This window comes from Bos taurus, chromosome 15 (genome assembly GCF_002263795.3).
Source record: "Bos taurus isolate L1 Dominette 01449 registration number 42190680 breed Hereford chromosome 15, ARS-UCD2.0, whole genome shotgun sequence".
NCBI classification, from domain to species: domain Eukaryota; kingdom Metazoa; phylum Chordata; class Mammalia; order Artiodactyla; family Bovidae; genus Bos; species Bos taurus.
Genome location: NC_037342.1, coordinates 73632712 through 73704407, shown reverse-complemented (window position 1 = coordinate 73704407; position 71696 = coordinate 73632712). Strand labels below are relative to the sequence as shown.

At 45.7% G+C, this 71696-nt stretch overlaps 2 long non-coding RNA genes and 3 other non-coding genes across 12 annotated transcripts; 1 reads left to right on the top strand and 4 right to left on the bottom strand.

Annotated features, from left to right (window-relative positions):
* Positions 1–30214: 30214 nt before the first annotated feature.
* Positions 30215–30308, bottom strand: MIR129-2 (microRNA mir-129-2). The gene has a single exon (NR_030800.1). It is a non-coding gene; the product is annotated as a microRNA mir-129-2 (primary transcript).
* Positions 30309–31504: 1196 nt separating this feature from the next.
* On the bottom strand, positions 31505–31586 carry MIR6528 (microRNA mir-6528). The gene has a single exon (NR_107797.1). It is a non-coding gene; the product is annotated as a microRNA mir-6528 (primary transcript).
* A 10169-nt stretch (positions 31587–41755) lies between these two features.
* On the bottom strand, positions 41756–42824 carry LOC104974315 (uncharacterized). The gene is made up of 2 exons (XR_003029508.2): positions 42579–42824; positions 41756–42384 (listed from the first exon to the last, which is right to left on the bottom strand). It is a non-coding gene; the product is annotated as an uncharacterized lncRNA (long non-coding RNA).
* Positions 42825–42906: 82 nt separating this feature from the next.
* LOC104974316 (uncharacterized) lies at positions 42907–57815 on the top strand. Of its 8 annotated transcripts, none has more exons than XR_009490708.1 (5): positions 42907–47683; positions 48083–48582; positions 51106–55274; positions 55460–56360; positions 56641–57815. It is a non-coding gene; the product is annotated as an uncharacterized lncRNA (long non-coding RNA). The 8 variants fall into 8 exon arrangements; XR_009490710.1 differs by having other exon boundaries at positions 42907–48582; positions 51106–54312; positions 55015–55274; XR_009490711.1 differs by having other exon boundaries at positions 42907–48582; positions 51106–54637; positions 55015–55274.
* Positions 56093–56191, bottom strand: MIR670 (microRNA mir-670). The gene has a single exon (NR_030994.1). It is a non-coding gene; the product is annotated as a microRNA mir-670 (primary transcript).
* Positions 57816–71696: the final 13881 nt, after the last annotated feature.

Genomic DNA, 71696 nt, shown 5'->3' with positions numbered 1-71696 from the left:
ACAGTACACATATATCGAGTCATGCTGTATACCTGAAACTAATATAATGTTATAAGATAATTATAGCTCAATTTGAAAAAGACATGTTGACAAGCTAAAAATATATATATATAGTTCCTTCATTTTCAGAGGAACATCTTCCTGATGGCCTAGTCATCAGCGTGAACCTGTTGCTGGCCAGAGAGGAGCTATGCACTCAAGACGTACTGAAATGTGTAGGGCTTGTTTCCACTACATTAAACAGTCTTGAACCAGTGTGTTCTTTGAGTTCTCATGACTGCATTTTATAGTCTTTCTATTGGTTATCTCAAAATCAGCTTTTTTCATCCTGTCACTATCAATTATTATCTCAAAATCAGCTTTTCCATCTTATTGCCACCGACGCCACCCTTCCTCCAACTTCTAGCCCACAGCTTCTAATCTGAAGTGGGCTGGGAAATTGGATCACCAAAAATTAAGAATCACTAGGGACTTCGCTGAAGGTCCAGTGGTTAAGAATCTGCCTGCCAGTGCAAGGTTCACAGGTTCAATCCCTGCTCTGGGAAGACTCCACACGCTGCAGGCCAATGAAACCCAAGCACCACAAATGAGCCCACACACTTAGAGCCTGTGCAAGAGAAACCACTGCAGCGAGAAGCCTGCACACTGCAACGAGAGTAGCCCCCACCTGCCACGGCTAGAGAAGGTCCATGCCCAGCAATGAATACCTGGCCCAGCCAAAAATAAGGAAATAAATAAAATGTTTAAAAGGCTTTAAAAAACTTAAGAATCATTTGTAAAAGAAATGCACGTGAAAGCCATCAAGAAAGTATGTGCTGCTACTGCTGCTAAGTCACTTCAGTCGTGTCCGACTCTGTGCGACCCCATAGACGGCAGCCCACCAGGCTCCCCCATCCCTGGGATTCTCCAAGCAAGAACACTGGAGTGGGTTGCCATTTCCTTCTCCAATGCAGGAAAGTGAAAAGTGAAAGTGAAGTCGTGTCTGACTCTTAGCAACCCCATAGATTGCAGCCCACCAGGCTCCTCCGTCCATGGGATTTTCCAGGCAAGAGTACTGGTGTGGGGTGCCATTGCCTTCTCCGAAGAAAGTATGTAGTACTATGCAAATAAATAAACTTCAATTATTTTATGCTTTTTATATTATTTTATAGATGGATTTACATTTATATGATTGCACCTCAATTATCTCAGCTGGGAAGTGGGTATATTAATAGAACTACCTTCTATATTTCTCATGACAATCAAAGATGTTATTATTTGCAAGGCACTTAAACCAGGGTCTGGCACATGTTAAATAATGAGTAGTGAAGTGAAACACTCAGTCATGTCCGACTCTTTGCGACCCCATACAGTCTGTGCGATTCTCTAGGCCAGAATACTGGAGTGGGTAGCCTTTCCCTTCTCCAGGAGATCTTCCCAACCCATGGATCGAACCCAGGTCTCCTGCATTGCAGGTGGATTCTTTACAGCTGGGTCACAAGGAAAGCCCATAATGAGTAAGTGCTTGTTAAAATATATATATATTAGAGTTAAATAAAATCACATGGGCTCTGAATCAGAGCGTAAAGGGCTTTGACATGAATAAAATGCTTGACTATTAGAAAACGATCCGTGACATCTACCTTCTCGGAAATTTTTCTAGTTTAATTGGTGGCTCTCAGACCTATTGTACCAGGATATGCTACACAGGACTCACACATGTACACACACACAAAGTATATAGGTGGCAGTACTCCCATCACTCTTCTCTCTATGATTCCCTGAACTCTCCTGGCCAAGGATTCACACAAGCAAGCAATATGACTTCCAGGACATTTTGAGAGTGAAACAAAATGTCTCAACACAATAATAACTAAGATAATACACACTACACACTGAACATATTCCCATCTGAGCCAAATGCTTTCCATACAGTAATTTATTTAATGTCCACACAATCATCTGATGTAGGGACTATTGCAATTCCCTGTCTATGGATACAGGACACCTTCTGGAGACATTAAATAATTTGCCCAAGCTCATGCAGCACTATCTGCATTGACTCCCAAGGCAGTGGCTGGAAAGCATTGTTTCCAAGACATTCTATTGTTATGTAGGTGCATGTAATTCCCTGAAGGGAGTTATCCCTATAAGAATGAGCACTAATTGCCTGGCCTCAATTTAGAAGTCATAGGTGATCCCAGTTTTACTCCCTCTCTTGCCTAGAGCACTGGTTATCCCAATTTGTTTACGGAATTACTGGGGACATGAGGAAATTCTCCAGAAATTACTGTTCTGCACTTGGAGGCAAAAGTCCCGTGTTTGAGTCCTGCCTTCTCATCCTTGTTACTGGATGAACACAGAAATTTTTTTCTTTTTTTAAGATTTTATTGATTGATTTGGCTGCATCAAGTCTTAGTTTTGTCTCACAGGCTCCAGAGTGCTGGGGCTCATTGAGGGCTCAGTTGTTCCATGGCACGTGGGATCTTAGTTCCTTGACCAGGGATGGAACCCACATCCCTAAATTGCAAGGTGGATTCTTAACTACTCTACCACCAGGGAAGTCCGCAAACACACAGATCTGATTCAAACTCTTCAAGCATCAGTTTCTTTATATTCAAAGCAGACACAGTGACAGCTGAGTTTGTTGGGAGAGCCAAAGGCACTAATATTTGAGAGAGAGTTTTATAAACCCTAATGACCTATGATAGGAGGTAAGATTATTGTTTGTTGAAACACATGTCCTCCTGGTGAAACCCAGCCATAACTGCATGGTGATAACTGACTCCATGTCCATACATGGCAGCCTCAGCCAGCCATGCCACTCAGAGAACATCTGAGATGGGTGGCTTTGGAAGTGATGTGCCCAGAGTTAGATTCCATCAGGATGCAGATATATTGTCCTCTATACCTTCAAAGTACCTAGTCTACAGAAATGTGCTTGAGTTGTAACAATAATGGGTGTAGTCAGACATCAGGAAGAACTTCACTAAGATTAAGTTAGAGACTCTGAGAACTCCCTTTTGGGAATATTAAAGTGAAAGAGGAGAGTGAAAAGGTTGGCTTAAAGCTCAACATTCAGAAAACGAAGATCACGGCATCTGGTCCCATCACTTCATGGGAAATGATGGGGAAACAGTGGAAACAGTGTCAGACTTTATTTTTTGGGGCTCTAAAATCACTGCAGATGGTGACTGCAGCCATGAAATTAAAAGACGCTTACTCCTTGGAAGGAAAGTTATGACCAACCTAGATAGCATATTGAAAAGCAGAGACGTTACTTTGCCAACAAAGGTCCGTCTAGTCAAGGCTATGGTTTTTTTCCTGTGGTCATGTATGGATGTGAGAGTTGGACTGTGAAGAAAACTGAGCACCGAAGAATTGATGCTTTTGAACTGTGGTGTTGGATAAGACTCTTGAGAGTCCCTTGGACTGCAAGGAGATCCAACCAGTCCATTCTAAAGGAGATCAGCCCCGGGATTTCTTTGGAAGGAATGTTAAAGCTGAAACTCCAGTACTTTGGCCACCTCTTGTGAAGAGTTGACTCATTGGAAAAGACTCTGATGCTGGGAGGGATTGGAGGCAGGAGGAAAAGGGGACGACAGAGGATGAGATGGCTGGATGGCATCACTGGCTCAATGGATGTGAGTCTCAGTGAACTCCGGGAGTTGGTGATGGACAGGGAGGCCTGGTGTGCTGCAATTCATGGGGTTGCAAAGAGTCGGACACGACTGAGCAACTGAACTGAACTGAAAAACTAAAATAGGTCTTTCTACCTTGAACGTTTCAAGAATTGACCTGACCAGAGCTAGAGGCTGGGATGAAACGACCTCCCCGGGTCTTGTCTACTTCTTCCGGCTCTGAATGTCCTAGCATTAGGTCCTTTTGCTAGATGTTCCCAGTCAAGTTCGATTAGACGTCCTGGGCTCCTTGTCCATTAGATCGGCTGCATCCACAATGCCACAGAAAACCCTTTACGACTGAATAATTTCTTTGGTGTACTTTGAAGTGGTCTACAAAGAACATATGTTAACTTTCATATAACTTAGACCACAAAGGACTATGGCACTCAATTTCTTCAGCAAGTCTGTAATTATTACTTATGATAATAATATCCTATATCTATATAGTGTTTTATTATTGTTGTTGTTATTTTTTAGTCTCTAAGTCATGTCCCACTCTTTTGTGACCCCATGGACTATAGCCTGCCATGCTCGTCTGTCCACGGAATTTTCCAGGCAAGAATACTAGAGTGGGTTGCCATTTCCTTCTCCAGGGGATCTACCCAACCCAGGGATCGGACTCACATCTCCTGCTTGGCAGGCACATTCTTCACCACTGAGCCACCTGGGAAGCCCTCATATAGTACTTTATACCCTTGAGTATATTCTAATTTTATTAGGTTTCAGAGCCACTCTTGTACTACAAATAAGCGATTACTATGCTCCATATTTTACAAAGGACAAAATGAATACAGAGGTTTGGTGAGCTGCCTAAGACAACACACTTAATAACTGAGTTGACTTTAGGAGACATACCATGCTCCAGCACGTGTAGAAAACAAATCCACTTTCATTCCATGGACTACCAAAGACAGAAGCAGCAAATGGGGTGAGGAATTCCAGGCCAGTGTTCACATAGCTATTTACCCATCCAGTCCAAAAGCTAGATTTACTTTTCTGGAATAAGACATTCTGCTCATTCTGACCACAGAAAACCTGGCCAAGTATTACTCTTGCCCTTTGTGGGAATCTCCCATACCCAGCAGCTCCCAACAGCAAATCTTGGAAGCTTCTTGCAAAGATCACCCCTAAATGGAGGATCTAAGTCTAGGAAGCCCAAGTTTCCATCTTGCCTTAACACAGAACTAACAGCCAGCTGACATGGAGGAAGGGCAGTTGCAATTTATCATTGTAGAGTACATCATAGCTTCTAAGATGTTATTTAAAAGTTCCCAACTTTAAGCAATTTTCAAATCACATTTAAGAGGTAGATGGAAGATCACATAACCACATTCCACATAGGAAGCTGAGATTCACCTTGTGGTGTGAGATGATACCCATCCCAGACCTCGGGGTCTGTGGAACCATGACAGGAGAACTAACCCATTAGGAGAATCCTGTATTTGGTGTGGATAATAGGTGGTGATGGAAATCTTAGCTTTAACTATTTTTCCTATTTTGAGTTTTCTTTTTTTTCAACATTTTAATAACAACAAATATCTATTTGTTAATCTTTTTAAATAGTAGCTGCCTTCAGATGACTTTTGTGGCACTTTAACATTAAAGCTCTTGGGACCACAAAGGGTCAGACATGACTTAGCGACTGAACAATAAACAATAAAACATTAAAGCACATTAAAAAAAAAATCACAAAACCAAGCGACAGTACACAATTTTCAGATAGTTCTACATTTACAAGATGGAAAACTTCCAACAATAGTAAATCTAAATAAAATGGGCCTTTATCCCTATAAGGGCCTTCCTAGTGGCTCAGAGGTAAAGAATCCGCCTACAATGCAGAGATGCAAGAGACGTTGGTTCCATCCCTGGGTCTGGAAGATCCCCTGGAGAAGGAAATGGCAACCCACTCCAGTATTCTTGCTGGGAAAATCCCATGGATGGAGGAGCCTTGTGGGCTACTGTCCAAAGGGCTGCAAAGAGCTGGACACGACTGAACGACTAAACACACACACACACCCACGTAAACCCATTAATGCTCTTTTAACATTGCCCTTCCTTACAGACTAAAGGATCTCTAGTTTAATTGAAGATTTTTTTGCCCAGGAACTTTCTCACATCACCAAATTGTATCAGTCTAGGTCAAAATAAATATCTATTTCCATATAAAAATTTTTAAATAATTTGGAAGAATAGACATAAGTTATTCAATATTCAGAATTTTGGTTTATTTAAAAATCACACATTTTTTTCATGTATAGTCATATTATAAGGTAAGATATATGGGGGAACTAATGAGAATGAAACATATAGTTGAGATATTACAATTCAAACTAAGCCTGTGTTATATAATAATGATTTTTAAACACAAAAGCTCCATGGTATTTCATTTATTTCAAATATTATTCAAACAGAATCACAGTTTTTAAATGTTGGCTACAAAAATTATCAGGTTAGTACATCAGTTATATGTCTTACTCTGTGTTAACAGATTATGTCTACATTTTCAGAGACAAATTTGGATTAAATTCTTATATAACTTTACCACTGAGCTAAAAATAAATATGGAAAAATATTGGTCTGATTCTTTGAAGGATTTTTTTAATTAGAAATAACACATTAAAATACAGTGTGTGTAAACAATATGGCATAATCAGGGCATAGATTTATGTGATCCCCAAAACAAAAACTCAATCACCAAAAACCAAAACAAACAAATATAAAGCAAGCTTTTTAAAAAAGGCTTAAGCCATGGAACTTCAAATTCTAAATAATAATTATTCCAAATTCATTTCTATAACCTATCACTTACAAGTATCTTTTTTCAAACTGGCCAACGAAAATGTGCTTTATGAATCCCAACAGATTATGTCTCTTTCTGTATCCAATCTTCTACTCTGAATGATGTTTTTCCCCAAGTTAACATAATTTTTTTACATTTTTAAAAAGAGATAAAAAGATATAGTACCCTAACAGGACAAGAAACTTGGAAACCATACACACACAAAGTAAAATTACATTAAAGTTTTTTCCTTAGTAAAGTTAATAAAAATAAAAACAGATTTTATAACACTTTTTTTTCACTCAAAAAGATTTCAAAGTTCACCAAACCGAGATTCGTTTCACTCATTACTGATGTGTGTTCATCCTTGCAGAGGATGTATGGAATCTGATTAACAGCAAAAGTATACTTCCAATATTACTGTCCTTCTGGACCAAGAATCCAGAAAAGATTCTTTAAAAAGAGTCCTCAGAAGAAAATCGAGGATTCTTTTTGTGTGTGTGTGTGGAGTCAGTTGCAGTGGAACCTCCTTAAATGGACCAAACTAGTCTTCCGCCAGTCTTGATGCCTGGAGCTTTGCTGTGTCAGGTGGACAGCAAACCTCCCACAATCTCAGCCCCAGCCTCAGCGTGTCTGCCAAACAACTTTCTAGAGACTTGGATGATGAAGATATTGTCTTTGAAATAAAACAATCTGTCTAGGGTTCCTTTTTATCCTGACCATTTACAAGAGTATTGGAGAACCTCCTTGGTGATCCAGTCGTAAAGAATCCACCTAACAATGCAGGGGACATGGGTTTGATCCCTGGTCCGGGAAGATCCCGCATGCCACAGAGCAACTAAGCTGTGTGCCACAGCTACTGAAGCCTTTGTGCCCTAGAGCCTGTGCTTCACAGCAAGAGAAGCCGCCATAATAAGAAGCTCCAGAATTAGAGAGAAACTCCTGCTCGACGCAACTATAGAAAGCCTGTGCACAGCAGCGAAGACCCAGTGCTGCTGCTGCTGCTGTTAAGTCGCTTCAGTCGTGTCCGACTCTGTGCAACCCCAGAGATGGCAGCCCACCAGGCCCCGCCGTCCCTGGGATTCTCCCGGCAAGAACACTGGAGTGGGTTGCCATTTCCTCCTCCAAGTGAATTTTTTTTTTTTTTTAAAAGAGTATCTGAACACAATGAACCCTAAGGTTAGCTCAGAGAGGAAATAATTCCTTTTACTTAACAGGGAAAAACCCAGACCCAGACTCAACTCACTTTCAAAACCCACGTTCCGATGTTCCTTCCCATCCATCTTTTAGTGCAGAACCACAGTTAAAATAATCAGGATGATACAGCCGGATGACAGACCTTAATTCAAACAGCTTACAGCCAGTCATATTTTCCACTCCTTACCTACTACATTTGAGTGTAGTATCATGGGCTGAATGTCTGTGTTCTCCCAAAATTCATATGTTGAAGCCCTAACACTTAGTGTGATGAAATTAGGAGGCGGAGCCTTGGGGAGGTAATTCGATCTAAAGGAGGTCATGAGAGTGGAGTCCCATAATGGGATTAATGCCCTTATAAGAAGAGAAAGAGAGACCAGAATTTGCTCTCCCCACACACACGTGCTGACGTGCTAAGGAAAGGCAACGGGAATACACAGCAAGCAGCAGGCGGTCTACAAGCCAGGAAACGCTCTCACTCGGAACCCAAGCTACCAGGACCTTGATTTTGGACTTCTAGTCTCCAGGATCCTGAGAAATAAATGTATGCTATTTAAGCCACTCAGTCTGCGGTATTTTGTTACAGTAGCTTGAGCTGCCTAAGACAAATGGCATACGTGTCTTTCTAAACAAACACACCTGAGGACCGTTATTCAGTCATTTGCTTATTTATTGGATAAAAATGAAATGAGTGCTACTTTGTGCCAGACGCTGCTGTAAGTATGGAGGGTCAGCAGTGTGTGTCAGCTGGTGGTGTTTTTATCTTTGTGACCCCATAGACTACAGCCCACCAAGCTCCTCTGTCCATGGGATTTCCCAGGCGAGGATACTGGAGCTGGTTGCCATTTCCTTCTCCCGGGGATCTTCCTGACCCAGGGATCGAACCAAGTCTCCTGCACTGGCAGGCGATTCCTTACTGCTGAGCCACCAGGGAAGCCCAAATCCCTGCTCTCATGGAGGTTACATTTCACAAGTTGCCTTCCAAGACCACATTGGGAATATCCCACCAGATTAGCTAATTTTACAAAAGGACCAAATTTGTGTGTGCATATTATTGGTACAATGAATTTGCACTACACCTTACCTCTAAAGGGTTCTTTTGTCTTTAAAGACATGACCTCCCACATCCAAGCTGTTATCTCACAGAAATGGAAACGGGGCACTTGCTGGGAGGAAAACACGAACTTAGTATTTATACATTTTTGTATTATTGAACTAGTTGAAATGAGCATGTATTACCTTTGTATATATAATTCCATAAAACTTCTTTTTAACTTTACAATCAGCCCCTCAATACTCCTGAGAGACGAGAGCAAGACAGATGGAAGTGAATGAGGTAGAGAATGACCCTGGTTACGAGGACAGAATTGCCTCACAGATATCCCTTCCCTAGAACCCAGTCAAGTGACCACAAAGTTCTCCAGTAGCAACAAGGAAAGGGGCATAGCCGGTGCTGGAAGCAAGACTCAAAAAGTGGCAGCTGAAAAGGAAATCAGGACTTCCCTGGTGGTCCAGTGGTTAAGAATCTGCCTGCCAATGCAGGGGACACAGGTTCAACCCCCGGTCCAGGAAGATTCCACATGCTGTGGGGCAGCTGAGCCTGAGCGCCACAACTTCTGAAGCCCATGCCCTCTAGAGCCCATGCTGCACGAGAGAAGCCACGGCAAGGAGAAGCTCCCGCACGGCAACTGGGGAGTAACCTCCACTCGCCGCAGCTAGAGAAAGCCCTCAAGAAGCAACAAAGACCCAGCGAAGCCAAAAACAAATAAATACATAATACATTAAAAAAATTTTTAAGGAAATCAGTTCTGATTTGGGATGGAGCTGGGCAGCAGAATGGAATGGCCACTAACTGCATACTGACTTCTCAAAAGCTCTCACAATAAGTCACACCAATCATGAGAATTCTCACTAAAACTCCAAACCTGGTAAGAAGAAAACTGGGAGTAGGGTAGCGTCTTCCTTCTTCACTGGGAAGTAGGGGAAACAATTGCAATGAGAGAAACAGGGGAAGTGGACAAGGAGGCTGCCTCTTGCAGAAGTGGAGGCTCCAGGCATGTCCTGAGTGGGGCAGGGATCTGAAGCCAGAAGTTATCTATCCAGCAAAAGGAGATCCACCTCCCACCTGGAGCCAGGTGCTGAGAACGCTGGTCCAGGACAACTAATGAACCTTCAAAGGGAGAGCAGAGCCCAAGCTGTCTAACAAAGCCTGCCCCAGGTGAATCCTCTCTGTTCCCTTGCTCTTTAGGAAAAACTGGAGAGCTCTTAAAGTGTAGACCTTAAGAAAAAAAAACAAATGATACTGTGAGATGATAGTTAAGACACTACTAACACTGTAAGAGTAAAGAGAGAAGACCCAATAGAGAGAGAACTGCTAAAGCACGATCAAGATAAAAAATCAATACGGGGACTTCCCTGGTGGATCCTGACGCAACAGAAGACCCTGCATGCCCCAACCAAGACCCGACGCAGCCAAATAATAAACAAGTATTTTTAAAAAATGAAATGGCACTAAAACAAGTCTGTATATCACACACACACACACATGCTGCTGCTGCTGCTAAGTCGCTTCAGTCGTGTCCGACTGTGGGACCCCATACACAGCATGCAAAAGACACATAAATAACCAGCCTAGAAAATATAACTCAAGAAAGAGGAGAGAAATTCTTTACAAGTGTGTTTAACTAAAGAATAACCGAATAAGAACATGAGGTCAAGAGATGATTTAAAAAAAAAACAGAATGAGATGAAAAAAGAAACAACAGGTTGGAGGAAACAAATGGACGCCAGAACAATATCATTTAAAAATTATAAATAAAAATACCAAAGGGACAGAATAGACAGAGCTGAAAAAAAATCACAGTTGTAGAATAAAGGTTGAAATAATTAAGTGTATGTGAAAGAGAGAAAGCAGATTAGGGAGAAGCCAATAAACATGGAAGATAAACATAATAATAATAGGTATCTTTAAAGTATCAAACTCAAAACATAAAGTGGGAAAAAGTACTGAAAGACCCAACAAAAGAAAATTTCCCTAAAAAAAATAGTAGCCTTTAAAATAGAGTTTATTATATGCCAGACACTATTCTATGCACTTGACACAAATTAACTAAAATCATCCCAACCAATTTTAGAGGCAGATGTAATTATTTACATTTACAGATAAGTTGTAAATGGACTGCAGGGAGACCAAACCAGTCAATCTTAAAGGAAATCAATCTTGAATATTCATTGGAAGGACTGATGATGAAACTGAATACTTTGGCCATTTGATGCAAAGAACGGACTCATTAGAAAAGACTGTGATTCTGGGAAAGATTGAAGGCAAGAGGAGAAGGGGATGACAGAGGATGAGATGGCTGGATGGCATCACTGACTCGATGGACGTGAGTCTGAGTGAACTCTGGGAGTTGGTGATGGACAGGGAGGCCTGGCGAGCTGCAGTCCATGGGGTCGCAAAGAGTCGGACACGACTGGGCGACTGAACAACGACTGAACAACCGATAAGCTGAGGCATAAAGAGATTAATAACTTGCTACGATCTTACAGTTAATAATATTAAGTCAGGTAGAACTGAAACTGTCTATGGAAAAGCACACACTGGGTTCTAGAAATGTGGAATGTAACATTCACAAGGCCAAAACAACATCAAGGGTAAAGAAAACACTTTCCACACACTCAGTCAGACGAGGTAAATTACCGACAATGAGAAATAATCACCCAACGTCCTTCTCCGAAATAATATTCAACGCCAAAAAGATAATAGAGGAATAACTACATAGCTTTTTAGAAATAAAGGGTGACCCAAGAATAGTATGCTTATTCAAACATATAGGCAACATATACAAAAGAACTCAATGAAAGAGTACCAGTAAGTTGTTTTAGAAGGAAAAAAAAAGTGTTTACACTAAAACCCAGCCAATTATAAAATAAATCCAAATAAAGAACTTGAGGGTGGAGAAGCTGTTGTAAAAAGTCTAATAAAAAGTACACATACTAGACAGTAGCTATGATATGAATTATGGCTATAGAAATGATACGAATCCTGATAATGCACAAATAATAAAAACATAACCAAAACAATAGCAAAATAATGTGATACAACAATAAAAATCAAAGTGAGAGAGAAAGAGGTGGGAAAAAAAGAGTGTGCTTGCATGAGGGGAATAAATCAACACTGCCTAAAACCAAATCATTCAGGGTGAAAAATAAAGGCTATAACTTCTTAAGGTACTTCATAATCTCTTCTTAAAATTAGAAGGGATATTTTGAGAAATGATATTTCCTGTGATAAATAAATGTGTATTTGAAGTTTAGTAATTCCTTCAATTTCTTTTTTCTTCTTTCAATTTAAGTTAAACACAATCATTCTATTTCAAAATAGCAGTATGACCTCATTTTGTATCTCATCAATAATATATTGACTATCTCTCACCATCCATTCATTTATCCTTCCATTAGTTCTATTTTATGTTCTATTTTATGTGCCTAAAAAAGTATTTAAAAATCACAAATTTTTTGAAAAGAATAAAGTACCTTGAAAAGTAAAACAATAGTGATTTTTATTTAAAAAGAAAAACAAAGTTATAATAATGCATCTGGGGAGCTGGCTGGGGCTTTTTAAAATCTCCTCCTCTTTATAGGGTAAGAGAACAAACGTGAAATGGTACAGCCACTGTGAAAAACAGTATGGCACGTCCTCAAAAATTAAAAATAGAACTACCATACGATTCAGCAATTCGACTTCGGGGTATTTTTCCAAAGAAAACAAAAACACTAATTTGAAAAGATATGCACCCCTATGTTCATGGCAGCAATATTCAAAATAACCCAAGATATGGAACCAACCTCAGTGCCCATAAATAGATGAATGAATAAAGATGTGAGATATATATATATATATACACAATGGAATATTACTCAGCCTTTAAAAAATGAAATCTTGCCTTTTGTGACAACATGGACGGACCTAGAGGGTATTATTCTTAGTGAAATAAGTCAGACAGAGAAGGACAAAAAATGTACGATTTCTCTTATTTGTGGAATCTAAAAATCAAAACAAATGAACAAACATAACAAAACAGAAACAGAGTCATAGATACAGAAAACAAATAGGTGGTTGCCAGAGTGGGAGAGGGTGTTAAGAGAAGTAGGTGAGGGAGATTAAAAGGTGCAAATTTTCAGTTACAAATTAAATGAGTCACTGGTATGAAATGCAAAAAACAAAACCAAACCAGAATGAGATGAAGTACTAAGGGACACGTAGGCTGTTGTAATATAAGCCAATATTCATTCCATTCCAGTATTCTGATTTCCTATTAGGAATTTAAGCAGTGCAAAAGAGCATCAAAAAGAAAGTGAAAAAAAAAAAAGTGAAGAAACCCCACACCAAGGCCTACCATCTAGAAATAACCAACAATGCCATCAGGTGAACATCAGTCCAGATAATTTTTATCCAGATAAAAGAATCAGTGGATAGATGGTTGATTAGATAAATAGCATGATAAATATTATAAAAAATAAAATGAGATTAGATGCAGTATTTACTAACAAAAAAGATTCCACTTAATTCTTAAACCATGATATCGTGCAAATGATGTAAGAAATCCGGCCCAGATGTTTAAACATCCAGTGTATGGTATTCCCTCGAGTATAACTTCTCTGTTGGGTACACGCACCGCAGGACAGTCCCACTTATGCAGACACATACACACAGACACACACACACACACACAAACACACACACACACCAGGCCTACTCTCCTGTTGATCTACAGCACCCTGAGGTCTGACCGAGTCTTTTCTACACCCACAGAAGGGATTTCCCTCGTCTGACTTATCACACCTCACTCGGACACAGAAGGCACAGGACAGGGACATTCGAGCAAAGATGTGAGATGCATGCATGAGAAACGATTCTGAAGGAAAAGCAACTCAAGCCAAAAGGACTAAGAGAGGAAGACGAACGGTGAGGTGGGCCCTTAGGAGCAGAAAGGGCAACCAGGCAGGCACAGAGGGCAGAAAAGTAAGAAGGGACAAGAGCTGCAGGGTGGAGTGACATAAAAGGAGGATCTGTTTCCCACTCTGCATCCCACGGATAGACACTTTCCTACTGGCAATGGACTGGCACAGACAGAAATGGGGATGCAAGGGAGGCAAGATCAAGTTTGGAGATCAAGTTTCACCGAGATAAAGTTTGGAGGGGGAAAGACCCCAAGTCAAGAATTGGATCCATGTACTTCCCTGGTAGAGCAGTGGGTAAGATTCCTCCTGCCAATGCAGGGGACACAGGTTCAATCCCTTGTCTGGGAAGATCCCACAGGCCAGTGGAGCAACTAAGCCTGTGCACCACAACTGCAGAGCCCAAGCTCTAGAGCCTGGGAACCACAACTACGGAGCCCACATGCTGTAACTACTGAAGCTCATGCACCCACAGCCCTGAGCTCCGAAACAGGAGGGGCCGCCACAAGAAGTCCATGCACCGCCTTGAAGAAGAGTGCCCACTCGCCGCAACTAGAGAAAGCCCGGAAAGCACTGAACACCCAGTGCAGCCAAAAATAAATAAATTAAATTAAATTTAAAAACGGATTCACGAGTAAACAAAGGCTCAGCATCAGGAGTAGAAAACAGCTGTTATCAGAAAGGCCTACATCTAGTATCCTTGGAGCAAGACATATGCATGGACACCTGTAGGTTCGGCTTTCCCACCTGCCAGAGGAGGTACTACCTTATCTGTAGACACAGTTCAAAAGGAACATAAGTGACCCAGGAGACCAGCTATATAAGACACCATAATGGAACTCTGGGTGAAGGCACTGCATATTCAGAGGCCTTCCTTTCACCCACGTCATGGGCTTTTTCCACCCCGGGAAGGATACTTCATTCACAGCATACACAGCAGCATGATATCCAATCACTTGACTGCTCGCTGGAGGGCACTCACTGGCCCCAGGTACCCTGAGTTCTACAGGGAAGACAACTAAGACCCACATAGCTCCTCAGGTCATCAGGCTCTGTGATCACCTAAGTGGTATCACCCTGCTGCTGCTGCTACTGCTAAGTCGCTTCAGTCGTGTCCAACTCTGTACGACCCCATAGACGCAGCCCACCAGGCCCCGCCGTCCCTGGGATTCTCCAGGCAATACTCAAGTTTATATCAAGTACTGTCACAATATCTTGACCTCCCTTAAAGGGACACAAAAAACACGGGTCTTTCCTAATGACCAGAATGACATTGAGTCACTTATTTGCATTTTCCTTGCTCTTTGAACCACTCTCTAATATTATCATCAGAGATCAACTCTCCCATCTAAAGCCTTCAGTGATCCTGCAATGCCTTCAAAACTCAGTACAAAGTCATTGGCTCAACATTCAGCTTCCTCTATAACGTGGCCCCTGTCTTCATAGTTTCCTTTTCCTCCTCACCATACCAATCATCCAGTACTCCAATCACAGTATATTAGCCCAGAATCCACCTCGCATTCACTATTCCAGACCTTTATCATCAAGTTCCACCTCCAGGAATGCCTATATTCATCATCTTTGTATCAAAATTCTACTCAGTATACAAGGCTTAGCTCACATGTCCCTCACCCCCCAGAACCCCCATCAAAATTAGGCTTCCTTCCTTTCAGGGCCATGGCACTTTGTTCTGACCTCTAGTTAGACTTAATTCATTTTGCCCTCTATTAGTTGCTGTTTGAATCTGTCTTGATTTACATCTGTCCTTATGGGTCATAAGTGAATGAACGTTTATTGAACATCTACTAAGGTTGCCAGGTGCTTTCACAGACATCATCTAATTTATCCTTCTGTTGCTAACAGGTAGTGCTTATACATTTCGGGTGTTCATAAATGTGTGTTGTATTATTCTATTAAAGAGAAGGGTAATAGTTTGATTTCTGACCTTCACCAGGAGGTCACTTAAATACATCTCCTTTAGAAGACTTAACGAAAAAATTAGACTGTTCAACTCAGTTGGACGGCATAGAGAAGGGGTGCCAAATATTCAGTCTTTGGTAATTCTGTCTTAGAAAAATGCCCTAGCCAGAAAACAACACTGTCCTTTTTTCTGCTTCTTTTTCTTGGCCCCACCCAGGAAACTCAGCATCATATCTCTATCCTGCCCAGAGTCGGACCTCAACAAGCTAGACGGTTCTAACTCTGGACCAGCTACTAATTTTCTGTGAACTTTAGACAAGACAGAGCCCTGCACTGTGTGCTGTGCTGTGCCGCTCGGTCGCGTCCGACTCTCCATGACTCTAAGACCCATGGACTGTAGCCCACCAGGCCCCCATGTTCATGGGGATTCTCCAGGCAAGAATACTGGAGTGGGTTGCCATTCTCTTCTCCAGGGGATCTTCCCAACCCAGGGACTGAACCTAGGTCTCCCACAATGCAGGTGGATTCTCTACCATCTGAGCCACCAACGAAGCCTTATGTAAAATGGGGCATTTGGGCTGGATGACCTCAGAGGTACTGATCAGTTCCTAAGATTCTATGTTGAAAGAACATACACAAGATGACTTGGGAATTGGCCAACTCTTCAGGCCACCTGTGTACAACAAAATATGGAAGACTATGGAAACAGGGCAATAGATTTCTCTGTGAGTGTGTGTGTGTGTGTGTTCTGAGAATGTTTTGTGTCTATGCATTGAGTGGGGAGGTAAAAAGCTGTTAATCCATGGAAGTCTACTTTCAAGAAATTTACAATTTATGTGAATACCTAAACCGTAAAAACACTGCTTGGTTACTCTTTACTAAGGGTTACCATTTTTGTTGTTGTTCATAAGAAACTAGTGAAGATTATTTTTAAATCCACTAATCTTACAGTTGAGAATGGCTTTTAAAAAATACACAGACCTATAGAACTCAAAGATTACCATTAACAAATAAGTTCTCTTCATTTACATTTAGCATCTAACTGATCATGCAGAAGGATCTCTTCTGACCAAATGAATCAGTAAATCAACAGGGTTACATCAACTTCTGCAGGGAGTGAGAGAACATGTAACAATCAATTTTAGTCAGAGTGTCAATGAAGGCATATCCATTCACTGTTTAATAACCAGTTGATCTGGATTCAGCTATTTTCAAAACCATCAATTAGACTGGACTAAATCTCTCCTTAGACAGGTTTGGATGAAAAGACGCAGCTTGTATACCAAGGGTGTGCATATACAGATGAACCTGAGAACCCTCAGTTTGGTTTAGGAGGGGCCCACTACAGTTCTCTATATGCCTCCCCAAGGATATAAGGCGTCCTTTGTTCCCTCTGCTGTCAGAAAAAACCAAGAATAAACAGGGGCTTTGGTGCTGTTAGGGTCAAGGTCAGACTCACATCTTTGTTTCTATCAAATGTTTACTGTGTGCTGTGCCAATATTTCACCAGACTGTTTTAACCAAAGGCACATAATACTGGGCCTCAAATAGAAATGCCACCGTGGCACCAATAAAAATGCTCTAGTATATCAGGACTATGAGTTTGCTATAAGTAAAAGGTATTAGAACTGCAGGGGAAAATAAACTTATAAAATAAGAAAAAGAAAAAAAAAAAAGAAGACAAAAGAGGGTTTTGATTAGGTACTTTTTGGAGGGACTGTGGAGCAACAGCATGTAAAATTCTGGAGAAAAGAAAACATCAAAAAAAAAAGGGAAAAGAAAAGTGACTAATGTACTTCACAGGGTAAACATATTTTTAATGCAAACATAGGAGAAGCAGAAGGGCTCTTTTAAAACAGGGATCTTCAGTTAAGTACAGCCATTAGCTCTTAGAGGCCAAACTTAGCCAGTCTACAAGGAGGGGGACAGTTTTCAGATCAGTATTGCTCAATCAACACAATTTTTAAAAATTTTTTACAAAGGAAGAAAAGAAAATCAGTTAAAATTTTGAGCCAAAACTTCAAGAGACTATTTTTAAGACTCAGTTTCTTCATATATTTTAATATATATCCTTTTAAAAATATTTTTCTCACTGCAATGGCTTTCCTAAAATCAAATATGTATTTTTTTCCTTTGCTGAAGATTCCCCCAAAAGAACATTTCCCTCCAAATCTATACTTTCAATATATTAATAAAATAGATTCAAACTTTTTGTTTGTTTTTGTAGAATTTGCTAGCCCCCCCTTTTTTTTTCTTCCTGAAAGAAAATCCTCCTCCAAATTTTTATTTTTTTATTCAGGATATTTAAAAGTAATTGCTACTTTTTGAAGAATTATGTCATTATGGAGTAATTAAGATTTTAAAAAGTTAACGATCTTTATGACTCAGAAAGCCCTTAATCCAATTATCAGGGTGAAGGATGAATTGACCTTTTCTCCTTTCAATCCTGTTTCTAGTTTGGAAAAAAAAAAAATCTCTTTCAGAAAACACTGATTTCTAAATTTACCAAATACGATGGCAAATTTAATAGCAGTGAAGTTTTTAAATAAGCTTGTACATATCAATTTAAAAACTGCTTCTTGCGTATCAATTTTGGGTTTACGTATGTGCATTCCTGAAGAAAGAAAGGGGAACAGAGAAGAGTTTTATTTGGTATTTATTCTGTGCTTAAACCTGCCTCAACTAGAGGCAGGTTTAAGCACATTTAATTTCCTATGCTCAGGTTTTCTCTTTCCTTCTTCATGTTTTACTTTTTCTTTTATTTTGCTATTCATACTATTTCCTTTTTTGTCCGTGAACAATATTTTTTAATAACAAAATTATCAGTAAATAATGATGGTTACAGCAACACTGAAGGTTATAATTCTATTATCTATTGTTTTCCTTCGAAGGATCTCAAGGTAGTTTACAAAGAGAAAATAAAACCAGCATTCCTTCTCCTGTCACAGGATTTAAAAATTTGACAGCTGTAATTTTGGGGGTTACATGATACCAATGCTAAATCATTCTAAAGAGTGCCTTTCCTACATCATTGCTGGAACTTCCCTATATTCCGGATTGGAGACTAAAATTTTATTTCTTTAAAGATGTTTTTATTTAGCATTGTCAGACACAGTTCCATCAGTCTTTTTAAGGAGACAAAAGACCTCTAAGGTTTAATTCAGAGTTGAGGGCCACTTACATTTGATGAAAAGACGACCTTATGGCAAAAATAATGTCAATATTTAGCTTATTCATGTGCAGGATCTACTTTAATTTTAAATGAAATTTAGAGGAATTCATATCTTCTAGTATATCAGTCAGTCTAAGCCAGCATGAGACTATGTTCTAACATTAGGTTACCTTAAGATACAAGCGGTTAAGTTCTACCTTCTGGGTAAGGAAGATGAGCTACCGTCTCTGCTGGTGAGACGATATATAGGTGTATGTGTGCGCATGCGCGTACACAACAGACAAAAAACTCCATAATGAAACTAACAACATGTAGACCGATGTCGAGCATACAGTTTCAGGGTTTTGATGGTGCCCCTGAACTAAGACACTGGGATAAGGTCCCTGTATCTCTCTTTACCCTGTCCTCTCCGAATCAGCTCCTAATCTAGTGACAGATTTTCACCTCATTCTTTGGGGATCTTTTTAAGATCACAGACTCCTTCCCCTACTTTCAGTAAATGTTAATTAACCTCCAAGAGTGCATGACATCAAAAACATAATTCTGACCCCCTTGAAAAGAAAGAATTAACAGGCATCACCTTCCTATCAAAAAACCTCCATTAAAAAAAAAAAAGATAGCTCTATAAGCTGTATTTTCCCCTGTAGGACTGCATATTAACAGACAACAGGAAGAATGGAAAAAGATTTGTGTATATGGAAAAACTGTTTCTGAGGTTGGGCCTGTCAGCCCAAGAAAATGGCAGAGAGAAGAGGTCAGTGACTACTTGAGGCATTTTTTGTCATTCTAATCACCTCATGTCTCCTCTTCTCTATGGCAGATTTAGTACATTTGCAACAGGTTGATGATTGTGGTGCAAGGTATGAGAGACAATGAAAGATCTGTGAGATTTTTGAAAAAAAATTTTTTTAATTTGGAGCAATTCTATGACCTAGGTTTTTATACTTTGGGGGAGGATATTTGGCTTTTTAAATTGCAATCCTTTTGGGAAATTTCCATAAATTTCATTTAATTCTATAATATGATTCCTCAAGCAACTTCTAGAATCTACTACTTTATTACAAAGCCTTATTACATTTTTTTAAAAAAAATAAAAAATATTTTTGCCAAAAACAGCAATAAATACATAGCCCCTATTTAGTGCCATATATAATCCTTCTAGAAGCATAAATATTAGAAATAAGACAACCTATTTTGATGTGTTATATTAAAATCTATACACTTTATAATCTGTGAGCATATCAGAAAAAAATTAAAGATGAAATCGACCTAGTGCTAAAACATAAACTCCTAAATATGTTAGTAAAAAAAAAAAAAGTGTGGTCAGTTTAAAATTATATCTGGGAAAATATTTTGACTAAAAATTCTATTTCTAACTAAAAAAGAGATTAACTAAAAAGACATCTTATTTTTATATTAAGGAATAAATTTATGAATAGTAGAAGAAAGTGCCACTCCTCCCTAAAATAAGCATATTAATGAATATCACACATCTCTCTGTGGAAATTATATTTGTTTTGTGCCACATGAAAAATTAATGTTTTATAATCATAAATAAAATATCTTCTTACATATTTGAGCTTTGGTTAAATACTGATCTTTACTGGGATAAACTATCTTTAATGTTATACAAATAAAATAAACAAAATTTCATGTTAAAATCTCAGAGAAGCTGAGAGGTAGCTCACTGAGAAGCAAGATTTTTAATCATAAGATTAAAAAAATTTTACAGTTTATCTTTAAAGTTTTCCCTTCTTTGAAAAAAAATATTTTTCTTTCTCTCAGAATTCTAAAGTATGACTTTGAAAAAAATTCTAAAGCTAATAGCTAATCCTCAAAAAGGTAATAAGCTTGTATTTTTAAAATACCATTTGTTTATTATTTGAAGAGACAGCAACTGTTTTCATGACTGTTTCATATTTAAATGCAAATAATTCTTATGTAAAACTACCTGAAACAGGTTTTTTTCTGGACAAGCTCCTGAAGGGCAAGTTTGAGGGGGAAATAGCTATGAACTGGAGGATTTCATAAGTCTGTAAATAAATGAAAATACTAAATTAGTGTTACAGCCTAAAATATTTTCTTAGTATTTTAATTTTAATTCTTTAAGATTTTAATGAGCAAATTTTAGTTCAGGAAGCTATCAATAAATTTTTTTTCTTTCTTTAAAAATTTTTATTATAAATGACTGCTTCTGTGCTCCATTACCTACATATAATTTAAAATTTAAAAAGAGAGGCATAAAGGAAAACTGCTGAGGGGAAACAATTTTCCTCTTTTACTTAAATATCATTTCATTAGATGTGATGTTGAGGTTCAGAGTGGTAGAAGTCGAGAGGATAAAGTTTGGAGGGCTATCTCTAATTCACCCTTCCTTTTCAAACTCAATGTATAGGCTGCCAATTTACTTACTGCCCCTTTATCCGCTAAGAATTACAGAACTTCTCAGACAATTTGATTTTGGTTCATACCACACCCACCTCTGGCAAGAGGGTTTTCTGCTCTTTTTCTTATCTCTGATTAAGTATTCTTGTCACAGACTCAAAGGGTAAAAGAGACCCCTTAATTTTAAAAAAAAAATCACTTAACTCCACTTTGAAACAGTGAAACTATTTTTTTAGTTGATTTTTTTTTCTACCAATCTAAGATCTGGGCTTTAAAGAGGGGTCAACCCTGGGGGTCAAAATTTTTTACAAAGGCAGTCTGATTTGCCTGTGGAGATATTAAAAGGTCAGTGTGGTATAAATCATTGCAGTTTGAATGACAGCTGTCCTGAGAGGCTATTACTGTTTGTTCAGCTCCAGACCAGTTCCTCGCCCAATTCACAACATCTGGAAAATCTCAAGATGATCCCAGCACTCCTTGACTTTAGACTCATCGCCCACCTCATGACTCCTGGTGGTGTTACCTGCTTCCTATTCCTATTTCAACTCTTTCAACCAGTACAGGACTCTATTTAGACCCTGGGTCTGCAGGCACCTGTCTTAACACTGCTGCTGCTAAGTCATGTCAGTCGTGTCCGACTCTGTGCAACCCCATAGACAGGAGCCCACCAGGCTCCTCTGTCCCTGGGAGTCTCCAGGCTAGCAGTGCGTATTGGTTGAATACATACTACACACCTGAAGTATCAGATTGTGTGTTAACTGATATCTCATTTCATCTTCCCAACAACTTTATGAAATAGGCACTTGAATATCCCCATTTTACAGATGAAGAAACTGACTCAGAGAGATAACTTGGTCTAGTGCACGCAGCTGAAAAGAACAGAACTGACAAGTAAACCGAGATCTCACTGGCCTCAAAGCCCGTGGCCTTAGACCAAGCAGTTGTACTGCTTCCTCAAATTATGCTGCTTTTAGCCGCCCCTTGAAAGGCTGCAAAGAAGGGATGGCGAGGACTACTGTGCAGTTTGCGTTTGACACGTCCCTGGAGTTTTTAGTATGGTTTTTTAAAAAGAGAAGAAAAGTCTTCGAGTAGAGTTGATGGTAGGCTGTGGGGGAAATGCAGAAAGGCCTGTGGAGAAGGCACCTGTTTCTAAGAAAATTAAATAAAATACATAAAAAGCAAACAAAGGCAAAAAACATCTTTTGGAATGGCCTCAGATGTGCTTTATAGGTTCCGGAGTACAAAGAGTAGCCCTTTTCTTCTAGTATTCCCCAGAAAACATGAAGACCTCATCAGATGCTTCCTATCGTCACCCTGCAACTTTCCGCTAAGACTTGAAAGAAATGCCGGATAGAACAAGTTAAGTGAATCAAAGAGAAGAGAGCAAAGATTTTTTTGAGGTGGGGAGGGGTGATAAGAGAAGACAAAAAGATTTATAAGACAGTGAAAAGTGAAGCTGGAGGAAGGAAGGAACGAAGAGAAAATATATGTGAAAAGGAAAGAGAAAGCATCCTTGATGATAGCAAATAGTGTTATCTGTTCTTGCCCTTTTATTGTTCCTTTACTCTTTCCTCGGTGGGAATCACCTAAACGGAAAATTTAGGACTGGATATAAGCCAAACATAAAAGGTGAATGGTAAGTATTCTCAGTGAGTCATTTTTCCCCCTCTGATCAAAAAAAATTTTTTTAAGTAAAAAAGGGAATGATTTGCAAAAACAATTGTGATTAAATTCAATAGATTTTTAAAAAGAACTTGAAAGCAAGGAATTAAAGGGGAATGAAACAACAAAGAGATAATCTTTGGGTAGGGATACATCAAGTAGAGAAAAAGATTTTTCTATCAGCCCTCCTGATTTACTCCCAGTCGGGTAATCCTGGGCACTGGCAGGCTATGGAGCAAATGGACAGATGCTTTCAGAAAAGATTATCTTTTATCTGTTACTCAGGGAATAGCTCTGGTCCTATGACTGCAGATTCCATGATATAAGCCTTGTATGCCATTGCTATATGTGTCAGGCAGGGGGAAAAACATAATAATAACAACAATTAACATTTATTGAGAACTGAGTGAAGTTCTTTATATGCATAATCTGATTGAATTCTCACCAGAATCTTAGGGTTGTTATTGTTATTCCCATTTTACAGATAAGGTAATTGGGAAAATGAGAAGGACTGATTTGCCTTTAGGTGGATCTTTCTATTCTTGAGCCTCAGCAGAAGCAATCTGTTACTTTCTTGCTTAAGTAGAAACTCACACACTTCACCGGATCCTCCCACAGTCTACCAGAAGTCTTTACAAATTCAGATCCTAATCCAGACCTTCCACTTCCAAGGTCATCTCCCTGCAGTGCTTTCCACTGGCTATTTACCCTGGGAGCGCTGAGTAAGAGCATCCAGCTCACCCTGAACGTAAAGCTTGCATCAGTAGCTGATCACACTAAAGTCTATAAACATCCTTCACCCTAAATGAAAAAAGCCAGGCCTTCCTCATTGCAGGAAAGAATTTTGGGGAGCTACCAGCAGGCGAGAAAGAGACTTTGGAAGACTTGGAGTGGGGCAAAACCTTTGCATGCTGACCTCTCCGTGTCCACTTTGAGTCTTAAAGACTTCCAATTTCTCCTTTACTGAAGACCTCAGCAGCACTGCCTGCCATAAAGCCCCCAGCTATGCCATAAAAGGCAACCTACCAACCCAACAGGATCATCCCAACAGGGCCAGTCTTACCAACATAATAATCCAACCAATGGACTGTTCCTTTCCTTCTCAGGGAATCCCTCTCCTGTCTATCTCTGAATTTCCCTGGTGGTCAAAAGCACCAGAGAAAATCCATCTTTGCTATGAGCCCTTATGTTGAGACATTACACTGTCCAGCTTCAACACCAACCTCTGTTCCCTCCGCCAAATCACCAGACTTTGCCAAGAACATTTAGCCTGAAAGATGGATTGTCACTTCAAAATTCTGCAGGACTGGGCTAGATTTGGCCATTAAAACTTCTCATCTGCTTCTGTCCCTCACCTCCATGCCTGCTTTGCCTTTCAGTTACTGATTTTCTGTTCAGCATTTACTCTAGCCTTTTGCAGTATTAACTAAATTCCAAATATTTATTCTACAAAAAAAGAGAGGCCAAAAACACAACACAGAGCTGCTAGGTAAGAAAAAAAAAAAGAACAGCTACAAATCAAGATTTGATGATTCAACCTAAGCTGCAAACCTTAATTTTGTAAAATATAGGACTTTGAGACTAACTAGATGAAAAATGTTTAATTAGGGCCTAGTGAAGCCTAGGGAAGTCATGAGCGCCTTGAAATTTTATGTAAAATATCTGTGTTTTTCTTTTTTCTCTTTCCTTTTGTTGTTTTGTTTTTCCAGGAAGATGCTCCATACCTTCATTAGGTTATCAAAGGGAGAATAATTTATTTATATCTCCAATGCCTAGAATAAGGCCTGATATATAGTAAGGACTCAATAAACATTCAACATGTGTTGAATGAATGAATGAAAAGAGGGATCTGAGCTCTAGGACCCAACTTTAGAGATGGAGGAGTAGAAGCCTGGGAAGGATATAATAGCTTTTTCAGGGTCATGAACCCAAGTAGTCAGGACCAGATAGAACTAGCTCTTTTAATGCATTCCACTGTTTGCCAGTCTCTTTGATTTGTTTTTTAACCTAACTGTATCTTTCACTCCATTTCATTTTTCTTCCTTCCAATCTGTTTCTTTTAAGCTGAGAAATGCATCTTATTTCCTAGTTAGAAGTTGCCAGTAAGAGCACACCCGGAAAGAGAAGTGAGGAAACAGTCAGCACAGAGAGTCTATGAAAAAAAAGGCCGCCACGATAATTTATTGGTCACAGCACACACAGCATGGCTACTCTTCCTACGTGCTGAAGGCATGATTAATAATGGCATCAAAATGGCTGTCACTGATGGAAATATGCAAAGCTGAGTTAGATCCAGGCATTGGCAGTAAATCTTAAAACTGACCAGACTAAGCCAGTGTCCTAGAACAGGTGACCTGCAGCACTCTAAAAGATATCCGAGGGACAAGGATCAAATGAATCCCTGCTTGGTCTGAAAGCTGCTTGTGTGGACCTTCCTTGCTTGTCGAGTAATTAAGAAATCCTGGGAGAATTCATCTGGACCTTACTACCCTCCTAACAACTCCCAGTCAAGCCCAGTAGGCAAGAAGGATAAGATTCAAGCTGCCACCCAGAGGAAAGAAATAAGGGAGAGAGGCCTAGGCCTCGTGGAACTGCTTCAGGCTAAGAGAGACTCTGGAAGAGACCAGTATTCGGATTCTGTGACACAGCAAATTTCTTGTGCTGATGACTTCCTTAGCGGATCAAGGCCCACATGGAGGCACTGAGGTCTAGGCTATGTCAGAAGCAAGAGAGGAGAGCCTTGCCTAACCCAGTGATGCCCCCAGAATGCTAACTGCTAGCAGAAGAACCTTTAGGTAAACTTTTCTTTGAACCCTGGCATCCTAAATGCAAGCCATTTGGAAGGGAATCTGTTACAATTTGTGTTTATGGACTGTCTATATTATTTAGTAGTGCTAAGAATTACTGAGTGAAGACAGAAGAATCCAGAGTAGAGTAGACAATAAACAACCTGGGTTGGAGCCCCAGCTGTGGGACCTTGGTAAAATCACTTAATCTCTCTGAACCCCTGTTGCATGATTTATAAAATAAAGGTATTGGTCTGTATATCTGTAGCTCTTTCTAGCTTTCACATGCTACGTATATATTTAAGCTTGAGATTTAACCCATCAACAGATGCTTTTAGAAGAGGTTACCCTTCAGGCAAGAAAATCTTACCCCCTATATTATTTTCTTAGATGTTTTCTTACAAGGCAACCGAAATATCAGTTAAAGGGGGAAAAGGGGGATATGCTAAGCCCTTGGAATGAACTACAGCCCTATTGCTCTAAGACAGATGCTGAAAACTTATATTCAAAAGGGGAATTTAAGAGAAGTTAGGTTCAGCCAGTGATTTGAAGATCTTGCTCTCACTTTACAGGGTGGGATTACAGGGGTTTCTAGTCAATCAGCTTATCGTTAAAGTTCCATTCTCAAAAGTAAACATTTCACAAAATATATGTAGCAGTCATTTAATTAATTCAGTAAATAGGTCTGTTGTATAATGATCTGAAGGTCTTCTATGAACTGTGCTTCTGTTCTACCATGAGCCTCAAGTTTCCTATAGAATTTCTAGCAGCTTCCTACATTTTGCTCACAAAACAGCCAAGGATAAGATAGGGAGCTCGGTTTCTCCCTACCTCACAAATCTAACAGCCCTGGAGTTTCAAAATTTTCTGCCTAGCTTTGAACTGAATTCCCCAATGCAAATCACAGTATGACTCTGAAGCTCAGCAAAGCAGCTAAACAAAAGCTCTGTAGCAAAGGATTTTGCTGGTTAATAGTAAAAGTAAATGTGTTTAGAGTTTGATGCCTTACCCCTCAAAAAAAATCAATAACCTAAAGATCGTCTTATCTTTCCTGTGATGAACCCCAGTTAAGTAGACATAACTCAATGTACTGGCTTCCTCAGAAAAACTAAGCTCAGCAGCAAATTACCCTTCAACTCCACACCTCTCCTGGGCCCCTAAGAGGCCTGACATAGCCCAGGACATGGGGGCAGAGGGGCAACTCTGGGCCCCACTAAAGAAGCCCTGCACCTCTGAATCCTTAAGGCTTGGGAGCTTCCAAACACCCAGGTCCAGGTCCTGCTAGGGGATGAGACAGGAAAGGGGCCTGCTTCATGGGGTACTGTGCCTCCCCCCTCACCTGTATGATGGATGCTTCTCTTTGCCAAATGCTAAGCCATTGAGGACCATCCCCAAGCACTGGATCCCTGCTGCCTTGTGTCTCATCACCAAGTGGGGAGTGTACACACACTGCCCAGGCCAAGGGGCCGCGGGCTGGGGTATCTTTGCACTTACCTGGGACTCCAGAGCTCATCTGCACAGACTCTTTAGCTCCTATGGCCTCTGACAACTCCTCCTTCAGTGACCACCCCTCATGCAGACGTCCAGGTGTCAGGGCAGGTTTGACTACCTGAAAGGGCCAAAGATGGGCAAGGTTACTTTGCTGGCTCTGGAGGAGAATGGGAAAGTTTGGGGGCTGGGACATTTTATAGGAAATCATCGGGTAGGAAGACTACAAGGAAGGAAAAGGGCAGAAGGGTGCATCTGGGCCAAGAGTTACAAGGCAGGGGAGCTGAAGCAAGGGGAGAGCTTTCCAGAGATGCCCACACAGCCCCTAGGCTGAGAGTCCTGACGCAGAGGAGAGGGTCCTGGTCTGAGGCTGCAGCAAGTGTGCTCAGCGCCTTTGACTCAGTCCCTCCCTCTGCCTCCAGCCTAAGGCAGGTAAGGAAGCGATTCAAAGCAACCACCGGTCTTGGGAAAGAGGCCAGAAGGGGCAAAAGAGCCCGGCAAGGGGAGGAAACTTGGCTCCAGCCACGGATAGAGCAGGAGAGGCAGGGGGGAGCCACAGGAACAGAGCAACCAAAACTGGGCCTGAGGGTGAGAGCACGTGGAACCCCCAGCCTGACCCAACCACCAGGGGGCAGGTCATAGAGAGGGGGCTCCGTGATGTCTTCACCCCTTCCTCAGCTCGAGAGACCAGTCTGGTCTGGATTTTCTGACATAGGCAAAAACTAAGCTAGCTGATGGGCTCCGGGCACCAAGTGTCCCCAGGGACTCCCTGGACACTTCCCACCCCCATGGAGAAGCACACTGGGGTGAGGAAGGGTCTCTAACCACTACCCCTTCTCCCTAATATAAAGGCTCGAGAGTTTGCGTCAGATGCAAGTGCCTGGAAGTTTCCATCAGGCCCCTGGCTTACTGGGTGACGTGGCTTTTTTTTTTCTTCCCCAAAAGGTGTGTGCGTTAGCAGTTTGAGGGTTCAAAGAGGTCCTCCCCCCACTTTGCCCTCCTTTCTCAGCAAAGGCAAAGTGGGGAGAAAGCGGAGAGACAGCTCTCACTGGCCTCAGGTTGAAGCAGCCGCCCTTAGGAGGGAAGGAAAGATGTACAAGAAGCCACCAATTTTTCCTCCTGGTGAAGGGAGAAGGGAGGGGGGTGCTTTCCGCTGATCCCAGCTGGAATGAGACCCCCCACACTCCGCAAGCCCCCCGCCCCAGATCAGGAGTGAGCACCCCCAGCCCCGGTGTGCGGCCGGGCGCCCCAGCAGCTGTGCTGCAGCCGCAGTAGCTCTTCAAAGCAGCAACAGTTGTCTGGCTGAGGCGAGGCGAGGCGAGGACTCGCTCGGGCGCGCACGACGCCGGCTTCGGCCGGGTGCTCGTGGGCTCCCGCGCCCCGGCCCCACACCTCGCCTCGTGGGAGGAGTGAGGGGGCCAGGGGCGCGGGAGCCTCGAGCCGCCCTCCCTCAGGCGGCTCTTACTGGTTTTGTGCGAGTTCACTTCGCTCAGGTCACCTCTCTCCAAAACCTGGTGGAGGTTCCGGTTTTTGGAGAGAGGAGGGCTTTCTGGCTGGGGAGAGAAGGGGAAGGTAAGAAGCAAAAAAAAAAGAAAAACAAAAGAGATGCTGAAGGGACACGGGGTGAGGCTATTTTTAATCTAGCCTGGCTTTTGCGCCTCTTCCCTCCGCGAAGCTATCGCTCCACAGACGGCCCCAGGTGAGAGGCAGGGAGGAAATCCCCCAGAGCTTTTGCTTTGGCTCCATCTCCTTTGCAGATCTTAGGGACCCTTTTACTCTTTCAGAAAACGCAACCGGAGAGAGAAAATCTCTTTTATCTGTGGAGAGGGGCTCTGATTTATCCCTGGAGTTTGGAGTCCTCGCCTTCCGTGCCTCCTCGCAGGCTGAGCTAGAAAAGATTGACTCTGTCCAGCACTCTCGGACTTTGGAGCCCTTTTTCCTCCTGCGGGAGAGGGTAAACTCTGGATGCTTGGCTCAGGGAGAAGGGAATGATGGTGGGCGTTTAGTTTGCTGGGAGAATGGTGATTGGGGTGCAGGGGGGAAATTCAGGCCCTCCCCGAAAATGCGAAGCTTCGCAGCCCTCGGGTCTCGGACTCTTATATCCCTAGACTCATCCTCTAGCCGTGTCCATCCCTCTGGGCCTCCGTGTGTCTGTGTGTCCTTCTGGTTCAGTCCCTAAGGGCGTCTAGCAGTGTTTCTAGCTGACGAAGAACGTGGGGGGCGCAGAGCATGGTGAAGGCCTGATCTTTGCCACTTGTAACCGAAGCGGTCACGACTGCAAGCAGTGGAAGGGGAGGTGAGGAGGGGGGTACCCAGAGCTGATCCCCAACCCTGCAGCTCTGCTTCGTTTCCCAGGACGGGGCACCTCTTTAGAGGCCAGGACTGCGCTGCTGTTGCCACTGCTGAGCTGCTGACTCGGGTGCAACCACATCTCTCAAATGCTCCTTCTCTGCGGGGTTTTTCCCAGTTTTCACATGTTTTATCCCTTTCTGTGTTACTTAGTTTTGAGCAAGGCGAGATAGGGGGGGACCTGAGGCTGCAAAACGCTTCAAATTAGGTTGGAAGCAGGTGTGGGGGGAAGAAAGGACTCCGGGGAGCGGGCGGTGCCTGGGTATTTTCCCTCTTTTTCGGAGCTGCCCAGTTCACCGCGGCTCACCTCACCTCGGGGTCCCCCACTAGGAAAGGGGATGCTGAGGGCTTCCCGCCTCTCCCTCAAGGGCTTCCCCACCCCTATATTGCAGAGTTGGATCATATGGGTCAAAAACAACCAGAAAATGTCCTCAACTGATTCATATTCCAGGTACCGATTTGGCCCTAAGACCAGATTCCTTTTTTTTTTTTTTTTGCAGTGGGTGAATGGGCTTATTCGGGGTGTGGGCGGAGGTTGTTGGTGCGGGGGGGGGAGACACAACTTGTGTAAACTTTTATTGTATTTCAGCTTCTTCCCACTTCTCAGAAAACATTACGCACACTGCCTGCTCCGATTCCCCCTGTGATACAAAGTGGATTAAAAAGTTGGGGGTGGGGGACCTGCGCGGAGGACAGGCGGGTGACCAAAGCCTCAGGGAGCGCGGGAAGGACGCGAGGTAAAGGACTGATTCTTCCGTGGAAAACGGGGAGAGGGCTGGGAAAGGCTCGGACTAAGCCGTTTCGGGAAGGTGCGGACTTCGGCGATCGCTGGTGGCTGCCGTCTTCTCGACGAGTGCGCCCTCCGCGAATGCTTTTTGGGGTAAGGGCTTCCGGCTATTGAGTTATGTACAGCAAGCCCAGACCGCAAAAAGATTCGCGAAGGGCAGAGTCTGCCGGCTTCTTCAGTCCGCCGCCGCCGCCTTCAGCCCAGGATGTCTCCGAACCCCGGAGCCGAGCAGGCTGGGTCTCCCCAGCGCGCTCCAACGCGGCTCAGCCTTCCCACCCCGCGCGCCGCCCGCCCGACTCTCGTCCCTCCTCGAACCCCTCGCCCAACCCCTCCATTTCTCCACACCGTCCGCGATCCCCCAACACAGCCCGCAACAGCCTCGAGCGAGGTGTGTGTAGGGCGAGAGGAGGAGCACAGAGGGGACCAGGGATCCCGGAGCCCAGCCTCCACCCCCTCTCCGGTACCCCAGCACCCTGAGCCTCTCCGCCTATCTGTCCTGTCACCCTCTTTCCCTTTCAGGGTTCCGCCAGCCCTGGCTGCAAGGTCGCGGATCTCTGAACAGGTACAGTTCGGATTCCCCCTGAACCCCCTCTTGTCCCTCCTAGTCCCCCAGCAGAGGTTCCAGCCGTGACTACAGGCGCTGCGTAAAGAGAAAAACTCCCCCAGAGCACTAAATAAATACAGACGAGGCCGCCAGCTCATTGGTGCGGACTAAAATCGTCACCCACCAATCAGGAGAGAGCTCACATTTCCTTTTTTTTTTTTTTCCAGAAGGGGGAGGGAGGAAAAAAATATTTCCATTTCTAATTATTTAACAAAACCCAGACTGGAACACGTTAAAATATTGTTGTTGCAAAAAATCTGGCCAAGCCCCCCTGCCCCATTCCAGCCCAGGCGAGGGCGTGAGATATTGGGCCAGGGTTCAAGAGAGCGACCTCTCCCAACAGGACCTAAGCCAGGAGATTCAGACGTAAAATGACAGGCCAAGATAAACAGAAAATATACCCAAACTGCACAGTAGTCAGCCTATTTCTTTAAAAAAAAAAAAAAAAAAGGAGGATGGCTTGAACCCCACTCCCCGTAAAGTTCTGGAGGCTCGATAGGCAGGGTGAAGTCCCTCCTTCCGTACCCTAGCCGCCCCCCCCCCCCCCAAACCCGTCTAGATGTTCCTTGTCTAATGTCCCACTTGCCTCGGGTGCCCTTTCATTGCTGCAGCCCACCCTCCAGCCCCCGCCCCGCACTCCCTACCCATTCTGCAGAATGTTGAGGGGAACAACAAGAGGCGAGCCCCTCTCCGACCGCCGGCTCCCACAACGTCGGGAGATTCCACCCTCTGCTGGAGGAAGGAGAGGGGAGGGGAAGGGAGACCAGGGTGGAAGGAGGAGGGAGATCTCTTTCCTACGTTATCCCTCCTTCCCTCTTCCCTCTCTCCCTTTAGGCCCCCTCCACCATCCAACGTAGTCAAACTTTGAGGGGTGGCCCTCCTTCTCCCCAGGGCAGCGCCACTCTTCCCCAGTCTGGTCTTCCTCCCCTCCCCCCACCCACCCCGCCCCATCACAGTCCAAGAAGGATTTGGGCAAAGGAACGTTTGGACCACCTCCCTCCCCGAGGGTAGTCCCCCTGGGGGAGGAAAGATTCAGCTTAAGTGGGGTGTTGCAAAACATCGCCAGAACTTGGGGCGAAAAGTTGCCATATTTGTTCTTTGCCACCCTGGAATCGACGTGCCGGCGGGCGCGGGCGCACACGCAAGCTCTGGCTTAAGCTTGCCCAGAGAAAATCCAGCTAGACCTTCTCCAAGTCTGTGTTGGCCCACCCCCTCCGCCCATCCATCACCCTCCGGCAGCTCCGCGACCCTCCCACCCTCCCACGGCGTCCCCTCGGCTCGGCGACCGGCAGACGCACGCACACACCCTCCGAGCGTCGGCGCGTCCGCCGCGCCAGAGGGGGCTCCACAGTCCACGGCCGCTGCAGCGGCGGCACGGCCCCCTGGGGGGTGGGAAATAAAAGAAAAAAGTTCTACTCAGACGACCATTGAGCCGACCGACCGCCGGCCGACCTGTGCACCGTCACCCCTTCTCCTTACCTGGGTCCCCAGGTCCCTGGAGCGCGCCGGTCCGGTCCGCACTGCAGCCAGCGTTGGAGGAGCCCCTCTCCAACCGGCCCGCTCCCCTCCCGCCCTTCCCCGCCCCCCACGGGTGTTGGCCCGGCGGTAGAGCGGGCTCTTCCAGGTAAGTATATAAGTTACTGTACTGTGTGGGAGGGTCACGATCTTGGTAATTGCGGCTCTCCGAGCTTAACCCCTGCGTTCCTGCCTTCCTCCAACTTGTTGAGGACTCGTCGGGTCGCGGGAGAGCGAGCGAGCGAGCGCGCTGGCAAGCGCGCCGGCCAGGAGGGTGCGAGGGGGAGGGTGGAGAGAGGTGCACCGGGCCGAGAGGGGAGAGCCAGACAGCGAGCGGCGGAGTTCAAAAGTCCCCCTGGCAGCGGTTTTCATTGGATAGGTCTTCCCCCCCACCTCCATTCCCTTACCCCCCCACACCGGCTTGTCCCCCCCCACCCCCCGCTCCCCGTCTCCCTTGTAGGGGACGTCTCCAGGCGAAGTCACGATTCCTTCTCAGTTCGGAATGAACTGTGACTAGAGCCATGACGCAGCCAGCGCGCATTACTCACTTTTTGCAGTCACGACTTGGGAATCCGTGCTGGTTCCAACCAAAATTACACAGCTACCATTGAATTATTTAATAGGATCTAGTTCGGGGGTTAACTTGTGCATTGTGCCAAGCGATGAGGAGCGGGGTCCGGGGGGGGGGAATGAGGATATGGGGCGTCCTCTCTTTCCCCTTAATGACCCCCCTTGCCACCGCTCCACGTGTTGCATATGTTTTTTTGCGCTGCCATCCCTCCTAGCGCCGCCCCCCCACCCAAGCTCTTGCCTTTGCAAATGTGGTAGAATTTGTAAACATAACCACGCAACTTGTGGGGCTGAGAGGAGCGAGGCTTGGGAAAGGGAACGAGTGGGTCCGGGTGAGTGACGAGGAGGCCGAGGGGTGGGCCGGGAGGCTGCGAGCGGCTTTGGTTTGAGCTGAATTGTCAAGACGAAATGTGGGTTGAAGTTATTTGCGTTATTCTCCACAACATCAGTAACAGCCCTTGTTACTATTATGAGTTGACGAACACTGTCTCAGCAAGGGAATCTTCCCAGAGAGACTACTTCTAAAGTAAAAATAACTCGACCCCCAGCCCGCACCCCAGGGCTGCGCCTCTGGTGCCCTGAGTTGGGGGGTGGCGGGGGGGAGGTCACTGAAGCCATAGGCTGTTAGTGCGTTAGGATGGAGTACCTGGGCTCTCCTCTTTCAGTTGAAGGCCAGACCTCACAGATACTTACCTCACTGTCCTTTTTTTTTTTTTTTTTTCCCCTTTATTATTATTACAGGTATAGAAAATATCCCTGCATGCACACAAGCTTACTGCAGATTTACAAGATAGCTTCACCACCACCACCCCCCCACCCCAGCCACTGTCTACAGCCCACCCTTGTGGGCCAATTTGAGGATGCATTTTTATTATTTCTCCCCGAGGAGTTAATCAGCAAGGATGTCTTTGTGTGCCCCAGTGATGTTTATTCCTACCCGCCCCCCCCCCCCAACTCTGGCCTCTGATAACCTTCCTCCCTCTTCACCTGTCTGGCTCCAGGTTTAACTAAAGTCACTGGAGTTGACTGCAGTGCATATCACGTTGTGTCAACCCCATAACCCCAGGGAGTTGATGGTCTCCCCAATAACATTTGGGAACTTGGAGAAGAACCCCCTCCCTCCCTAGTTTCCTTCAGACCCGGTTTTTCAGAAACCCTTTGGCATTTTTGGCTTGAAGGCGCTGGGCGATGTTCCCAAGCCTGGATTTTCTGCGCATCGCACCAGCAACTCCTGTGCTTTGGTTTGGCTTCTAATTCATTCATTCCACCAACTCATTTGGGGCTCCCATGACTAGGACGCGAAGGAAAGGGAATAGTAAGAAAAATGCCATAACGCACAGACACATCTTTACACATCTCCCAAGAACTGCAGAATGTGGGAACGTGGGGGATATGAAGTGGGAGCGACGAGAGTCCGAATAGAGTAACCCTATAGCCTCTTATTTGAAAGGGACCATCACTGGAGAGAAATCTTTCAAACCCACTGGCGGGAAGGTGCGGGCGCCTGGGAATGGAGACCCAGATAGTGCCTGGCCTCTGCAGAGAAAGCCGGTAAACCACCGGCTTGCGGTTCCTGGAGCGCTGGGCCTTGGCTCATCCTCGAATCTAACACTTTGCACCCCCTCCTTTACATTTTTTTCCCTTGCCTTCCCACTCACCCCTCCTTTTCCCCAAAGCTCTCACCGAAGTCACGACTATCCTCTTTGAACATCCTTAACCCTCTCCTCTCCGTATCCCTCTTCTGCATTCAGGGCGGGGCTATCGGCAACTGGCGCCAACCCCGCCCCCTGGCGCTCGGAGCTGAACTCGCCAAGGACCAAGGAATTTTCAGCACCTGCCTTCCATGGACAGCTACCGCGCCCTGGGCCAGCCGGGATCCGCCAGGGTCGCGGTCCTCCAGCTCCCGGACCGGAGCGAGCAGGGAAGTTTGTCAAAGGAACGCGGATTTTTCCTTCATTTACCTCCCAGCCCCACCATGCAATTTTAATCTATATCGCATCGTCTCCATTAATCTCGCGGAGAGATGGCCCATTAAGTCGTATCTGGACACCCTTTAAGACAGAGAAAATGGGGAAGGGAGGGGGGCAGTCGAGAGAACCGGGCTCAACAGCGCCGACCCATAGAGAGAGAGAGAGTTGCAGCTATTGATTCAGAGATTGGTCAGGGTGATTCCCGGCTCTGCAAGAATTCCCCCTTTCGGTTCCTTTTCATGCAGCCCCAAATTCATTATGCACACACACAGCTATACCCCTCACCCCCTACTCAGTCCCACCCTTCTCTTTAGAAAAGGGGTGAAAAGGCAGCCAAAAAAGAACCCCAGGGCATGCACAAAGTAAGCCTCAGTTCATACTCACAGTCTGCGGCATGCACATGACATAATATTACTTACCCAAACGGGAACTCCTTAAGAGAGAGAAAGAGAAACACAGGGGTGGGAAGAGAAAGTGGAGAGAGAGAGGGAGACAGAAGAGAGGAGAGGAAAAATCCAACAATTAATTTCCAGACATAGTTGGGGGCGGGGGGAGGAATGCGGTGATGTCCAGGTTTTCTTCCACCCGCGCTGGCTTTTTATCCCAGTGCAGCCCTCGGTCTATTTCTGGAACACGATCAAACCCTGATGCTATTTTTAGCAAGTACTGAAAAAACCTCCACACACAAAGGCATTTCGCTGGAACGTTACGTCCAAAACATTAGATGTGAATTAAGCGCCCCCTCCCCACTTTTCCCTGCACCACCACACTCCCTTACATTACTGCAGATGATTTTTTCAAAACAGAAAAACACCCAAATATTGCTTGTGTTCTCCCTCCCTCCCGTTAACTCCCGTCTGCCTCCGCCTGTTGCAAGCTCCTCACTGTCTCCCCGACCAGAAGGCTTTGGAGTGGTTGTATTCTTTTAGAGCTGCAGGTCTCCATTGACCAGAACTGCTTGGGAAATGGGGGTGGGGTGGGGTGCTTAGACCCCATCCCCAGAGGAGCTTCCAAAAAAAGCTCTAGAGTCTAATGCGGTCCACGCTGGAGATTCCCAAATGAGGAAAGGAAAAAAAAAAAAAAAAAAACACCCTCCATACCCTTCCCACGTTTCCCACCCATGCTTTGCAAAATCTCGCTGTGTTTGCAACACACCGCCTTTGGAAATGTATACTTTGAAGGCGCTGTGTGTGTGTGTGTGTGTGTGTGTGTTTTGCGTTCTAGTAATTCACTACGAAGGGGTTGGAGAAAATAGACTCATGAAGGCAGCGCGGAGCAGCCGCCTTGAGTCTTCTTTGCCAGCCTGCGTCAGTCATCAGCTACTGACGTCACGTGCAGATTCTCCTCTTTGGTGGGTCTGGTTCAGCCGAGAAGAGGCTTCTGCTCAGAGACAACGCTTTGTGTTCGGTGCAGCCACTGAACAAGCAAGGCGACCGAGGCGGGCGCCACCCCAGGCTTGGGCTGGGCAGCTGCAGAGAAGGCTGCAACCTGGTGTGCACCGGGCGTGCGGGGCCCCGAGGGCTTGCCCAGCAGGACAGCCCCCCGCCCCAAACGCCCTGCGCCGCCGAGGGCAAGCTCGGTTCTGCACAGACGCGGAGCGAGCGTCCTTTCCCCTCCCTTTCGCAGCTGACCGCTGTAGCGGAGACAGCTCTGGCTATAACTCGGATTAATTCTGTGTGTTTGTCGGGCAGATAGCCTCGGCTCCTCGAGTGACGCAAATAACAGATTCTAAGGCTCCCGCTCTCTCTCGCGTTCTCTTTCTCTCCCTCCCGCTTTCTTTTCCCTCTTCTGTTTCCTGCGCCCACGCATCCTGCTCGGTCGCCCACGGAATCAGCCAGCTACAGCTTCCCAGAGAGCAGTCATCCAAGTTACAGACAGACAGACTTCCCAGAGCAGGAACAAATAAACCTGCAATTAAACACACATACACACAGCCTTTTGCAAATGGCCAGCAGCGTTTAGGGGCTCCCCTGTGTAGGGGAGGAGAAAGCTGATTCACAAATCCACCGGCCTCCAGTCACTGCAGGGGGGCGGGGGGAGCGGAGAGCCGACGGAGAGGCCAGGGACAGGGAAGGGCTTGCTGCTGTAGCTTTGCCCTGGCACCACCACCTGAAAAGGAAACCCACCTCTATAAATACCCAGATGGCAGGGTATTAGCCGATAAACAACTTTTGTTGAATGGGAGGAGGAGAAAATGGAACAAAGACTGCAAAGGCTTAGTCTCTAGCAACATTATCAGGACTTTTTAAGACTAGGCGAGGCTTTAGCCTTTCTCCCTCTCAAAGACCAGGGGATCTTCTATTTTTCATCTTAAAATAATGCTCCTGAAAAATGAGCTGAATGGATTAGTGCTATTTTTAAACCAGTTTGAAAGGAGCTTGTTTCATGAGGGTGATAAAGAATGCGTGTGCGCACATGCGAGCGTGTGTCTCAGTGTGTGTTGTGTCTGAATCTGAGGTTTTTGGCAGAAGACATGCCACACCTCAGCGTGACAGAGGGTTTATTGATTGGGGATGTGATGGAGGTGGCAAGAATTCTTGCAGATTGGAAGATCGGAATACAATTACATACACAAATCACCCTCCCCAAATCTACACAGGATCCCAGATCCAGCTCATATAACTTATGCCCCGAGGAGGGGAGGAGAGGAGGCGGGGGACCAGAAAGCTATTTACATCATGCTGATGCCTGGTCCGTCTCCTTTATCAACTTTAATTATCAACATCCCCTGTCAGTGATTTCCCCTATGCCAATAAACAATTTTCCAGAGGTTACCACTAGGATTGGGGGCACAAGGCCCGAGAGACAGCGAGCGGTCATGGGACTGACCTTTAATCAGTGTGATCTTTAATACCCTCTCTTCTCCCTCTTCAGGCCCTCTGAGCCTTTGTAACTTGCCTCAGAGATTTTGGTTTAAGCTTAAGCCTGTCCTGGACCCTCAACTCCTGTCTGTGGCTTAAGCCTTGCCTACTATAGGAAGGCAGAGGGCGCCTGCTCAGCACGGAGGACACCCTCTGGCAGCCCATCAACAGCTGTTTATTTTTAGCTCCATGAATGCATGTATGTATGCATGTGAGGATGCCGCTGCAGTGGGGGAGGCAGGCAGCCAGAAGAAGTATCAATGAGACAGAGTCCGCCTGGGTTCTTGCACTGAAAATGGCTTATCACATGGGATCATTGGATGTGGCCCATTGGACAGAGAAAGCGTCCCCATCGTGTGTTTCAAGGAAGTCTTACTGGATTAATGGGAGTGTTAGGCTGATTATATTTTTAAAGGCACAGAGTAGGTCTATGTTTTTAGAGCTATGAGATGAGCTATGTGTAAGCATAAACTCATGTGACCACACTATTTCTAAGACTACACGAACTACATAGAGAAGAGACACTTTGGAACTGCGTGAGCTGCTTTCTGTTTCTAGGCTTTCTGTGGTAGTTGGCTGCTATTGTATCTGATGTTGAAGCCAAAGCAGCTTCATTCAAGATCACTTTGGGCACCCCTAACAGCTTTCAGCAAACCCCGTATGTAACCCTAACAAATAAGGCAGAGTTGGAAATAGAAGAAGTGTGCTCAGAACTTTTGAGAGTAGCAACCAAAATTACACGACCTGTGGCAGTCTGATGGACTCAGTATCTTTGCTTCTCCTCACAACCCCCACCCCCCACAAGAGAATGCCTCTCTTCTCTGTCTTGCTATTCTAATCAAGCTGAGTGGTTACACCAGGGGCTGGGGGTACCTAGGAAACTCAGCAGAAACATTTGCAGAAGGTTAGTCCTTCACAGATAGCATCTCTGGTTGCCCTATGCGTCAACAGTCAGATCCTTTGGTGCACGCCTGGACTGGAACTGGTGACCTTGGCTTTCCAGGCTGTCCTGCCATCCTTTGCTAAGGGCTGTGGTGCCCAATTCCTGTCTGAGCAGTCAAGCTAAGGACCCAGAGAATTAATAGACCGACATGGAATCTGTCCAAGATGAAAACCGCCTTCTGCACTGCCAACCCATCCCTGGGCATCCCAAGCATGAAGAGGACTCATTTCCCCTAATGCTGCTCCAGAGGGCCTGTGGGGTAGGCTGCTGTCACAAAGCCCTTGAAAGAACTGAGTCTTCTCTCTTTCAGGGTCGCTGAAGCCCAGAAATGTCCCACCCGTGTCTCTTGTCTGCTCTCCAAGCACCAAGAAAAATGCCAGTAGGTAAAGTACTGGGTTTGGAAGAAGGGAAAAAAAAAAAAAAAATCCAGCTCTTAGGAAATCAACCAAGGGGAGTCTATCAGGGAAGAAATCCAGGAAAGAGATTCCTCTTGGCCTAAAGACATCTCCATCAGGGAGCAGAACTATTTTGGCCTAAATAAGGGCCAGGGTAGGGGGAGAATAAACCAACAGTTTTTGAGAACCTATTATGTGCCAGACACTGTGCTGGGTGCTATTACATAAATGATCTTATGCTTATGGCTGTTTTATGGGTATCACTATAATGATGTTGCCCACCCCATTAGGTTGTACCTAAATCAATCCCAAAATATTACTTATTTTTTCTATTTTCAAGGGTTTCCCTGGTAGCTCAGCTGGTAAAGCAACCGTCTGCAATGTAGGAGACCCTGGTTCTTCAGGGAAGATCCCCTGGAGAAGGGAACGGCTACTCACTCCAGTATTCTGGCCTGGAGAAGTCCATGGACTAAAGAGTTGGACTAAATTCTGTGGACTAGAGTTTAAAGCTAAGAAAATGGAGAGAAGGCAGTTTAAGTGACTTGTGCAAAAGTCTTGGAGCTTGAAGTTGTAAAACTAAGGATCTGATCATATTTATATTTGTGCGGTTCCCATACTCATGCTCACATCTATCATATTGCTTCGATTCCAATATCCAGTTTTCTGTGTTCTAGTTCTAGCTCCATCATTAGGAATTAGAGATATCTGGGACTTTTTCAGCAGTAACCTGAACAATGAAATTGATTTATTTCTCCTAAGAGTCCCTTGAGCCAATATAGCACACCACCACTCCCTCCCTCTCCCTACCTCGCCACAAGGCTATCTGCCTATGAGAAGAGACCTCCCTCTCCAAATCTCTCTACCGGAAAGTTCCAGCTGGTTCAGCTTCATCCAAAACTCAAGGGATCTGTCTGAAGCCAGCCAGTGTGAAGTGAAGATGCAGGGAACTTTCTGTCCATTCAGGCTGCTACAGCCAACCATGTTGCCCCCTCCATTAAGGAAGTCCTGTGGGTGGTACCAGGGAGGAGTTAGGAACTCCCCAGTCCAGTTTACCTAGAAGGCTCTTTGAAGGTGAGAACAGTAGCAAATCTGCATTTGGGTTGACTAGTCCTCCTTTACACTTTTAGAAACTGGCATCCCTGATCCTTTTCCTGATTATCAAAACTTCAGAGGCCAAGCCATTAGCACAGTGGGGGAGATGAGCCACAGCATGCATAATACAAGCTATTCCACCATCCCCTTCCTCTGTTAAGTACAAGTTTCATCACTTACCCTGATCAAGAGGTACATTCAGTCTTGGAAAACACTTCTTAGAAGCCAGCATATTTGGAGGTTTAAGGGAGATGTTTTGAAGGACCACTTGCATGCTGAAGAAAAGTAACTAGAATTCCACCCCCTCCCTTTCCTTTTGTCGGCATCAGCACTCAAAAAAGTCTCAACTCTCTATCCACCTGAAAGCGATGACAGTGTTCAATATCAGAACAGTTAAGACAATATCTGCTCTTTGCACACCTCCATCATCGAGAAGCAAGCTCTTTCAAATGCCTTCTTCCCCACCCTATGCCACTTGAACTGCATGGAGAACCAGATGATAGGCTTTCCGATGCATTGCCAGATGAAAGGCACATTTGGGAGAATTGGGACCTAGAGGGTCACCCGGGAGTGTCTCGAGTGGGCTTCATGGTAAGGATCTAAGCAAAGACAAGGAAGCCAGAGCAAGCACATGTTAGGGGCTGAGGCTGAAGCAGTAGGGTGGGGTGGGACTCAGGACACCAGCATGCTTTAGTTTAGCAGAAGCTACATAGAAAAGAATCGGAACTTTGGATCATCATGGGGAGAAAATAAATAATAATAAGAGGAGTGCTTCAAGATAGCTGTGTGAGTTTGGCCTTGATCTTGTCGTTGATGGACAGTTGTCTACCTCTGAGGGCAGAGAGACCTCAATCACAAATTCATTGGGAGGGGATGATCTAATGGAATTCAAATTAGCTGAACTTTTTATCATTATTAAAGCAGTCTTGAAATTAGCTGCTGCTCTGTGAGACTTGGATTGCTATATCTGATAGTCCAACAGTAAAAAATGGGCTTTGCATCTCTTTAAGTCCTAGTCTAATAAATACAGGCCATGGAGCAGTGGAAGAAAGGCCTAACATATCCGCTGGATTGGCTGTTTTTTTTTTTTTTTACTTATTGGCAAGGCTATGAGTTAATGAGCTGAGTCTGAATCTTTTCATGAGAGGAGATAGTTCAGCTCACATGTGAAAATCTGGCATCTGCCAATGGTTTTTAACTTACCCCTAGAAGTGGAAATAAAACTGGGGGAGAGAAAATATATTTTCTAAGTACAGCGGGTTTACTGAGAACCACAGTTTTTGTAGTGATTGGGAGAGAGCACTCTGACCTCAACAAATTCTGATTTGGTTAATCCTGGTGGTCGTGGTGGCAGGGTGGAGGGGGTCTGTTTTATGTGGAGTCTAGATTAACATTGTGAGGCTGGACCAATGTCTGTGTCAGGGCTGGGGAGTCCCCAAGGGGTATTCAGGTCAAAAGAAACCAATAAATGACAAAATCTTACAGCCTAACCAGGCAGACCTGTCTCATGAGCCCTGGGTTTCCGAGATCATTACCAATCATCCTAGACAGTGCTGGCAAATGTCACTTACCTCACCATCCAGGAACCTGTGGCTCAAAACCCATGAAGAAAAGCCTTGGATCTTAAATGAAAATGTCTAGAGTGAAGCCATCACAATATGGTAGAATGAAATGTAAATTTAATTGAAGAAAAAAAATTGAGATGATTTCATCCTGTATTTAGGGGCAGTCCAATTCTGGGGCTCTTTCTTTCTTACCCCCCATATTCTCAATCAGTCCTAAGTAAGCTCTTTCACTCTATATGACCAGGATTAATGGATTGATGGTGCCTCCATCTGGTTTCAATTACATCACTCTCAGATACCTGGGGTACCTTCATTGAGTGAGACTGCTCTGCCAGAGAGTCTTGAAACTTCATTTTGGAAGAGGTAGGATTTGCTGTGGTTTCCCTGACCTGGGGGGCTGAGTACTGGGCTGATTCTGGCACGAGGCAGGAGGAGGAGACAGGGAAACTATTATCAGCCATCTGGATATAACTCAGAGGGGAACTTGCCAAAGAAAGAGCAAAGCCACTGCCCCAGGAGGGGCACCTCAGAGAAAGAGCTGGGTAGACAGTGAATGGAGGAAGGATGGTGATCAAGAAGGGGTGATGATGGCGAGGGTTAAGAGGAAGATGAATGTGAGCAGCAAAATTGCGGAAAGCACGAGGCAAAGGATGAGGTGTGTCCTGGGTGTCTGAGGACTGCTTTGAAAACTCATCTGGTCTCCTCTTGGTCGCTGGCGCTCCTATAATAGCAAGAATGAAAGGGAAAGGGTGTCAGCAATCTACATTCCATCACTCAGAGCTCCTCGTGAGCGCTCAGTTCCAAGTTCTCCCATCCTCTCCTTCAGTGGTATCATTTTGGTTTCTCTGGACATAGCAGAGGCACGAGGGCCAGATGTTCACGGCTACAGTTAGGTAAAGGGATGCTCAGCCTTACCAGCAGGTGGCCAAATATGAGTTCACTCCAAATTGGTAGATCTAGACCAACTGTTCATCAAGAAGTCACATTTCTGGCAAAGCAGAGCTTGTGATATCAACCAGGTCAAACCAGAAAGAGTTGCTTCCACTGGTAGCTGAGGGCCAGGAGGTTACATCATAGACAAATATGTTTAACCCAACCACTCTGTTTAGACAATGACAGCCCAATTGTTCAGGAGGTGCTGCAGTAAGCCTACTCTTGCATCTGCTGTGTTATTATCAGCAGGTACCATTCTGACCCCATTATGACATCACTCTGCCTACTGGGAAAGGGGCAGCTAGAAGGAGGTCTTGAGACAGGGGTAGGGCAAGTAGGTAATATCTGGTGTGACTGCTGCCCCACTGTGTAGATTTAGAGACACAGAAGTGAAACTGGAAAGCATCACTCAATCCAAAGAGGAATGGGGATCCTATGACTTGTGTGCATGCCCCGTAATGTCCAACTCTTTGCAATCCTTTGGACTATAGCCTGCATATAGTCTGTCCATGGGATTTTTCAGCCAAGAATTCTGAAGTAGGTTGTTTCCTCCTCCAGGGGATCTTCCCAACCCAGGGACTGAACCCACATCTCCTGCATCTCCTGCACTGCAGGTGGATTCTTTACCTGTTGAGCCACTGGGGAAGTCCCATCCTATGACTTACCCGTATCTCAAATGTCCAGGAAGAATCAATGTGGAAAAATGCTTTAAGGTTCTGCGTGAAGTGAAAAGGATTACACCTTTGCATGGTACAGGAAAGTTGAAATAATATGTGGGATTCTCCCAGGGACCTAGATACTTTGAAAATGTGGGCTGGTGAGTGACCAACTTTAAAAAGGTAAGTGGCTTGTGTAATTCCAAATTCCCAAATGACTCTGTATCAAGGGAGCTCAATCATGAACCAACCTGAAACAGGGAAAGAAGTGACTCAGGACAGGATCTGTGTGTAAATCAAGGAGGTGGTTTCACGATCTTTATTACCTGCAGTTAAAAAGCCAGATCAAGAACCTTGATTTCAACTAACATCAACCAGAAAGTCAGAACTTGAGCTGCGAGTGAAGATTCTGGTCTTGACTGTGCCATTTGCTCCCAGTTGAAATCTAGAACACGGCACTTGGTACCTGAAATTCCCAAATTAGAAAATGTGCGTACTGCTACCTGCCCTACCTCACAGGATTTTATTTTTAAAAACACAGGTGTGAACATGCGCCACAATTTTAAAAGGCCTCACCTCTGTCATGGAAATTCTTCTTAGTCATTGTGGCAGTTCTTCTTTTTTCTATCTGAGCTTCAGAGAGCACAGATTGGACAAGCATTGCTATGTAAGTAATTGCCTTATGGACTGAATCTTTTTTCAGAAAAACAGGCTCAGAATGCTCTAGCTCCAGGAAGTTTATGGAACAATCTTGGAACCAGGTATGACCTATTCATATCAGGTAATAAGAACAAGCTTCACTTCCAGTTTCACATTGTCCCTTGCTCCTCGCTTCTCTTGAGTTCTCTCGCTCTGTCTCAGGGAAATTCTAAGAACCATGAATGTCACGGAGGGGCGGGGTCTGCTAGTCTCTGGTGATGCCAGCAAGTTATTTACATATCCCCAGGTCTTGGCTGCCTCAAGCAATTGTGGTATTTAATGAGAGCATGCAAGTAAGATGCTTAGCATTGAGTTGGCACCCAGTAAATGTTAAATGAAATTATGAAGGAGGCAGAAGAAACCAGCCTCTGGAATTTCATCCCCCTTGGTGGCTCAGGATATCTTATTTTCTCCTTGGTTCAAGGCACCAAGAAGCTCTGATGCCTCAAATTGCTACCCACAGGGCAGGGCAAAATGACTGCTATGGAATTTCTACCAAAGAGCCAGTAGAGGGAGCTCCCAAGTAAAACTTCCCCGGTCTACCTCATTTCTCTATAAAACAAATCTCTGCTCAGAGGCCAGGAACTTTTTCTCTACCAGAAATCTTTTATTTAGAGAAAATTGGAGCCCTCATCAAAAGACCTGGACCCAGTCCTGTTTTCAGAGTAGGCAGGGAGGGGTTATTGTACTTCAGAGACAGCTTGAGTCCCATGCCAAGTTTGGGCTCTGGGCTACCCAGAATAGAAATTTCCTATTAGGGCTGATCCCAGAAGATGTGGGGTGAGACTTTTGAAGCTAACACTTTTCCAGCCCGTGGAATTTTGAATGTTCTCTAGTTTTCTAATCATCCTCTCCCTACAAAGATCGAGATTCACAGTGCCTTGTTATTGTTCCGTCACTCACTCATGTCCAACTTTTTGCGACCCCATGGACTGCAGCACACCAGGCTTCCCTGTCCTTCACCATCTCCCAGAGCTTGCTCAAATTCATGTCCATTGAGTTGGTGATGCCATCCAACCATTTCATCATCTCCTTCTGGCTTCAATCTTTCCCAGCATCAGGGTCTTTTCCAATGAGTCGGCTCTTTCCATCAGGTGGCCAAAGTACTGGAGCTTCGGCTTTATCATCAGTCCTTCCAATGAGTATTTAGGACTGATTTCCTTTAGGATTGACTGGATTGATCTCCTTGCAATCCAAGGGACTCTCAAGAGTTTTCTCCAAAACCACAGTTTAAAAGCATCAGTTCTTCAGTGCTCAGCCTTCTTTATGGTTCAACTCTCATATCCATTCATAACTACTGGAAAAACCACAGCTTTGACTATGCAGGCGTTTGTCAGCAAAGTAATGTCTCTGGTTTTTAATATGCTGTCTAGGTTTGTCATAGCTTTTCTTCCAAGGAGCAAGTGTCTTAATTTCATGGCTGCAGTCACCATCTGTAGTGATTTTGGAGCCCAAGAAAATAAAGTCTTTCACTGATTTCATTGTTTCCCCATCTATTTGCCATGAAGTGATGGGACCTGATGCCTTTTTTGAATGTTGAATTTTAAACCAGCTTTTTCACTCTCCTCTTTCACTTTCATCAAGAGGCTCTTCAGTTCCTCTTTGCTTTCTGCCATAAGGGTGGTATTATTTGCATATCTGAGGTTATTAATATTTTTCCCGGCAATCTTGATTCCAGCTTGTGCTTCATCCAGCCCAGCATTTTGCATGATGTAATATAAGTTAAATAAGCAGGGTGATAATATACGTCCTTAGCATACTCCTTTCCCAATTTGGAACCAGTCCGTTGTTCCATGTCTGGTTCTGTTGCTTCTTGACCTGCATACAGATTTCTCAGGAGGCAAGTCAGGTGGTCTGGTATTCTCATCTCTTAAAGAATTTTCCACAGTTTGTTGTGATCCACACCGTCAAAGGTTTCATCATAGTTAATGAAGCAGGAGTAGATGTTTCTCTGGAATTCTTTTGGTTTTTCTATAATCCAGTGGATGTTGGCAATTTGATCTCTGGTTCCTCTGCCTTTTCTAAATCAAGCTTGAACATCTGGAAGTTCTCGGTTTATGTACTGTTGAAGCCTACCTTGGAGAATTTTGAGCATTACTTTGCTAGCATGTGAGATGAGTGCAATTGTGCGATAGTTTGAACATTCTATGCCATTGCCCTTCTTTGGGATTGGAGTGAAAACTGATCTTTTCCAGTCCTGTGGCTGCTACTGAGTTTTCCAAATTTGCTGGCATATTGAGTGCAGCACTTTCACAGCTAAGTGCTAAATCATCTTTTAGGATTTGGAATAGCTCAACTGGAATTCCTTCACCTCCACTAGTTTTGTTCATAGTGATGCTTCCTAAGGCCCACTTGACTTCGCACTCTAGGATGTCTGGCTCTAGGTGAGTGATCACAGCATCGTCATTATCTGGGTCATGAAGATCTTTTTTGTACAGTTCTTCTGCTTATTCTTGCCACATCTTCTTAATATCTTCTGCTTCTGTTAGGTCCATACTGTTTCTGTTCTTTAATGTGCCCACCTTTGCATGAAATGTTCCCTTGGTATCTCTAATTTTCTTGAAGAGATCTCTAGTCTTTCTCATTCTATTGTTTTCCTGTATTTCTTTTCATTGTTCACTTAGGAAGCCTTTCTTAAACTGTCCTTGCTATTCTTTGCAACTGTGTATTCAGATGGATGTATCTTTCCCTTTCTCCTTTACCTTTTGTTTGTCTTCTTTTCTCAGCTATTTGTAAGGCCTCATCAGGCAACCATTTTGCCTTTTTTCATTTCTTTTTCTTGGGGATGGTTTTGATCATTGCCTCCTGTACAGTGTTATGACCCTCCATCCATAGTTCTTCAGGCACTTTGTCTATCAAATCTAAAAGATCACAGTCCCTAAAAGACCTTATTGCTCATGCCCTAAGTCATGTCCGACTCTGCAACCTCATGGGCTGTGTAGCCCACCATGCTTCTCTGTCTATGGGATTCCTTAGGCAAAGATACTGGAGCAGGGTGCCATTACCTCCTCCATGGGATCTTCCCAACTCAGGGACAGAATCTGTGTCTCCAGCATCTGCAGGCCAATTCTCTACCACTGGGCCACCTGGGAAGCCCCAGAAGTCCTCATTACAAGCCTGTTATAAGGCAATCATGGAACCTGGATGCTCTGAAGCAGCAGGCTGAAGGAAACAGTCCTTGCCTATGCTGAAGAGCCTTTAAATGCAGGCACCTGAGAACTCAGTGATGGGCATGAACACCTTCTCAGATAAAAGACCTAAAATGCTGCCAAGAGGTGCAAGATGAACTCTGCTGAGCCTCTGAGACAAGATTTTCCACAGTTCCTTCTCTGCTCAGACCCCTCAGGTCAACCAGGAGGCCCACTATCAAGGGAAAAAACTTCTTTATTCCCCACACTTACTTTCTGGCTCATAGTTAATCAATGTAATAGTAGGAGCCCCAAGAGATGGCGGGAGATCTTGCCAGTCTTTCTTTCAATTAACATTTGCTCAGTGTGGTTTTGATCAGCAGTGGCCTCCTTTGTTAAAGGGTACCCAAGGGGGCTCTGTGCCTCACCTACTTACAGAATGATGCAGAGCTCAGGAGGAACCCAGAATAAGATGAAGACTTGCCATTCAGGAAGCTTAAGAACATCTGAGTGCTCCTCTCCCTCCTCCTGCTGGTTCACTATCAAGAATAACAACAGCTGGTATTTACTGAATATTGACAAGCCTCAGGTGCTGTGCTAAGAGGTATGCCTACATTATCCCATTCTTAGTGAAACAGTACCTTTACAGTGTCCATTTTGCAGTTGTAAAGCTGGGGCTTGGAGAGGGGAAATCACCTGCCCTGAGCCAAAGAGCTGTTTCAGTGTGTTAGCTATATTCTGAAATACAGAGTGACCCCCTCTTTGAGCCCTAGCTGGATTCTCCAGAACAGACAACAGTTCCCTTCAGCATCAGGGACTTTCCCAAGGGTAAGGGCAGCCTGGGCCGTGGTACACACCTTGTCAAGTTCCCCTCAGGCCCCATGGAAGTATCTGATGTTCCTTTTCGTTGCATTGCCTCATTTCCATGGGGTAAGTGTGCCCTGTCTTGGGAGGAAACAATTACACCAAAATGAAGCTCTTGCCTTCCTCTTCTCTCTCTAAGATAATCCATCTGACACCTGACCAAACTGCAGAGAACAAATGGGACTCATTACATCTTTGGAAATTTCATTCGATTTTTAGAATTGGGGATGAGCTGGAAGACTGACAGCTGGAGACCTAGTTCAAGAGTAGAATTATTTAAGCCTTATGCCAGAAAAGAAAAGACTGTTTGGGACCTGCCATTAAGAATAATCTGTAGCGGGGGTAGAAGTAGGTAATGGTTTATATCAGCAGCTCTCAAGCCATGACTCCATCTACCCTGAGTTGTAACTTTGCTGGGCTCTGTTTGCCCAGCAAAGGGTTAAGGGTTCAGTGTTGGCTCTTTTGACACAGAGGTTTGGACCAGGTAGGGAAAACAGAGGCTGTATAGCTAACATCAAAGGAGGCACTTCTCTTCAATCCGAGATGACAAAGGCCCTGCTTTCAATTACCCCATGAGCTTGACTGTTACTACTACCCTCCTCTCCTGAAGTCAACAGAGGGAAGCCGTCCAGTGAGAAGGTGGGTTTCTGATGATAAGAGAAAAAAAAAATGATACTGTCTTGAAGAGCCCGAGAACCACTGGCAGGCAGGAGGCTCAGGTCTGTCTCAAGTCCCTCCTACCTTGTCTTCTCATGTTCTCGTCTCTAACGTTTTGACTCATGGAATAACTTGCTGTTCTGGGCCACCAGTATAAGCAAATTTGTTCCAACTGGTTTGAAATATGTTCAGTTACAAATCAAAAGAAAACTTTGGTCTGGATTATAAATAACAGGAGAATTACTAATGTTTTGATTATATCTGGAGCTCATGCACAGGACAAGTTCATTCTGATTAGGGATTTGGGGCCCAGTTCACTTAAACAAGAGGCACCAACTCCTCAGCAGGAGCCAGCCTTCATTGGGCTGCAACTTGCTTCATCTGCATCCTGCTTGGAGCCTTCCAGGGCCAAATTGGTTACAGAATATTTGTTTCCCCTGAAATTGCCTTCAAATGCCTGGAAGTCTTCCAAGGGACCTAAAGGGATGGGGTATTAGGGACACAGATGCCTTAAGAATGGGGGAAACACTAATAATACCAGTAAGAATTAACCAAGCACCTGTTATACACCAGTGACGTCACTCAGTCATGTCCGATCCTTTGTGACCCCTGGGACTGTAACCTACCAGGCTCCTCTCTCCATGGGATTATCCAGGCAAGAGTACTGGAGTGGGTTGCCATTGCCTTCTCCAGGGGATCTTCCTGACTCAGGGATCGAACCCAGGTCTCCTGCATTGCAGGCAGACGCTTTACCCTCTGAGCCACCAGGGAAACCACTATATACACCAGGCAGTGTCCTAAGCACTTCACATAGCTCCATTTACTCACAGTAACCCTGGGAGGCAGCTACCAGTATTATTCCTATCTTACAGATGAGAAAAGAGGGAGGTGACTGAACTTGTCCAAGGTCTCAGGGCTATTTAAGTAGGTGGGGTTCTCATCCAGGCTGTCTGGCTTATGCTCTGAGCCCCGTGCTAGATTTTCTCCTTCTCATGGAAGGATCTCCAGTAGGGTCAGTGGGGGAGGGTCTGAGCATGCATAGGTCTCAAATGAAAAGGGATCCATATTCAGTCTGGTGTTGCATTTGCTGTGGACAGTGTGCGGAAGACCAGATAGCACAGGGACTAATGGGCCCATAGAAACCTGTTGTCTGAGGCCTGGGGACCCCCTGACCACTCGATCCAGCACCATAGAAGAAGACTGTGATAACAGTAGCTTTAACACACCTTAGGAACTCCTGCGCTATGCTAAGTTGCTTCAGTCGTGGCCAATTCTTTGCAACCCCATGAACCGTAGCCTGCCAAGCTCCTCTGTCCATGGGATTCTCCAGGCAAGAATACTGGAGTGACTCCAAAAGGGCAAGAATTATTTAACTTTCTCTGAGCAACAGTCATAAGATTGCATAAATTATAGGGTGTGCGGACCCTGACCCTTCATTTTAGAGATGAGGTCAAAAGAGGCTAAGTGAATCATGAAGTCCACGAGGTTAGGGCAGCAGAGACTGGATGGGAACCCAACTGCCTCCTGGTTTAGTCAGGCTGTCTGATCATGGGGTGTCTGAAGGCTGGGGGGTCAGATAAGAGAATACAGTGCTTACTGCTGAGGGAGGCTACTAGTACTCAAGACCCCGCATTCTAGAAAAGAAATGGAGATGTTTTTCTAACTTGTGTCAGGAACTAGAGCCTGGAGGGAGAGTCAGTTTACGCCAGCTCACAGGCCAGGTTGACTTCCCTGGTGGCTCAGATGGTATTAGCCTCTGTCTACAATGAGGGAGACCCAGGTTCGATCCCTGGGTCTGGAAGATCCCCTGGAGAAGGAAATGGCAACCCACTCCAGTATTCTTGCCTGGTAAATCCCATGGACGGAGGAGCCTGGTAGGCTACAGTTCACGGGGTTGCAAAGAGTCGGACACGACTGAGCGACTTCACTTCACAGGCCAAGTTAGGGAATGAACTCATTGATTTCTGTCCCCAAATATCCAGATCACCAGATACACAGGTGGTGGGGGTGGTTAGCTTATAAGAGTCTGAGAGCTCAGACATCCGTAGGCTAACATAGAGCAAGAGAACTTCTCTTGCATTGGTGGAAGTGGTCAAAGAAATGTTTTCAGGGAGGGATAGTGGCTAATTTGCTCTTTCCTTTTCTCTTACCTCACCTCCCTGAACCATTTTTGTTTCCTAAATCTAAGTGAATTCAAAACAGAAAACTAAGTAGAAGCAAATCACCCTCATAGTGAATTGGGATCCTAACTGCTGCCCCAGAGTGAGGGTAGGTGAAGCCACTCCCTGCAAAGCCACTCCCTTCTCAGACTTGGTTGTTCCTAATACCGAAGGTATGGTGGTCTGGATAAGGCCTATAATTCTCAAACCTGACAACTCAAACATAATCAGCCTGTGGGCTTCTAAGAGTATGAACTGCCCATAAAAACCTGGCCTTGTCCCCAAGCATAACCAAGTCCTTGGAACTAAAACCTGGATCTTAACAGATGCACTTTTTTCTTTTCAGCTGATACATCCACACCCACTGAAATGCTCATATAAACTCATTGATGAAAGGGTTCCTGATATAGTGGGACACACGACATAGAAGTCTGCAACAGGGAAAGGAAGCCTATGGTGGCTTGTTGGTCAGGCAAGGGCTATATAAGTTCATAAGAACTCAGGGTGGGCATAAGTCTTACTGAGAGGAGAATGTGGGCTGCTAAAGGCCTCTTTCACCTTTTGAACTGTGAGTGCCATGGTGGCAAGCAGGATCCAGATCTCTGAATCTGCTGAGCCTAGAATATGGTTTTTCCAGTAGTCATGTATGGATGTGAGAGTTGGACCATAAAGAAGGCTGAGTGCCGAAGAATTGATGCTTTTGAGCTGTGGTGTTGGAGAAGACTCTTGAGAGTCCCTTGGACAGCAAGGAGATACAACCAGTCAATCTTAAAGGAAATCAACCCTGAGTATTCATTGGAAGGACTGATGCTGAAGCTTCAATTCTTTGGCCATCTGATGTGAAGAGCCAACTCATTGGAAAAGACCCTGATGCTGGGAAAGATTGAAGGCAGGAGGAGAAGGGGACAGCAGAGGATGAGATGTTGGGATGGCATCACCAACTCAATGGACATGAATTTGAGCAAACTCCAGGTGATAGTGAAGGATGGGGAAGCCTGGAGTGCTGCATTCCATGGGATCCCAAAGAATCAGACGTAACTGAGCAACTAAACAACAAAATATATGGCCTACCAGACCCTCCACGATGTTGACGAGGCCATGGGGACTGGGTAAGTTATAACTTTCTTCTGTTCTCTATTAGAGAATGAGGTCATTGAAAATCAAGACCTGGATGAGGAGTAGATGGTCATCCTTGCCCCCAAGGAATCACTGAGGGACTCTCACGATGTCCAAGAACTCTGAACATCTGGCCCAGTGGAAAGGAGGAGACTTGAGTCTTGCCCCTCAGCTCCAGTGAGTCAAATGCAGATGATCTTCTTACACACAGACTCTTGAGGTCCAGACTTGTGCTAAGTATTGATGGAGACCCTTTCTCCTTACCTGGACACCTCCACTTTTAGGACTGGGAGCTGGGAGAAAAGGGTTTATGGGCTTTGAACTGAAGGAAAAGGTCCAGGGAAGATCCCAGGCCTGTCCCTTGCTTGGCAGGGTCAATGAGAATAGTTCCTTTGACTTTCAGTAGGGGAAGAAGAGGGAAGGTAGATTTTACCCAGCATCTCTCAAGAAGCATACCTGAGTATGTATGTGAAAAGGTCTAAGAACAACTACACTGGCTTCAGAACAGGAAGAATCTACCCAGGAAAGGAAGTCATGGTGGAGATGCCATCCCACACTGGGCCACGAGAAGATGCTACCCAAGTCACTTTTCTGATGCTTCCGTGGGCCCGTCAGTGGCCATAGGTATAATAATAAAGATAACAATAAAAATAACAGTAATAGATCCTTTGCCATGTGCCAAAACCTTTGCAAATAACTCAATAAATTATAATAACTCTTTGTGGTGAATACTATTATTACTCGCATTCGGTCCCATCACTTCATGGCAAATAGATGGGGAAACAATGGAAACAGAGACTTTATTTTCTTGGGCTCCAAAATCACTGCAGATGGTGACTGCAGCCATGAAATTAAAAGATGCTTGCTCCTTGGAAGAAAAGCCGTGACCAACCTAGACAGCGTATTAAAAAGCAGAGACATTACTTTGCCAACAAAGGTCCGTCTAGTCAAGGCTATGGTTTTTCCAGTAGTCATGTATGGATGTGAGAGTTGGACTATAAAGAAAGCTGAGCACCGAAGAATTGATGCTTTTGAACTGTGGAGTTGGAGAAGACTCTTGGGAGTCCCTTGGACTGCAAGGAGATCCAATCAGTCCATCCTAAAGGAAACTGGTCCTGAATATTCATTGGAAGGACTGATGCTGAAGCTGAAACTCCAATACTTTGACCACCTGATGCAAAGAACTGACTCATAGGAAAAGACCCTGATGCTGGGAAAGACTGAAGGCAGGAGGAGAAGGGGATGACAGAGGATGAGATGGTTGGATGGCATCACTGAATCAACAGACATGAGTTTGAGTGAGCTCCAGGAGTTGGTGATGGACAGGGAGGCCTGGTGTGCTGTGCAGTCCATGGGGTCACAAAGAGTCAGATACAAATGAACGACTGAACTAAAGTGTCAAGAAACCAAAACTTGGAAAGTTTAAATAACCTTATGAAAAGTCATATAATCAATGAAATACAAGTGCCAAGATATGTTTGAACCCAGGTCTGTTTGGCTGCAAACCCTGAACTGTTTGCTGTTATACTCAGGACACTATGAGAGTCTAGCCTACCAGAGCTCTATGTCTACCTCTACAGTTGAGTGAGGTGAGACAGAGGGGAAGGCACGGTTTAAAAAAAGATGTTAACATCTTCTGTGCACAATATGTGTAGATTCATGTATCATGTATGTAGAAGAGAGTGTGTTTAGATAAGCTACTTCTCCTTTCATTCTCCATACATTAGACACTATAATGTGAACACTCCCACTTTGGGGGGCTTCCCAGGTGGTGAAATGGTAAAGAATCCACCTGCCAAATGGAGGAGAAGCAGATTCTATCCCTGGGTCAGGAAGATCCCCTGGAAAAGGAAATGGCAACCCACTCCAGTATTCTTGCCTGGAAATTCCACGGACAGAGGAGCCTGGTGGGCTCCACAGCTATGCAGACATCTGGACGCGACTGAGCACGCACACAGTCCCACTTTTTAGGTGAAGTAAGCAGGTCACAAAGAAGCTAAATAATTTGTTCAAGATCATACATCCACTCGATTTCTTGAATCTGTGTGGTTTGATGCCAAATCCATGGCTCTTTCACTATAACATACTGTCACAATAATCAGATGCACTCAGAGTCAGTTCGCATTTATTACGCACCCACCACAGGTTAAGCACTGTGCCAGGCTCTTTCACAAACACCAAATTGTTATTCATTGATTGGTCTTCCAGTTCACTAAGTTGGGCTGCAGCTGCAGCAGCCTCCTAGTCAAGGTTATATAAAAGAATAAATCAGAGTAATTCCTTTTCTTCTTCTTTCTAGGTATTCTCAGTAGCTAAGTCCAAGCTAAATATTTCACAAAAGGGTGCTGTTGTCACCTGAAGGACCAGGGAAAAAAAAGAAAAACTAGATTAAGGTTGAAAAACTCAAGTCTCAAAGTCCCCGATCCAATGATGGAGGGTCAGTAGTGTCTTCGTTCTCTTTGCTGGATGAATTTCTAATGCCATCCTATTTCCATTCTAGTCCACCCTACATTTCTGAGGTGCCCTCTAGCTTTGCTCCTTCAAGGTAAAGAAGCAGGGAGGCAGTTGATGATGGAAGGAAGGAAAAATTGCCTTGCTTCTAGAGTCCATCAGGAATTTAGTCTTTCTTCCTCTTGACCCCTTGAGCCTTGAACTCTAATTCTCCCACGTCAACATCAATTGAATGTATTACCAAAGTCTTTGCTGAGAACCTGTCACACTAGCCCAAGAGATCCCTGAGAAGACTTTGGAGCAGTGGTGAGGTAAATAATGATTGATCAAGTAGTAAATAATAGCAAAATGTCTCATGAAGCAAAGCTAAGTATTTTTTCATTTGATTGTGGATGGTGAAAACTAAGTACATATCAGGCAGAAGATCTGCTTGATGGAGCCAACCTCAAAAGTGGTGGGTGGGACTTGGATAGATGCTTCATTTCTAAGGCCTGGGCTCTAACCCAAGGCTTCAGCAAAATTAGGGAGATATCAACAGATGAATTCTGTCTTCAAAGCTGTGACACCCTCACCAGCAAGTGGTGGGCTTTTCACAGAGTGAGACTTGGTTAGAGAAGGAGGAAACCCCAATGGAGGAAAGATGGAGGCTAGTGAAGTTTTGTTTTTGTTGTTGCTGTTTTTGCTGCAGATGGATTATTTGCTTGAGGAGGGAAAATGAGCAACAGTGCTCCCAGTCTAGGATCTGGGTGACTTCTTGCCTAGGCTGGCTTCACGGGTGTGCAACTTGTGTAGACACACATGGCCCTGTGCTCAGCAGGAGAATGCATGAGTAGGAAGACACGCACCATATATGTGTTCACCATTCCTCGCTGCCCCCATGAGGTTGGCAGTTCCCCCAAGAGCACAAAATTCCAGTGGGAGCCCAGTGAGATGCAAAGTAAGTCAAAGGTGAGTGTATGAGGAAGGGGGGGGCATGGACAACATCAAGAGGTCCTGCTGTTGGAACTAGAACTTGCTTGAATGTAGAAATAAGGCATTGGGGTTCTATGAAATACTAATGACCAAGGACCCCTACTTTATCATTTCTTACTCGTGTTCCTTTCCTCTATTTGCCAACCACCTATGCTGAAAAGGATGGCATGGAAAGAAAGCGGACACTACAGCAGTCCACAGTTGCTTCTCCTTCCACTCCTTCCTTCCTCATCATGAAGCTGAAGTCAGAGATGCTGGTAGAACATTCACATATTAGAAGTCAGATGAAAGCAGCTGAGTTCGTTTTGTTCAACGTGTCCAGTGAGCTGGTAATAAGTAAGCACATATGCAGGTATGACCTATGGGATACAAGTTGTGTGATTTCAGTGATTCTGCAAATGAATTAAATGCTCCTATATTTTCATTTAAAACTAGCATTGCACAGTATAAAGATGGATGGTAAAATTCATGCTAATGAAAATTTTATTTTTATTTAGCATGACATGAAACTAGCAAATAAAAAACATGACAAGAGAGAGACTTAAGGAAAAAAGCTTTATATTTTAGTACCTTTAATAACACTTTTTTCCTGCGTATTTGAACGAGGGGCCCTACATTTTTTTACTGGGCCCCTTGAGTTATGTCGCTGGCCCTGCTCCTACCCTTATTTTTCTTATGAGAAACAGAGGCAAAGCACCAGGGCTAATTCAAGGCAATGAACGGAAAACTTGGACTTGATTCTTCTCCTAAGCAGGTGGGCATCCATTTGCAGTAACAGTGGTCTCCAACGTCGTGCGCAGGGAGAACTGACACTCCTGAATGAATATGAGGAAACCCCAGGCAAATTCCGGTTCACCACATATACTCAGGGACGTCAGATCCACCCCTAAACCAGAAGTGGTATTTCTCCGTTGGCGTCTTCACACAGCGACAGAGGTGAAGAGAGTCCATGCTGTCCGTGAGCTCACGGGTGGAGACAACTCTGCACGTGCACAAACACACGCATGCACACTTGGGTGCGTTGTGGTTGGTCTTGACACACGTTGTACACGTACACCACACGTAAGTGTTTGCGTGTGATGTGGGCTCGGGCACCTCTTAGAACCTGAGAGAGGTGGGTTTACATGGGTCTTGGCGGCGGGGTTGGGGTGGGGAGGACTCCTGACTGACAACACCTTTAAGGCTTGGGTGAATGTGGTCCTTCTGGGCCTTGGTCCTCAAGAGACCACCGCTGAGAGTGGAGAGCTATCCGGGCGGGTGTGGGGGCTGGTGGGGGGACACATGGCTCTATTTCCAGGACCAGTTTCTCCTGTAACCACTCTGCTCTCCCTTTATATCACAGGAAGACAAACACCTGTTGACCTCGAGAACAGAGGGTTTTCGACTTCTTCTGAAAGGAGTGACACGAGCAACCGGGGCTGTGAAAGACTCTCCCCTTCCACCCCTGGACCAAAAAACGAGGAGACAGTCTCACGAACGAGGCCCTTGAGTGACGTGGAGAGCGGATGTCAGGCCCGCTGACCTCTTTTTACTCGGCACCAGCGAGTCCGGAAGGACGGGGTCGCCATCTACTCGCTCCCTTTAGCTGCCTGGCGCTTCTTCCCCACAGCAGGCTTAGTGCCCAGTCTGTGTCCCCATCTCACCTCCCACCTCATCTCTACGCCTTTGGGTTATGCTAGCCAACAGGTAGCAAGGGGACTGCTAATTCTAACTTCCAAGCGCACCTTCCCCAGTCCCCCACCCCATCTGCTGAAAGAGATTCACTTCTCATGAGAATCTGGTAAGCCTGCCAGCACCCCCAGGAGGAAAAAGTCACTAACTCACTTCTTTAGAAGCACCTTCCCCACCCCCCACTGGGTGGTCTTGACCACCACCAGCCTACCAAAGAATCATTGCATTTTATTGTTTCCATATTTCCCAGTGCATTTTAACCAGACATTCAAATGGCACCCCGACGTCTATATTTAAAGATTGTAGTGGGGGGACTCCCCGCCCCCACCCCCCTCAGAAGAGACCTGTGTTCCACCTCCCAGAAGTGGCTGCTCATCAGAGAGGAGGTGATTCAGCTTTCCTAGAAGATCATTTGCAGGGGAAAATACAGTACTAGTGCTCAGAGTGCTGCCTGCTTCCAGAGATTAAAAAAAAAAAAAACACACCACCAAAAAAACCCTGCTCTCAGACACATGGAATTCCCATTGACGAGGTCTGACCAACACCAGGCGCTGAATTTTCCCCATTAAACTTAAAGCTCAGGATGAAAGACGTGGGGGTGGGAGAAGGGGTCCCATTTGGCCTTTTCAGCCCTCTGGAGGACCTGAACTCTGCTCACCGCCCCCCAAGGTCAAACGACTGATGTGCAAAAAGTCCCCTCTGTCTGTCCCTCCACTTCCCCTGCCCAAGCTCTCCCTCCTCACAAAGAAGGACTCTCATTGCCACAACACAATGAAGCCCCGGTGGATTTACCCAGATTAGAGAACCCCTTGAAGTCTCTGTCAGAATCAATCTTCTCAAGAATAACACTTGTTGGTCACCACCTTGCTTTGTGCGGCCGCGGGGAAACCAGGGCTCCGCGGGGCACACCGGCCTCTGACCCCCCATCTCCGCAGGGCACCGGGCAGGGCGCGGCTCCTCACTTCACGGGACGCCCCCCAAAACACACCCCCCGCGGCACCACTGCCCACACCCTGCAAGCCCGCGCCCCGTTAATTTACCTTCTCCACTCCAAGCTGGGCCCATCCCAGCACCAGCCCCCCCAGAGCCCGGAGGCCAGCGCCGCGGCTTCCCAGGCGATGAGAGGCCCTGGCCGCGCGCCAGCCTCCGCCGCCGCCGCCGCCGCCGCCCCCGCGGTTTAACCCTCCGCCCTGCGGAGTTCAGCCTCTCCGGGCTTCAGGCTGCAAAGTTTGCCAGGCGCTTTTTTCCGGCGGTTTTCCTCCACACAACCGGCCCTAAGAAATCCTGCACAGAGATTTCCCTCTACAGGTGGTTGTGAGCTGTAGCAGTTTTTGCTCTTGCAATAGAAACGTGGTGGTTTGGGGTGTTTTTCTGTCTTTAATTTCATTTTACCTGCTATTCAGGATTTTTTTAAAAAAATTATTTTGCCGGCCCCCACTAAAGACGTAGCTTTTCTCCAAATTATGGGATGATAGATTAAATTCTTTATGCAAGAAATGTAACTACTACTATCACCACCACCGTGCCCTCTCTCCATCTCCCCACCCTACCCCCACTTTGCTCTGACTTCATGAAGCCTTTTCTGAACTAAGATTGCATGTGCAAAATAATGACAAGAATGAAGACACTTAGTGAATGAGAATCAACCCCAAATATGACAAAGTGAACAAACTCCCACTACAGAATCCCTCTCCATGCCGCCCCCCCCACACCCACACACAAAACATCAGGGTAAGGGGGAGAGGAGACAGCATCCCTTCCCCACTTTGACACCACAGAACTGTCTTCCAACTGGCATGCCTCTGCAAAAACCACACACACACACACACACACCCAACCCCAGGAAAACCTGCTCAAGAAGTCTAGTCGATTTGTAGGAACATAATTGTTCAATGAAACAGACAGTAATCATGTCCAGTCATACAGCTCTACTCCTCCAAACATCCACCAACTGACATCATAAACTTTGCAAAAGCCAAACACAGACAGTGCATGGTATAACCTACCTTGGCGAGCTCCTTCACTTTTTGTGCAAATGTTTTCCCCTCCGCACGCTTTATAGAGATTTCTAGGGAAATTTGGAAAGGCTGGTGAGGGGGTGGGAGAGGTGAGGGAATGAGGGTAATATAAATAAGGAAGCGTTTTAAATGCACCACGCAAAAAAAAAAAAAAAAAAAAGCTCGGGATTTCACGTTCTGTGTCTGCACTCTTCCCGGAGCAAAGCAAAACAGTTCGCGTTCAGTGCCAGACTTGAAGGGAGAGGGAGAAGAGAGAGGGAGGGCGAGAGAAGGAGAGGAGAGAGGGAGGGGAGAGTAAGAAAGAGGGTGGGGGGGGACTGGAGGAGAGAGGGAGAAGAGAAAGAAAGGAAATGAGGGAGAGATAGAGGGAGAGAGGCGAGGTAAGCGAGGAGGGAGGGGGAGAGAGAGAGAGAAGAAAGGAGGGGGAGCGGGAGGAGAGAGAGGAGGCAGCCCCCCTCCCACGCTCCCACCCCCACACATTCAGGCACCTCCTGAGTAACTGATCAGAGCAAGAACTCATCACCCACGTTTGAAAACCTCGTCTGGGGACTAAGTCCCGATGCACACACACTCGGGGGCTATATATAGACAGACCCTAATGATATGCATTGCATTTTGAGCGTAAATGTGTGTGTGCGGATTACATATGGTTCCTTTGACAGGTATGATTTTTAATTTTTTTTCTTTTTTTCTCTATTTTTTTTTTTTTTGCACTGCAGTGCGTCTGATTATATGTTTGGATTTTCTTCCCCCCCCCCTTTTTTTTTTGCATCAGGAAAAGATGCATCGATTTTGAGGGTGTTCAGAAAGAGTGGTGGGGGGTCTCAACGCCTACCAAACCCTGCTTGTTTCCCCTGCAAAGCTGGGATATTTGCAGAGTTGGGGCTGTTTGAAAAGGCTCCAGCTCTGGCTCGGTGTAGCACGCCCAGTTCCAGCAGTGTGTGCTATTGACCTGCATTGACGTCAGTGCGTCATTAGGTCTCCCTTAGAAACACTGACTTTCAAAAATAGTATCAAATTAATTCAGTTGGAGCCTGGTGAAGAAAGGCTACTAGCTGGAATCAGCCATAAAACTCCAGAATTTTCAGCCCCAGATCTCTTCTTCTTTTTCTAGGAGCCAAATAGAAATCAGATTGTATGGAAAATGCCATTGATGGGATTTTTTTTCCCCTTAAGAAAAGGGACCAAATTAGATTGCAAAAACCCAGAACTGCTTTTTTTTCTTTCCTCTCTTTTTTTCTGATCTAAAAATAACCCCTTGCTTGAGCTGACTGCGGTATCTTTTGTGTTGCAGCTCTCTGCTTTTAGCAGTGTGGTCCTGGTGAAGGGTGGAACACAGTGCAGATATCGATCTATTGATATTTGCAAAGCCAGGAATTAATTTTAATAAAAACGGTTGCGACTCATCGTGGTGGTGGGTAATAGAGAAGAGGGGGCGCCCTGGGAAGATGTATGCCATTCACACTTTATCGTTTTTTTTTTTTTCCCAATTCATCTTTTAAAGATATAATTCCCACCCCACGTGTCTCACGTGGCCTGTGACCAGCACATGCAACCCCTATTCATCCCATTCATACAAACACAAAGCACCAGGACATTCACACTTAGCAGACACAGTAAAGGCTCTGGGATCTTCCTTCCTCTCCTGGTTGCTTGGCAGAAAAGGCATAGCAGCCCACCAAAACAGGTTTCAGTTTAATTGGGGGGACTTAAATATTCAACCTGATAATTAGATTATGTTATTAAAGTCTGCATGTATTAAAAATCTGCTTTTGTGTGTGTGTGTCGGTGGGGAGCCACCACCCTCTTCACATAGTTCACAGTACATTTTTAACTGGACTATTTTACAACCGTACATTTTTCTACATACCTATGAATTATATACAGGAACATAGAGAGTGCCTCCCACATAGAAGCAAGTTGGGTGACAGGTGTCACTCTCAAAACTTTGGGGAGGGGGGATATTGGATTTCTCTATTTTCAGAGAAAGCAATTTATAGAGGCCATTGCCCACATTTCTTGCTTCCCAACTCTCTCCCTCTGACCCTCTGTCCTCGCACTTGTGCCTCTGACCCATTCAGTCTTTAGCCTCTGCTGAGACTGTTAATGAGGGGACTAATTAGGCCCATTGTGTACAGGGGCCCTCTTGGAAAGCATTTGGATGACAAGGGTTGTGGGGGGTCTTGGGTGGAGGACAAGCATCCATAATGTATTGAAATTAAGACTTAAAATTAAGAGGACCTTTAATTTTTTGGATACACCCACAAAGTCAGGCTTCCCATGCCTCATCACCTCATCATTTGTGCTTATCACTATTTCCTAAAAGAATGAGGCCCTTGCCTTCACTCCCTGAAATCTAGTTGAGAGAGGGAGAGAGAGACAGAGGTAAGATATTGTCACCCTCAAAATTTTCAGACCAGGACAGAAAATGCATAATTCTATTATGCCAGGCTAGTAGGTCAGGGGAGTGGAGTGCATCTGGCCCTTGTCAGACCCAGGAGAAGCCCTGAGGGCTAGTAGGGCCAGAGTTTATCTAAGGACAGTTTCTGGGGTTTGGAGGAACCTTCAACTGATGACAGACTGACCACGTGGTTTTCCTTGTCTTTCCCCCTCTTTCCTCTCTGACAGTTCATGGAGGGCAAGGCAAGTGCCTATGGCATGTGCTGCCACAGTAGCAGCAGCAACAGGGAGATGCTACGAGAAAATCCAGTGTTCCTCTCTGCCCCTAACCCAGCGCAGTCTGTAGACTGTGGTAAAGACACTGATCAGTGGATGCTTCCAGCCAACCAGGCACCTGCAAACCACTACCCCAGCTTGCAAGGCTCCCAGACACCCTTCATCACAAATGCATTCATTCACAGAAATCTACAGCCATTCATGAGCCTGCACACAGCGACATTCATTCATATTTTAGCCACAGCTGCAGCCACACATTTGCCTGCAAAGGCTGAGCAAGTGTGCACAGCAGAAACATGTTTTTAGAAGGCTGCATTCCACCCCTCCCTTCTTGCGCAGACACACATCCTCACTGTTGGCCCTGCTTCCTTCCCCTTGAAGAGAACAGATTTCTGCCATAGAAATTGAAAGTGAAGCCACTCAGTTGTGTCTAAGTCTTTGTGACCCCGTGGACTGTAGCCCACCAGGCTCCTCCATCCATAGGATTCTTCAGAATCCTGAATACTGGAGTGGGTTGCCATTTCCTTCTCCAGGGGGTCTTCCTGAACCAGGGATCGAACCCAGGTCTCCCGCGTTGCAGGCAGATGCTTTACCCTCTGAGCCATCTGCCATACAAACAGTTGAATCCCCAGCCTAAATAAAGACCTACTGACCTCGCCCATGATTAGATCATGGACGAGATGCCAGAGTGCTGGCAGAGGTGCAGATGTCTTGGTGGATGAGGGGGGGCCAATTCTTTTCCTGGCCTGGTTTTCCTCCCTTGGCAGCCTGGTGGACAAAGAGAGGGCCAAGGGAGGGGCTTGCAGTGTGGCCCAAGCTTTCACAGTGCCCCACTTGGCCCATTCAGATCTTGTCCTTTGGGAAGAGGTGAGAGTTGTGGAGAGCTGTCAAGTCCTGCAGGAGCCAAGACTTGGCATTCCCAGGCCCTGGGAATCCATGTGGGTCTGGACACCGAGGTTGGGGAGCTGGGGATTCTCCATTTGCCCCTCCAGAGCCACCTGGGAATTCCTTCATTCTCTTCTGTGCTTCTGGAGGCTGACCTCCATGAACTCTGGATGTCTGGTTCAACCAATGAGGGGACCCTGCCAGGGAAGTCTGAAGACAGGAGGGTAGCACCATCTTCCTCTGGGCCAAGCTATGGGTTGTCTGTGGCTGTGTTCCTCTTCTGCAGCACAAAAGTCCCTGGATCCACGTTCCTCATTGGTTCCTGTTGGCTACTGTAAAACATCTCCCATCAGAATGCTGGGTAAATAGTGTTTGTTTTATGCACACAGAACAAGGTGAGCTTTTCCAGTTAAGTTCATTAAAGGACAGATGTTGCAGGAGATATTGCAGCACAGCAGTTAAGGAGGGTTCTGGAAGTGGACCATTAGCTTAGCTGTTTAGCTGCCTTGTGATCATGGGCAAGTTACTTAATTCCTCTAAGCCTCAGTTTCCTCCCCTGTAAAATGGGAATAGTAATGATAACAGTACCCTGCTCTTAGAATTGTTTAAGGACTGTTAAAGGTAATATATGTGAAAATGTATAACCCACTGCCTGGCACAGAGTTAACCCATAATAAGTCTTTGGTTGTTGCTGTCCTTCAGTCACTAACTTGTGTCCAACTATTTGCAACCCCATGGGCTGCAGCACTCCAGGCTTCCTTGCCCTTCACTATCTATTTGATACTATTTGAGCACCAGAGTTTGCTCAAACTCGTGTCCATTGAGTTAGTGATATCATCCAACCATCCCATCCTCTGTCACTCCCTTCTCTTCCTGCCCTCAATTTTCCCCAGCATCAGGATCTTTTCCAGTGAGTCGGCCCTTTGCATTAGGTGGCCAAAGTAGTGGAGCTTCAGCTTCAGCATCAGTCCTTTCAATGAATACTCAGGGCTGATTTCCTTTAGGATTGGCTGGTCTGATCTTCTTGCAGTCCAAGGGACTCCCAAGAGTCTTCTCCAGCACCACAATTCAAAAGTATCAATTCTTTGGCGCTCAGCCTTCTTTATGGCCCAACTCTCACATCTGTACATGACTACTGAAAAAACCATAGCTTTGACTATATGGACTTTTGTCAGTAAAACACTGTCTAGGTTTGTCATAACTTAGATATACCAAACTGAATGGAGAGTTCCAGAGAACAGGAAGGTAGGATAAGAAGGCCTTCTTAAATGAACAATGTAAAGAAATAAAGGAAAACAATAGAATGGCAAAGACTAGATATCTCTACAGGGCTTCCCCAGTGGCTCAGCGGTAAAGAATCCTCTTATTTTCTCAGACATTTGCAAGGCCTCCTCAGACAACCCAGTTTGGCTTCTTACATTTCTTTTTCTTGGGGGTGGTTTGGCCACCATCTCCTGTACAGTGGTACGAACCTCCATCCATAGCTCTTCAAACACTCTATCAGATCTAATTGCTTGACGACAGAGGATGAGATGGCTGGATGGCATCACTGACTTGATGGATGTGAGTCTGAGTGAACTCCGGGAGTTGGTGTTGGACAGGGAGGCCTGGCGTGCTGCGATTCATGGGGTCGCAAAGAGTCGGACACGACTGAGCGACTGAACTGAACTGAACTGAATAGTCTAGTGGTTTTCCATACTTTCTTCCAGTTAAGCCTGAATTTTTCAATAAAGAGCTGATGATCTGAGCCACAGTCAGCTTCAGGTCTTGTTTTTGCTGACTGTACAGAGCTTTTCCATCTTTGGCTGCAAAGAATATAATCAATCTGATTTTGGTATTGACCATCTGGTGGTGTCCAATGTGTAGAGTCATCTCTTGTGTTGTTGGAAGAGGGTGTTTGCTATGACCAGTGCATTCTCTTGGAAACTGTTAGCCTTTGCCCTGCTTCATTTTGTACTCCAAGGCCAAGCTTGCCAATTACTCCAGGTATCTCCTGTCTTCCTACTTTTGTGTTCCAATCCCTATTATGGAAAGGAGTTGTTTTTTTTTCTTTTGGTGTTAGTTCTAGAAAGTCTTGTAGGTCTTCATAGAATCATTCAACTTCATCTTCTTCAGCAGCTGTGGTTGGGGCACAGACTTGGATTACTGTGTTGTTGAATGGTTTGCCTGGGAAATGAACCGAGATCATTCTGTTGTTTTTGAGACTGCACCCAAGTATTGCATTTTGAACTCTTTTGTTGACTGTGAGGCCTACTCCATTTCTTCTAAGGGATTCTTGCCCACAGTAGTAGATATAATGGTCATCTGAATTAAATTCACCCATTCCTGTCATTTTAGTTCACTGATTCCTAAAATGTTGATATTCACTCTGGCCATCTCCTGTTTGACCACATCCAATTTACCTTGATTCATGGACCTAACATTCCAGCTTCTTTTGCAATACTTCTCTTTACAACATCAGACTTTACTTTCACCACCAGACACATCCACAACTGAGTGTAATTTCTGCTTTGGCCCAGTCCCTTCATTCTTTCTGGAGCTATTTCCCCACTCTTCCCCAGTAGCACATTTGACATCTACATCAAACCAGTCCGTCCTAAAGGAAATCAGTCCTGAATATTCATTGGAAGGACTGATGCTGAAGCAGAAACTCCAATACTTTGGCCACCTGATGAAAAGAGCTGACTCACTGGAAAAGACCCTGATGCTGGGAAAGATTGAAGGCAGGAGGAGAAGGGGACAACAGAGGATGAGATGTGGGATGGCATCACTAACTCAATGGACATAAGTTTGAGCAAGCTCTTGGAGTTGGAGATGGACAGGGAAGCCTGGTGTGCTGCAGTCCATGGGGTTGCAAAGAGTTGGACATGACTGTGACTGAACTGATCCGGGGGACTCATCTTCCATTGTCATACCTTTTTTCCTTCTCATACTGTCCTGGGGTTCTCAAGGCAAGCATACTGGAGTAGTTTGCCATTACCTTCTCCAGTGGACCACATTTTGTCAGAACTTTCTACCATGACCCATATGTCTTGGGTGGCCCTGCATGGTGTGTCTCATAGCTTCACTGAGTTACACAAGGCTGTGATCCATGTGATCATTTTTGTGAGCTTTCAGGGATTGTGGTTTTCATTCTGGAGGCTGTGGGATTGTAGCTCTTGCTTCTTCTGTCTGCTCTCTGATGGATGAGGATAAGAGGCTTGTGCAAGCTTCCTGATGGGAGGGACTGGCTGTGCGGAAAACTCGGTCTTGCTCCCCTGGCAGGACCACGCTCAGTAAATCTTTAATCCAATCAGCTGCTGATGGGTGGGCTTTACTCCTTCCCTGTTAGTTGTTTGGCCTGAGGTGACCCAGTCCTGGAGTCTAAAGGCTCAATGGTAGGGCTAATGGTGACCACCAAGAGGACTTATGCCAACAGTCATGGCCTAGGTATTAACTATTCAGACTATAAGCATGCATTCTACAGATGACCATCTATGGAGCATCTAGTACTTTCAAAGTTTTGGGTCCCTGGACAACAGTAAGATTTCCATTTTATATCATGACCTGAAGATAACACACACTAAGGTAAAAGATAATGCCTAGCGTTACAACTTTTGACGCACTCTGATATTCCTTCTTTTGTTCTATTTCATCACACACACACACACACACACACACACACACACACACACACAATGTAGGTCCCAACTCATCAATGGAGAGACAATGATTGGGTTTATCTTCCAGGGATGAATGTTCCTTGAAGGTGACGGACTAGGTAGAGACCATATCTTCATGTTTTCTAAATAGGTGAAGTCACATTAATAGAGAAAAAGTCAGTTAAAGATATTCTATAGAATCTGAAATTCCCACACCAGGTATCTGAATGGACCTACATGTACAGAAACCAGGTGTTGGGGAAAGGGAGCCAAGTGTATAAAACATGGCGCTTCCCTTTAAGGAGCTGATAGCGGAGTAACAAGATTCACCCACTCATTTATTCATGTAACAAATCGAGCGCCTACCATGTGCTAGGTAGCACTATTCTGCATCAGTGAACAAGTTCCTGACCTCACCAAGCTTATCTTCTCATGACAGCAGCACACAATAAATGAATAAATAACCAAAGCAGCAGAATATAGTGCTGACAGTGCTAATGGCTCTTAAGAAAAGGTGAGGGGGCTTCCCTGGAGGCCCAGTGGTTAAGAATCTGCCTGCCGATGCAGGGGACATGGGTTCGATCCTTAGTCTGGGAAGATTCCACATGCCTGCAGGGCAACTAAGCCTAGGACCCCCACCTACTGAAGCCGGCGTGTCCTAGAGCCGGTGCTCCACGACAGGAGAAGCCACCACCACGAGACGTCTGTGCACTGCACCTGGAGAGTAGCCCCCACTTGCCGCAACTAGAGAGAGCCTGTGCACAGCAATGAAGACCCAGCACAGCCAGAAGTAAGTAAACAAACAGAGAGAGAAAGAAAGAAAAAGTAAGGAAACGGAGAGTGACTGATAGGAAGGCCTGTTTCAGATAGGGTAGTCAGGGAAAACCTCTAAGAAGAAGGTATTTGACCACAGACATGAAATTTGAGCACAAACCCTGTACATTCCGAAAGAAATGCACTTCATTAAGAGGGACCAAAGAGGAAAGGTGCAGTTCGGGAGGGACGCTCAAGAGGGAGTGGATATTTATAGCTGATTCACATTGTTGTATACCAGAAACTAACACAACATTGTAAAGCAATTATCTACCAATTAAAAAAAAATTCTATGATAAACCATAATGAAACAGAATATTAAAGAAGGAAGTGTATCACTGAAGCACTTTGCTGGAAAACAGGAATTAACAACAGTGTAACACAACTATACTTCAATAAAAATAAATAAGAAAAAAAAAAAGAGGGGTCAACCAGAACCTTCAGAAAGGTTCTGAAGCAGAAATGGAATATTCCAGAAATAGGAAGACCAAGGTAGCTAGAGATCATGAGCCTGTGAAAGACAGATGGGTCCAGATGACATAGGGTCCTGAAGGCCATGTTAATTTTGAGTTACATCTGAATGTGATGGGAGGCCATTGCAGGGTTTGAGGCAGAAGAGTAACACGAACCAGTTTACATTTTAAAAAATCACACTCGCTGCTGTGTAGAAAGCTGACTGAAGAAGGCAAGGGGAAAGCCATGGGACTGGTCAGGAGGCTATCATGGTACTGAAACAAGAGATGACCGTGGCTTGGATGAGACTTGACATTCACAGAGTGGCAAGAAGCGATTGGACCAGCAGTACCTCATTTGAAAGTTGCTGCCTCTCCATATGCATAATACGCCGCAGAACGGGAGGTGCCAAGATAGAGTACACTGTGTTGTGGGAACTCAGATGAAAATTACATCTGGCTGTGGGATGAGCTGGCACTTGAGCTGTGTCTTCAAGGATGAGTGGGTAGAAATGGCGAGGGAGGAGAGGACATTCCAAAGAAGGGGAAAAGCAGATGAGTAAAGGCACAAAAGAGAGAAAGCAGAAGGCATGCTTGGGGCCCAGCAGCAGTTCTGTGGATTATGTGCGTGAGTGTGAGTGATCGTTGCTCAGTCGTGTCTGACTATGTGAGCCTGTGAATTGTAGCCCGCCAGGATCCTCCGTCCATGGAATTCCCCAGGCAAGAATACTGGAGTAGGTTGTCATTTCCTTCTCCAAGCTGTGGATTACAATGCTCCGCAAATAGGGGAATAGGATGTTAAGATTGAACAGGTATGTTTGGGATAAATCACAGAGAGCCTGCAGTGCCAAGAGAGAGTTTGAGCAATGGAGAGTCACAGCATGTTCCTAAGGAGGGTTTTATGGGATCAGAGCTGAGCTTTAGAGCCTATTGGGTAATTAGCGGCTGCAGGGGAACCTGGAAGTTTCTGCTTTGGGCCTCTGTAGATTCATTCATTGAGGCCATCTTCAACTTTCTTTAATCCTAAATCTTTTGTTCCAGCCAGACCAGCCTTCTACCTGACCAGTGGGCTGCCCACAATCATGCCTTCCTCCCTGCCTTTATTTAGGTAGTTCTCAGCACCAAGGACACCTTGCCTAGCTCCTGAACATTTATTCAAAACCTCCCCCATTCTTCTCTGGTTCCTTGGCCTCTATTGTTCCCTCCCTTCTATCAAAGCACTTGTCTACAGCACTCATGTTGGTTCTTAACTCCATATAGGCACATTCCTTACGTATGTATCTCAAGAAGGACTTTCCCTATGAGATGTAAACTTCTTTCGATCAAGGACATTAGCTGGCATCCCCTTTGTTTTGTCCACACTGCGTGGCACTCAGTAGCCATTCAATTCTATAGACCACCCTCATACCTAATACAGTGAGTGCTGAGAGCCAATGGGCCTTCTCAAGAGCCATGAGTAGAAAGGCAGTAGTCCAGATACACTGACACCTAAAGACATAGCCCAAGGGGACCCCTCTTCTTGTCTCCAAATGTCTTCCATTCCCTGGGCATTCAGAAACGAAACCACTACGAACTGGACACACCTAGGTTTTGCCTTCTATAAAAGAACCATCCTGGGGAATTACCCTTGCTCTAGACAATATCCACATTCAAGAGAACAAACCAAACCACGGTTTTCTACGGGGAAACGGAAGTAGACCCGAGTCAGATGTAGGGCCCTCTCCCACTCTGGCGCTTGAGGGCTTCCTGCATCTTGCTCCCAAGCTCTGGACCACATCATCCACTGCTTTTCCCTGAGATTGTGTACTTATTTGAGGGGCTTCCACTCGGAGCCACTCTCCCACCCCGTTTCACCGGCCCTTGGAACCAGCAAGCAGCAAGACAAAAGTTTCAAGACGGCAACAAGGCTGCGCGGACTCTCTCAACACCTGACACCCGGCAGGAACATGGGTCACTTAAGGACACAGGCAAAGGCTCGGATGATGGGCTTCCTTCTCCGTTGCTGTGGACACTCGAGTCGGTGCTTAGCCTGTCCTTGGCCTCCACTGCTCCCTGGTTCTCTCTAGATGCTTCCCCTGCCACTTCTGGGAGGGGCATGGGGCCCCGGGGAGTCAGCAAGGTCACCGGCCCAGGAAGGAAGAAGATACCAGACTCTTGTCCTGTGGACTGAGCTCGATGCTAGGCACTGTATCCAGCATGCCAAGGCACCTGACGCAACCGAGCCGGGAGTCTGGTGGTCGAGACCAACCCATGCGCTGATGCCTCGGCGTCGGCGCAGTGATGGAGGTCTAACAGGGCAGTGCACGCCCGCTCATTTCAAAACCTCATCTCCCTGCCCCTCCCAAGGCAAGCTTAGGTTTAAATCGGGGAACCATCTCTTCACTAAGAACCACCCTACTCTGCCCTCTCTTACTCCTGAAACTGAGGGGTTTGGAGAGTAGGGATGGGAGATCTCCTTTCACAGAGTTCCACCCTCCTCCCCCAGATCCAGGCTAGCTGGCAGGTCAGCAACCCTGGCCTCCAGCTTCAGGACGGAGAGGGGCGCGCGGGTGCGGGGGCCGGGGGCAGGGGTGCGGCTGCAGGAGGCGACTTTCTCGCCGCCCGACCGCCCCCGCCGCCGCCGCCGCCGCCGCGGCCTCCCTCCCACGCGTGGGCGCCGAGCTGCGGCGGGGGCGGCCGGGCGGAGCCAGCCGGTCACGCGGGCCGCATGCGGCGCTGCGCCGCGGGCACGTGAGGGGGCGGGGCCTGCGCCCAGGATCCCCTCTCGCGGCTGCTTGCGTAGGAGCGCGGCGCCCGCCCCTCCCGGCGCCGCCACCCCCGCGCCGCTGCGCGCGCCGCCTCCGCCCCGAGAGCTCCCGCGCGGGGGCGGGCGGCGGAGCCGGGGGAGCGGGCGCCAGGCGACGAGGAGCCGGGGGCGGGGGAGGCAGGGGGATGGGCCAGGAAGGAGGTGCGGGGGGAGGGCTGGCGCCCGGGGCTGAACGACGGCCTCCCTCTGGGCAAGCCCCGTCCTCCAGTACCCCCAGAGTCTGTCGGACACTCTAGGGTTCCCGCCCCCCCCTAGGGTTGGGGCGAGGAGAAGCTGGGATGCGGAATTACAGCGGCGGGCGGGCTGGTGGCGGCGAGGGAGGCAGTCGGATGCGAGGACCCCCCCCCCCACCACTTCCCAGCCCTTTCCCCCCATCCACCCACGCGCGCGTGCTCTCCCGGCGCTGATGATGTCCTGCCCGCTCCGCTGCTCTGGCTCAGCTCGTGACTCTGCTTCGTGCTGGCAAAATTCCGCAGCGTGCACTTGGGGGCGGGGGCGGGAAGGTTGGCTCCCAGCTTTAACCCCTTGAGCTGGCCACCCTCGGGCCTCCCCGACTGCCAGGCACCCCACTTACCTGCCCCCTCCTACCCTAGGTCATTCCCACGCCCAGCACCCGCCGTGTCCCCAGCCATCCTACAGGACACTCCGCCCTGCACCTGCTTGCCCTCAATAGCATTGAAATCTCCCATCTCTTCCTGTGGGAGCCCCCTCTCCCGACCCCCACCTATAGAGTCTGTATGGGTGCGGGCAACGGACGCGAGCAGGGTGACAGGCTGTACACAGGGCGCCTTCGGTGTACACCCCGCTTCGAACAGGGCAGTGGAAAAACAAACAGGAGCTTCGCAGGAGGAGATGGAGCCTAAACACCAGCTCGTTTCACCCAAGCACGTGTCCGCCCCCGGGGTAGATATTGTGGTTTGCTTCCATTCAGCCCCCAAGAAGACGCATTCTCTGCCCCTGGTAACTGGGCAGCAAGGCCTGGCCCAGGTCTGTCTCCTCTGGGTTACTGTGCGTCTGACGCAGGAGCTGAGATAAGATGGTGTGTGTTGGATACACAAGTAGGGTGAGAAATAAATATTATGAAAAGCAAGAGATACTCAGAAATCAGACCCTGTGCTCTCCCAGTTGGGAATGCCCTGTACTGGAAGGCGTGGGCTTACTCAGAGGGCGGGACTGTGTGGGAGGTGTTTTTGCCCCTCCCCTCGCCAGAGGTTGTTCTGGATGCTGCCCTAAAAGACTTTCGCGGGGCTCTCTCTTCCAGGTCGCAGTTGCCTGAGGCTGAAGTTTCCTAGGAGAGGCAGCAAGCCTGGGGTTGAGATTCCAGGTCCCAGCCATAGCTGCTAAGAACTTGACATGGATAGTTTTTTGAAAACTGTCTTGCCGACAAGCTCTATCAGCCCCCAAAGAGAAGTCTGAGTGGAAGGCTCAGTATCCAC